The 62,389-nt window shown below is 39.0% G+C and overlaps 1 protein-coding gene across 2 annotated transcripts; it reads left to right on the forward strand.

Moving 5' to 3' along the window:
- The first annotated feature begins 7,217 nt into the window (after positions 1-7,217).
- Positions 7,218-58,098, forward strand: MTMR7 (myotubularin related protein 7). Of its 2 annotated transcripts, none has more exons than XM_070757629.1 (14): positions 7,218-7,548; positions 20,814-20,936; positions 24,087-24,249; positions 25,578-25,735; positions 29,232-29,360; positions 29,821-29,955; positions 36,165-36,297; positions 38,705-38,814; positions 39,574-39,699; positions 42,644-42,693; positions 45,583-45,783; positions 46,982-47,113; positions 50,222-50,348; positions 52,806-52,878. In XM_070757629.1, the coding sequence occupies exons 1-14, from the start codon at positions 7,525-7,527 to the stop codon at positions 52,854-52,856; spliced, it is 1,662 nt and encodes a 553-aa protein (XP_070613730.1). In that variant the 5' UTR covers positions 7,218-7,524; the 3' UTR covers positions 52,857-52,878. The 2 variants fall into 2 exon arrangements, with proteins under 2 accessions (XP_070613730.1, XP_070613729.1); XM_070757628.1 differs by lacking the exon at positions 52,806-52,878 and adding an exon at positions 57,115-58,098 and having other exon boundaries at positions 7,259-7,548.
- Positions 58,099-62,389: the final 4,291 nt, after the last annotated feature.

Genomic DNA, 62,389 nt, shown 5'->3' on the forward strand with positions numbered 1-62,389 from the left:
TTTGTTCCTCTTTCCAGCGCTGTCTGAGCCGAAGCAGGAAGTCGCTCCTGATTGGCTCAGACGCGGCCGGCTCTAGCTTTGGCGGGAACCGCAAATGTATAAAAGGAGCGGTTTCTCCAGGCAGAGTCAGTCGGTACTCGCTGAATTGTCACTTTGCCTTGCTGAGCTGTCACTTGTTCTCTGAGCTGAATAAAAGTACCGATTGCTTGAACCCTGCCTCTGGGTCTACTTCAAATACTATGTATAATTATTTTCTCTTTTGTTTCTCTGTGTTTCAGCCCAATGTATTTTCTCTGGTACTTTTAATGCATGCTTAGTAAATGGCAAGTTTTATGCAATTGGGAAGTTTTCTGAAACAGGAAAAGAGGAATAGACAGCATCAACTTTTAATAAATTGAGGCCCTATTTGGATTTTTTTGATTGGACATCTGTTTCAAATTGCTAAGGTTTGAACAATTTATCTCTCTCACTAATGAATGTTTTACTTAGGAGAACTTAACACCAGAGTGAAAAAATTAGATTTTTTCCCTTCAAAAATAAAAGGAGCAGTCCACGCCCCAGGCCTCGCTGCCGCCAAATTGTGAGGCTGAGGAGGTTGGCGAAAAGGCCCTTAAGGGGCAGAGCTGTTGTTTGCACTGGCACAAACCTGGCAAGTTTAAGGCTTGTGGACTTCAATTCTCATTTCTGAGCTAGCACAACTGGTGGAGGAATTCTGGAAGCTGAAGTCCACAAGTCTTGAAGCTGTCAAGTTTGAAATTTGTAAAAAGTGTACATGGTTTTAAAAAGTATACATGTCTTTTAAACATATGCATGGTTTTAAAAAGTATATTTTTGTAAAAGGTATTCTGCTACACTGGTATTTTATTAAACAATATAATACTACACCATTTGGTTCAGAATATGTACTTTTTTCCTTGTTTTCCTCCTCTAAAATCTAGGTGCGTCTTATACACCGGTGCATGTTATACACCGAAAAATACGGTACTTTGTTTTCTTTGTTGTTTGAATGCCCAATATTTTTTTCCAATTCAATTTCCTGGTTTTTGGTAAGGGTTTTTTTTTGTTAATGCATTCGTTTTTAGTTTATTAATTTTGAAACCCGCTACTTTTCCATATTCTTCTATTTGATATAATTACTCTATTTAATATCTCTCTATGTGCCTCTTCTATTTTTTTTTAGATTTATCTTATTCAAATGATGTTTAATATCTTCTAATATGCAGTATATTCTTGGGCATATAAATTCTGAAAAAAAAAATTGTGCTATTTTTTTTACTTCTCTTCTATAATGTACTGTATCTCCCCCTGTTCTTCTTATAATTGTATGATTTTTTTTTCTCTTTTTCTTTTTTTAATTTATAGCCAATGTCCTGGTTTGTTTGCATGTTTTTAAAAAAATGTTTTGCCATTTTAATTTTTTGTGCCATATCAACCAGCATTGCAAAATTTAACTTATGTCTCATTATGTACATCTTTTCTTTAATTTTATTGTTTTGGGGGTCTTCTTGTAAATCTAATTCTAATCTTTTAATTTCTTCCTGCCCATAGTCTTCTTGTTGTTTTCTCTTTTTATTTCTTTTTGCCATATACGCTATTGTAAGCTCCCTTATATACTCTTTTGCAGTGTCCCATAAGTTCCGAAGTGATGTTTCTTCTTTTGTATGTGGTATTTTAAAAATATATTCATTTCTTTTTCAATCAGTTGTATATATTCCTTCTCCTTCAAAATTTCTTTATTCATCATCCATCTCTTTCTTTTCTTTTCCCCTTTCCAAATCACCCTTATTGGGCTATGGTCTGCCTAAGTGTTCGTCATTATCTCTATTTCTTCTGTCTCTTTTTTAAGATCTCGTGTCATCCATACCACATCAATCCTTACCTTTTAAACATAGTTCCTGTGTCATTTCATAAATATAAATAATTAGAAGGGAAACAGAGAATAAAGTAGAAATAAAGTACACTGTTGATATGATATATAAAAATAGAATTGTGAAATATATTATAAAATGAAATGAAAAATTGAAGAGGAATATAATTTTTTTTTGGACGGTAAAATAAAATATTGTACAGTGTTCCCTCAATTTTCGCGGGTTTAAACTTTGCGAAAAGTCTATACCACGGTTTTTCAAAAATATTAATTAAAAAATACTTCGTGGTTTTCCCCCCTATACCACGGTTTTCCCCGCCCAATAACGTCATATGTCATCACTAAACTTTCGTTCACCTTTAATAAATATTTTTTTAAAATAAACTTTAATAAACATGGTGTTTAATAATCTAAATGGTTGATAAGGAAATGGGAAATTGTAATTTAGGGGTTTAAAGTGTTAAGGGAAGGCTTGTGATACTGTTCATAGCCAAAAATAGTGTATTTACTTCCGCATCTCTACTTCGTGGAAATTCGATTTTTACGGGTGGTCTCAGAACGCATCCCCCGCGAAAATCGAGGGAACACTGTATTTAATTACAGAGCAAACCGGAAAAACCTAGACAAAAGGTCAATTATTTTTCAAAGACTTCCCTAAGCACCGTTTCCTTTTTCTCAAGGAACCAATCTGTGGAAAAGCGGTTTTGCACACATACAGAATTTTTAAAAATTGAGATTTAAAATTCAGGAACTACGGAGGATGAGATGCTAAAATAACATACACATACACCAAAAAAATCTCTGAAGGCGATCCATTTCTTCCTGAAAAACAGCCAGAACTGTTGCCAAACCAAACTTCCAGAGTTTGGAAAGAAGGAATTATCTGCCAATCCCCTCCACTTTTGAAGGGAATGGAACCGATGGTGTGGAAGCCGTACACAACCCCTCGATCGCTCATGGCAAACCTCAGATTTGGCTCCTTCCCGGGGTGAGACACTGTAAAATTTAAAACATTTAGCAATGCAAAATTTTTGAAAAGAAGAAAATTGTATAGTAGTAGCAATCTGGTTATATGGAAAGCAGACCTATTTGAATAATATTGGGTAAGAAATTAAAAATTATTCTGTTGCCATAAGAAGCTGAATCTTTAAAATAATTTTTATTTTAAAATGGCAAATAAAATCTTTTCTTGGAAATTATGGGTTGAAAATGAGATAGTTATGCTTAATCAGCTAATCACTAGTGATTTATAAACTTTTGAAAGGTTACAAAAAGAATATAATTTGCCAAAAACAACTGAATAGGCAATACATTCAGCTGAAACATTTGTCCTTTCTTAGGAATGAACCAGATACATTGGCTGCCTTGCGAACTCCTATGGTTTTGAGTGTTGATTTTAGAGGCTAAAGCAACAATTAAATTTTAATGACAATTGAAAAAGTTACTAAAATAAATATGGACAATATACAAGAATTTGTAATAGAGAACTGGAGTTTCCTACATTAAAATATTAGTGTTCTCACATTTTAAAAGTTTTATATTTCTTATAATTCTAAAACAATGGTTCTTTTTAAAAGTTGATTTTTCTACCTTTATGTTAGAGATGCAATAAATGTATTTTAACAATCCCTTTCATAGCTTCTTATTTGAATAGGCTCACTGTGGTGAACCAAATTCTTGGAAAGAAGTTCAGTTTTAAGAATGTTAATGTGTTATTAAATTATATTGTATAAATTTGGAATCAGTGTCTATCTGAATAATGTTGAATTTATCATAAGGTTGTTACCCCAAAGGTTTACGTGTTACCCAGAAGCACTCTAAGTACCAGATGGTGGAGTTTCAGTCATTCAGTCACTATCTTTACTTTTTTTGACTGTAAAGTCTGGTGGACTTGATGGATGCTAAGCCTGAACAATATGATTCCATGTATCAAATTCCAACCTATTATTTAAAATGGGCCTTCTAGCAATTGTTTGAGAGACAAATATCGGTATACTGTTTCATTGCTATTGTTGGATCCCTGGAATTATTATTTTTTGAAAGAATTCTTTTGTAGTTGTTTCAGATAAATTGTGAAGACAGTTTTTTTTAGAGAAGGCTGTAATGTCCGGAAAGATAGAAGGAAAAAGAAGGAAAAACCAGCAGGAAGGAGACCAAGCTAAGGACATCATCATAGAGAAAATTGTATCTATATAGTCCCTATGAGTCAACACTGATCAATCAATTGTTCTTGTCTTATTATAGTTGTATATTATACCACAAACAATTGTATATTTTATCTATTGTCTATTATGTTAGCTTGCTTTTAAAATATCCAGCTGCCTTCTATTTTTAGAAGCCTTGTTTTATTTGAAACTATAAAAACACAAAGTTGGCTAGTTTGGCATGCAGTGCACAGCTTGGTTCACCTAATGATCGCTTATTAATTAGGTCTATTTTCTGCATGCATTCCACCTGGTGAATATAGTTCATAAAATTATCTACCACAATGTCCTACCTGTCAATGAAAACTTCAGCTTCAACCACAACAACACACGTACACACAATAGATTCAAACTTAATGTAAACTGCTCCAAACTCGACTGCAGAAAATACGACTTCAGCAACAGAGTGACAGATTCCTGGAATGCACTACCTGACTCTGTGGTTTCTTCCCCAAATCCCCAAATCTTTAACCTTAGACTGTCTACAGTCGACCTCACCCCATTCCTAAGAAGTCATCTTCTTAATGGCGTCTTAGGATCCTTCCATAGCGGGTTAACTGCGTTCCTATCAAAGAGACAACGAGTTGTCAAAATAGGGAGTGCCATATCTAATGCTGTTCCGGTTAACAGCTTACCCCAAGGCAGCATATTTGAAGCAACACTCTTCATACTCTATATAAATGACCTTTGTAAACACATTACAAGCAACTGCATTCTCTTTGCCAATGTAAAACTTTCCAACACCACCAATAACACAGCTATTCTCCAAAAGACCTTAACTTTGGTCAAACATCTGACAACTCCAAATCTCAAACAAAACATCTTCTGTCCTACACATTGGCAAAAAGAATCAGAACACCAAATATAAGCTGAACAAACAAGGCCTTACAGACAACCCTCACTCTGTCAAAAACCTTGGAATACTCATATCAAATGACCCAAGTGCCAAAGCCCACTGCAACAATATCACTAAAAAGGCTTCAAGAGTTGTTAACCTAATCCTATGTAGCTTCTGCTCCGGTAATCTCACACTACTAACCAGAGCATACAAAACTTTTGCCAGACCAATCCTTGAATACAATTTATCTGTCTAGAACCCACACCGCATTTCAGACATAAACACTGTAGAAAATGTCCTGAGATACTTTACTAAAGTAGCCCTCCACTCTTCCACTCATAACAGAACACCCTACGCAACTAGACTTACAGTCCTAAATTTAGAAAGCTTAGAACTATGTTGTCTTAAACACGACCTAAGCATAGCCCATAAAATCATTTGTCCTTCCTGTCAATGACTACTTCAGCTTCAATCATAACAACACATGAGCACACAACAGATACAAACCTAAAGTAAACCAAACTTGACTGCAGGAAATACGACTTTAGTAACCGAGTAGTTGATGCATGGAACTCACTATCTGATTCTATAGTATCATCACCTAAGCCCAAAAACTTTACCCTTAGACTATCCACTGTTGACCCCTCCCTATTTCTAAGAGGTCAGTAAGGGGTGTGCATAAGTGCCTTCCATCCCCTGTCCTAATGTTTCTCTCTTACAAGTATCATGTACAGTATATAAACATTATTATATCTTTGTATATCAGCAATATGTACTTGACAAAATAAAAAATAAATTTAAAAAGTCTGTAAGGGGCATGCATAAGCACACCATCATGCCTGCCGTGCCTATCCAACTGTCCTATTGTCCTGATTTACCTGTATCAACTTTGCTTTTGTTTATGTTTAAACCGTGCCTGTTATCTTCTACACGTTTTGACAAATAAATCAATAAAATAAAAAATTACCCCCTAAAAGTCTGGCTCCTCCCAACACGCTTGCCTGAAATGCAAGCCAGGTAAAATTCAAGCAGGTAAAATTCTGGTTGCATTTCTCCAGGTGTGTGTGTGTGTGTGTGTGTTTGTTTATTTGTTTATTCATTTTGTCCAATACACAACAATACACAATGAAGGTTATAGAGATTATACTCGAGTAAAATATATTAGAGAAAGAATAGAAGTGAAAATTTAGGAATAGAATATATCAATTAGAGAATAGAAGGATATTATGAGAGTAGTATAAGAAGATTAGATGAGAAGAATAGTAGATATGATATATGAGATACATAGGAGAGACAATTGGACTGGGGACGGGAGGCACGCTAGTGCACTTATGCACGCCCCTTACTGACCTCTTAGGAATCTGCAGAGGTCAACTGTGGATAGTCTGAGGGTAAAATGTTGTAGGTTAGGGGAAGAGACTACGCAGTCCAGTACTGAGTTCCATGCTTTGACAACTCGATTACTAAAGTTTTACAGTCCAATTTGAAGCAGTTAATATTTAGCTTGTATCTGTTGTGTGCTCTTGTATTGTTGTGGTTGAAGCTGAAGTAGTCATTGACAGGCAGGAAGTTGCACCATATGAACTTGTGGGCAATACTTAGATCATGTTTAAGGCGTCGTAGTTGTAAGATTTCTAGACCCAGGATAGTGAGTCTAGTTTCGTAGGGTATTCTGTTTCAGGTGGAGGAGTGAACGGCTCTTCTGGTGAAGTATCTTTGGACATTTTCGAGGGTGTTAATGTCCGAGATGCGGTATGGGTTCCAAACAGACGAGCTGTATTCTAGGAGGGGTCTGGCGAAAGTTTTGTAAGCTCTGGTAAGTAGTGTGAGATTGCCAGAGCAGAAGCTACGTAGGATTAGATTAACAACTCTTGAAGCTTTCTTGGTGATGTTGTTACAGTGGGCTTTGGTGCTTAGGTGTTTTGTTATTAGTACTCCGAGGTCCTTAACCGAGTGGGGGTTATCTGTGATTGTTTGTTCAAGTTTGTATTTGTGGTTCTGATTCTTTTTGCCAATGTGTAGGACAGAGCATTTGCTGGTTGAGATTTGGAATTGCCATTTGTTAGACCAGTCAGAAACAGAGTCTAGATCTTTGTGTGTGTGTGTGTGTGTGTGTGTGTGTGTGAGAGAGAGAGAGAGAGAGAGAGAGAGAGAGAGAGAGGGAGGGAGGGAGAGGGAGAGAGAGAGAGAGAGGGAGGGAGGGAGGGAGAGAGAGAGAGAGAGGGAGGGAGGGGGAGGGAGAGAGAGAGAGAGAGAGAGATCAAAAGTAGGTCCCGCGCTGCATTTGCGCGGAAACACGTCAGTCTTTAGGGCCTGGAGGTCTGTCGAACCGAGCTCCCACTGATGCCCGAACCTGAAATGAGCAGCATGGCAGCCGCAGCAGAAGGCGGAGCCCGGCCCTGACCTGTCAGCATCACAACAATCCCCCCCCTCCGCATCCGATCTGAGAACTGAAGATTTTCCAACTCTTATTTACTTTCTCCCCCGAGTCTCTAACACTCCCGCCGTCGCCCCTCCTTGCCTCTGCCTTCCGGTGCACGATCAGTTGATGGCACATCGCGGTCCCTTGATTGTGTAAGGTGCGCCAGGATCCCACGCGCCGAGATCTGGTCGCCATGGAGTACATCAGAATGCCCAAGGTTAGTACTGGGGCCGGAAAGGCAGAGCGGAAGGGATGGAGGCTCAGCTGGAAGAAGCTGCGGGGTCTGGGGGCTTCAGGATCTGGTGGGTGGTGGGCGAGGGAAACGGGGGGGGATCAATTCCCCCCTTCGTGTGGGATTCCAGGATGGGGATGAATTAATCCTCACATGTGAAACGAAGAATGATGGAAAGTTGCGTGTTTAAAGAATCCATCTCCCCCCATCAGGTGAGACTGTTGCTCAGGAGAACGGCCTTTTAACTCGGAGGTGTATTCCTATCAGAGCATCTCCTTCACACATTTGGAAACGGAATTGCTGCTTACTCATCCCTTGCCTATAATATGCAGCGTCAGCCTACAAGCCCGGAAATGATTTCCCCTCCATTTGAGCTCACTCATTATTTGAAATTCGGATGACAAAACCCCTCTTTTCCTCCCCTTCTTTTCAGGAAGAAATAGTAGGTGAAAATGAAATGACATTAAGAGATTTCAAAGTCAAGGTCCTGATTCTAGGTCAATAGAATAAAAATGGATCCCTGGAAGAATAACCCTGAATCTGATGAGCAATAAGAGATTATTTTTGTGACATCTGATTAAATAGAGCGGTGCATTGATAAAGTGTTTTAAAGTCTTTTAAAATTTTGTTTTACAATTTATATGATAAGTAGAACATAGGTTTGAATAATTGTTTCTTGTCTTAGGCGCTTATGTATAGAAGGCCTCTGGCTTCTTCACATGAAATGTGATTTGAACATAGAAGAATTATATAGTGGTTTGCATTTAAAGGTGCAGTCTTGACAATTTTTTTCCTCTTTCTGCAGCTTAAGCCAAAAAGGCATAATTTTAAACTGATTCTTTTTTATGATTATTGAATAAACTCAGTAACAAATAAAACAATCCTACCCCCACCCCAAGAAGTAGCATAGAAAATATTTTGGCATAATAAAAATGAAGCATTTCTTAAAATTGGAACAGTAATCGTACTTACTGTATTTAAGATCTTTCTGAGTCTTACTGTTTAAATTCTTTGTGTGTCCAATCATACTTGGCCAATAAATAATCCTCTCCTCTCTATTGTTTTATTGGTTATAAGCCAATAAAAGGGTTCTTTTAAAGATGGGTGGATATATCAATGTTTTAAATGAATAAATCAATTGAAACTACAAGATTTTAGAAGAAAGTGTTGGATTTCTGTGTTATTTATGTTTTTCAAGTGATGTTCTTCACTTCATCCAGCAGACTCTGTTCATAGCAGAACCATGCTATAACGTATATTTGAGTACGCGATACAATGACTCCAATATAAAACTTATGCTTTTATTTCTTCTTTTATCATTGAACTGGTTTCATATTTACACAAACAACTTGACAGTATAACTATTTATTCATTCATTCATTCATTTATTTGTATGCCGCCCCTCTCCATAGACTCGGGGACCGGGGCGGCTAACAACAATAATAAAATAGCATATGACAAATCTAATATTAAAATAACTAAGAAACCCTCATTAAAAACCAAACATACACACAAATATACCATGCATAACTTGTATAGGCCTGGGGGGAAAGGAATATCTCAATTCCCCCATGTCTGATGACAGAGGTGGGTTTTAGGGAGCTTACGAAAGGCAAAGAGGGTGGGGGCAATTCTGATCTCTGGAGGGAGCTGGTTCCAGAGGGACGGGGCCGCCACAGAGAAGGCTCTTCCCCTGGGTCCCGCCAAACGACATTGTTTAGTCGATGGGACCTGGAGAAGGCCAACTCTGTGGGACCTAACTGGTCGCTGGGATTCGTGCGGCAGAAGGCGGTCCTGGAGATATTCTGGTCCGATGCCATGAAGGGCTTTATAGGTCATAACCAACTATACTTCTCTCTACATCTGTTCTCTATGATGCAGATTCACCAACAGTCAGCATACAAATCCCCAAGAATTCTATCTTCCAACTACCAAAACTGACCACATGTCAGTATGCAAATTAGCTCTCTCTCAACATTCCATTCCCCTTTTCCATGCTATATGCTAACACAAAGCATCCATCCCCCATTGACTCCTGTCCTTTTTGCTATGGCCTGCTTTCCTTCCATGCTACAGGCTTAGGTTATTTATGAGAGTTAATATAATATTAAGATTTAAATGATTTTGAACCACTAAAATAATTCAGAAGGTAAAAGCCCTTGGAGCAACAGCAAAATACTGAAAAAACTATTGATAGATGTAATCAACCTTTAGCAATATGGCACATACCTGAATTGCAAAAATCCAAATGATCTGTACATCATGGTTTTCTTTTCTCTTTTTTTAGCTGCAAACCTTTTTTTAACTGTTCTGTTCGGGTCGTATGTGACCCGAAGCCAAGTTTGAGTCCCTGTAAAACTTTTTCCCTGCATATCTGAAACTTGAAATTTCATGACTTTTCATCATTTCAGGGGTTCTCTCTATGAGAATTTTTTTGGGGGGGTGGGGGGCTTAGTTTTTGCTGGGCAAAAAAAGTTACAAATCTTCTGTTCCCGGGTCACCCTGACCCGGACCGAAAACTCTTCATTTGCAGTGCTTATGTTTGGTCTTTTTGAAAGCTTTTTTCACTTAGAAAGTAGTCTGAACATTTCTGCACACAATGATATGAAAATTGAACTGAAAAAATTAATCCTTATTGGTTTATTTTGCACATAAATGTGCCTCCCCCCCATTTTTTTGTGAAATGTTTTTCAATTTATGGACAGTTTTGCTTGCAAAATGCATTCTATTTTACTGAAGTTGGTGTGGGATTGGTAGCTTGAACATTTCTGAATATAAGAAAAATATAAAGGAACTGAAAAAAATGATTCTTACTGGTTTTTTAACATCAGAAATAAGGCCTCCCCCCCTCGACTGCTTGCAACCATTTTCACTTTTTATTTTTTAATGCTCCAAATCCGAAATATTCTTTAAAATCTTAGGCATTCATTTACTCAATTTAACAATGCTGATCATCAAAAAAATATTTTTGGGATGGTGGCTAATTGTTTTCTGGGCAAAAAAAAATCATCACTTCGAGTCTGTTTCTGTTCGTATATGACCGGACCAAAAATATTATTTTAGGTACTTGTATTTGATCTTTTTGAAAACGTTTTCAACTGGAAAACTAGTTTGAACATTTATGAACATAATGATATGAAAATTGAACTGGAAAAATTGAGACTTATATTTTTATTTTGATCAAAAAGCCCCTCCCCCCATCCTTTCTGAATTTCATGTCAATTTATATTTTTAAGGCCACAAATCCCTAAGGAATTTCCCCCCAAAAGGTTTGATATACTAAATTGAACAATCCTGAACATAAGAAAAATATAAATGAACTGAAAAAAATGGTTCGTATTGGTTTATTTTTGAATATAAGAATATAAGAGCATATGCACCAAGACAAATTCCTTGTGTGTCCAATCACACTTGGCCAATAAAAATTCTATTCTATTCTATTCTATATTGTTTTATACTCGAGTATAAGCCTACTCGAGTATAAGCCTATTTGAGTATAAGCATGGGGGCCCATTTATGAGCAAAATAAACCAATAAGGATCATTTTTTTCAGTTCAATTTTCATATCATTATGTTCAGAAAGGTTCAAGCTACCAATCCCACACCAAAATAGAATAGTAAAATAGAATGCATTTTGCAGGCAAAATTATCAATAAACCCAAAAGTTTTGATATACTAAATTGAACAATCCTAAACATAAGAAAAATAGAAATGAACTGAAAAAAATGATTCTTATTGGTTTATTTTTGAATATAAGACCATATTGTTTTATACTCGAGTATAAGCCTACTCGAGTATAAGCCTATTTGACTATAAGCATGGGGGGCCATTTATGAGCAAAATAAACCAATAAGGATCATTTTTTTCAGTTCAATTTCCATATCATTATGTTCAGAAAGGTTCAAGCTACCAATCCCACACCATCTTTAGTAAAATAGAATGCATTTTGCAGGCAAAATTATCAATAAACCTAAAAGATATTCACAAAAATGGGGGGGGGGGTTAGGCACATTTATGTGCAAAATAAACCAATAAGGATTAATTTTTTCAGTTCAATTTTCATTCCATTGTGTGCAGAAATGTTCAATCTTGTTTCCAGGTGAAAAAAGCTTTCAAAAAGACCAAATATAAGTACCTAAAATGATCAATTTGCAGTCCGGGTCAAATAGACCCGGGAACATAAGATTAGGGAGTTTTTTCGAACAGAACAGCAGGGTTACAAAATATAGAAGCAACGGTGAGAAGGAAAAGCTCTAGTGATAGAAAATTGGCTTCATTTGAATGATTTTTGTTATCTTTAGTCTTTCATGGCACTTCATCAAGTTCCTGCAAAATGGTAGGATTTTGTGAAACATAATTTGAAAGACTCAATACTAAATAACAGCAAATTGGCACAGGAAAGTAACTCACTCATTCATTCTGGTAGCCTCAGTATGATAAACCCCATGGTAGCTTAACTTTAAATGGCAGAACAATTGAGGAATAAAAATTGTACAGGGTATCTTCCCTTTGGCTGTGCCTGGGATGAAGCCTATAATTTGTTTCCAATTGAAGAATACTGTGATTTTGAAGTACAGCTGAACTGTTGAGGGCAGATCCTTACTTGGTCTATTGACCTTCCCAGCATCTCAATCACAATGAAATCGGCATAGCTATCTCTCCTGCCCTCTCATCTCTACTCATCTCCTTTCTACCTATTACATTCCTTTTGCTCTCCTTATTTTGCTATCAGCACACATGGCCATCAATAATGTTGCCTTTTATTCTGTTCTGCACATTCTTAATCACTTAGGGTTGTCGTATTTTATGTTTTGTGTCTATGCCTAGACCACATGTGGTCTACATATTTTGGTCTGGAGAAAACCTCCTAAAATGGCTGTTCCATGCAGTTTGTGTTGAAATATTTTGTTTGGACCCAAAAGGTAGGGAATGCTACCAGTGACACAGCTATTTAACATGATTTCTACAAAGCAGTCTAAGTGCCTCTAGTATGTTGTAGAGTGTAGTAATATTAACATTAAGAGTTTATTTGTTGTATCTGTTTATTTAATATTCCATCCTGTGTTTTCTCCTTGCTCCTTCCTATTTCTTACTTGATATTTAGGTCAGTAAATTTATTTATTTATTTTGTCCAATACACAATGAGAGTTTTAGTGGGTATATATATAAAATACATGATGAAGGTTATAGAGGAGATACTCATAGTAAAAGATATCTATGAAAGAATGGAAAAGAAGATATAGTAATAGAACATATCAATGAAAGAATAGAAGAAGAGATATAGGAATAGAAGAAAGGTATAGGAGATATAGGACAGGAGACGGAAGGCACTCTAGTGCACTTGTACTCGCCCCTTACTGACCTCTTAGGAATCTGGATAGGTCAACGGTAGATAATCTAAGGGTAAAATGTTGGGGGTTTGGGGATGACACTATGGACTCCGGTAATGAGTTCCACGCTTCGACAACTCGGTTGTCTTCCTCATCTTAGTTTTTTCCAGATGCTGGGAATAATTTAGGTTGTAAATAGAATTCTGAATATTTAAAAAGTACCACAATTGGAAAAGTATATAGAGAGCATCATAAATATTTACATCTATAGTAGTGAAGAAAATTGGAATGCCTTTCCCAAAATAAATCTTTAGGTCAGCCAATCTGACTGACTTCATGAAATATTATTTTAGAGCATTTAGAATTGATCAAGTTGCTTTTTCAAAATATTTGTGGGAAACTGTAATAGGGGAATTCATAGTTGTAATGTTTCTGAAGATAATCTTTCAGGGATAATTTTAGAGAATGAAAGGTGGGCATAAAATATGATGCTTTTGTATCCTCTTGTAGAGGAAAATCATAGGAAGTCAAAAGTTTTGGTAGCCTTTGATTGCTCATAGTTTACTCCAAAGAGAAAGTAAAGTAAAAAGAGAGAATCACCAGTCCTTTGTGATTACCATTGGTTTGTGCATTCTGACCAGAACCATGATAGATTCTTTTGATCTGATTCCCCATTGGGCTTACAAAATGCCACTTTGTATAGATGATAGATTGGAGAAAATTATAAATGACAAAAAAGAAGGCACTGTCAAACCACTTTTGTATTGTTGTTTAACAACAACAAAAAACCCAAAAAACCAAAACCCCCAACAACCTTATATAAACACATCTATGAACTTACCAATTTATTATGTCTGAAAAGGATTTTGTTTATGTCTAGGGAAAGGGATTGGATAAATATTCATCTTGAATTCTGCTTTAGGTGACCGTGAGGCTTCATTGACTAGAAGATTTACATATAAAATTTCAAGGACCCAGCTCTTGGTAAGAGGGCTACGAGAGATACTAGAGAAACTACTAACAATAAAGTAAAATACCTATTACAAACTGTAAACCTCAAGCCATATAAATCCTTTAAGTTTAAACTACAAGTTAAAAAACTTGTAATTTTTGTCTTAATTTTATATTGCAATAGGCTGAAGGATGGAAATATTGCAATAGGCTTAAGGGATGGAAATTCTTATTTTTTAAAATTGTATTAGAAATTACAATAGAAAAGAATAAAAATGAAGCAAACTGCAAAAATGAAAAAGAAAAGACAAAAATAGTGTGAAAAAGAAAAAAGGGACATCTCCCTTCATTCCAAAAAATACCCAAATTTATTTAAATTTATTGCCATCTCTTAAGTTACCGTACAACATATATTCTTTTTATCCCATATGTGTTAGCTAAACGTCAAAATGGAAAATACTTATCATTCATTTCTTATCAGCAAAAGTCCAGTAAGTATTATCAGATATAACTACAGGTAGTCCTTGACTTATGACAATTGAGCCCCAAATTTCTGTTGCTAAGACAATTGTTAAATGAATTTTGCCCCATTTTACAACCTTCAATGATAATCGCTCAGTTGTTAAGTTAGTAACAAGTTCTTAAGTGAATCCTGCTTTTCCATTGATTTTGAAGGTCATAAAAGATGGTTGTGTGACCCCAGGACACTGCAACCCCAAGTATCTGAATTTTGATTACATGATCGTGGGATGCTTACAATGATACTAAATGTGAAAATTGGTCATATCATTTTTTCCAATGCTATTATAACTTTTGAATGATCATTACATTAATTCTTGTAAGTTGTAACTTGGTAAGCTGAGGACGACCTGTAATTGCAGCAGAGGTGGAGTAACGACACGGACACAAAGAGCTGGATTTAAAATGGGTCATTTTTATTAATTAAATTTGCATAATTTATTCATTAAATTAGCATAAATTTAACTTTAACCTTAACAAGGACCCGCAGGGTCAAACAATTGCTTCCGGGGCGGAAAATGACGTCAGAAAATCTTCCGGGGCAACTTATGGGCGTAGCTCCATGCTGATCCAGGTGAAGGGCCCCGCCCTCACCTGGATCTCTGCCATGCACCTGCATGTGGGAGGTCTTGCCGTCTAACCCCTACAAGGGGAAAGGAATGGGCGGGACCCAAAGACAGGTTCCCCCCAATTGCTCAGGCCGTTAGCACCATGAGCCTTTGGAGAGAACCTGTCAGTCATCTCCAAAGATGCCCAACGGAGAACACGCAGTTGCTAAACACCACCTAGTTTTCCGCCCCTAACCTGCCTACCCAAATGACCAGAGGTAAGCCAATTAGCCTAAACAGGGTGCGAAGCACGCCCTAACCGCGTGTCCGTCACCGCAGTGTGGAATAGGCGAAAAAGCGGTTGCAGAAAATACCGAGACCGCCAAAAATTCCTATTTTGCCCCCTAAGGGCGACCCACAGTGGCACACTGAAAGATAGGGAGGGCGGGTGGGTGTTCGTTCTGTTGTCATCAGGGCGAAAAGGAGGCCCCAAGCCTGCACAGCCCTTTTTATAGGGCTGGCAGGCTCCGCCCCCGACGACATCATCAGCTAAGGCCGATGCTTCTGGAAATGGCCGAGATCTCGTGCAATCTCGCGAGATCTCGGCCCCCAAGATGGCGGCTACGCCGGAGGGCCGTGTCTCCCTGGCCCTGCAGCAAATCCGGGCCGGGGAGTGAAGCACCGGCCAGGCATTCTCTATCTTAACCTTGGTTGAATAAGTCTACATCATTGAATTTAATTTGAAAGTCCATCCTTTTCTGTGTCCTTTTCATTATTGTTACCTTTCTATCCACATTCAAATACATTATCTTATTATACATTACCTATTTTACTGGTTCATATTGAAAGTCTTATAATGTTTTGCCAATAGAATTTTTAAATTAGGCTGGTTCATTCAAATCTATACTTATACTGTCCAAGGCAAATTGTGCCTTAGGATAAATCCAATGCAAATGTTGATACAGCATTTGACTATTCTTTCTTCTGCAGTCAGCCTTAATGAAGTTTTTTTTTCTCTGTGTAGCATCCTTTATCTTGAATGGCTTCCCAGTAATCTTGCTGAGATCAATGTTCACATTTCTTCTCTGAAAGTCCCTGACATCTGTTTGCCATTTACATTTCCTTCAGTATCTATTTTTTACCATCTCTTCTTGCTCTGTAAGATGCGTTGTGTCAAAAATGATATTTTTGTCTTCTTTTATTTATATCACACAAGAAATTGCAGTTGCTATCATATGATAACCCTCTTGATGGTTTTCTTTATAACACCATTTGTCCCTTTCCTGTACAAAAATCAAGGTCATAAGTAAAAAAGGATCCTAAAGGACAGTCGTGGTTTGAAATAAATATTTAAATCTAAATAATTTATGTGGGCAAGCGATCAGCCCATAGGCCTGGACACAACTATGTTATTTTATAGCTACTAACAAATGATTAGACAAAATAAGGTTTTTGCTGAACACATATACAGTATACCGTTCAAATGTATAAGATCACAGTTTTTGTTTTTCAACAAATTGTAACAAATTGAGTTCCCAGATAGCTTTTATATATATACTGTACATATATACAGTGGTACCTCTACTTACAAATTTATTCGTTCAGTGACTAGGTTCTTAAGTAGAAAGGTTTGTAAGAAGAAGCAATTTTTCCCATAGGAATCAATGTAAAAGCAAATAATGCGTGTGATTGGGGAAACCACAGGGAGGGTGGAGATCCTGTTTCCTCCCAGGAGATTCCTAGAGAGGCCCCACAGAGGCTTCTCCCCGCCTTTTCCGGTTACAGAGGTAGGCTCGGGTTTGTAAGTGGAAAATGGTTCTTAAGAAGAGGCAAAAAAATCTTAAACACCTGGTTCTTATCTAGAAAAGTTCATAAGTAGAGGCGTTTGTAGGTAGAGGTAGCACTGTAAAAAGTTTCTAATTCTTATAGCTTTTTATCTAAACTCTGCTGTAGGTTACTGAGTCTACAATTTTTGCCTGGGTTTGGAGGTGATCATCTTTTGTTTAAGAAACAAATATCTTCCACATTTTAGGGGACCGTAAAGATCCAAGGTTACATCAATATTATGCTGTTTGCCTCACCAGTCTAAATCTGTCGAATGATGCTGTCAATGTTCTGTCCATATGCTTGGAGATTTTGATTTTGGGTGGGAGAGAACAAATTTAAAATTTGAGTCTTAGTAAAAGGAATTCCTATTTTTTCCATCTGGTTGCTTTGCTTGTTCCAGGGGTCTCTCTTGATGAGGTGACACTTTCCTAATAATAAATAAACATCAATGTGATGAAATGTCATGACACAATTGCCATTTTCTTCCTTCTTCCATGTTTATCGTGAAACCTTATCCTTGTGCATTAATACTTTCTACTGAATTTAATAGAGCTTGTTCCCTGTTCAGTGGCTTGTTCCTTGGCAGGCTTAATTAGATTACTGTGATTAATTAGTAAAGTATTTTTTAATGAGGAAGAACATAGTTTCATTAGTTGAGCTGCATGCTTGTCTGATGAATTTAATTTACAGCATATTAAAAAGCGCCTAGACACGGCTGCTTCTCCCCTTTTCTTTGTTTCCTGTCCAATTTCCTCTTCTCACTTCATTGCCATCCAGTTTTCTTCTCTGCTTTCTCTTGGCTTTTGTTTCCCTTACCAGTGCAGGGTTCCTTTCCTCATCTCTGTCACCTTTTTCTTGATTCTTCTGTTGGAAAGAAACATAGAAACATAGAAGTCTGAGGGCAGAAAAAGACCTCCTGGTCCATCTAGTCTGCCCTTATACTATTTTCTGTATTTTATCTTAGGATGGATATATGTTTATCCCAGGCATGTTTAAATTCAGTTACTGTGGATTGATCTACTACGTCTGCTGGAAGTTTGTTCCAAGGATCTACTACTCTTTCAGTAAAATAATATTTTCTCATGTTGCTTTTGATTTCCCCCCCAACTAACTTCAGATTGTGTCCCCTTGTTCTTGTGTTCACTTCCCTATTAAAAACACTTCCCTCCTGGATGTTAGTTAACCCTTTAATATATTTAAATGTTTCGATCATGTCCCCCCTTTTCCTTCTGTCCTCCAGACTATACAGATTGAGTTCATTAAGTCTTTCCTGATACGTTTTATGCTTAAGACCTTCCACCATTCTTGTAGCCCGTCTTTGGACCCGTTCAATTTTGTCAATATCTTTTTGTAGGTGAGGTCTCCAGAACTGAACACAGTATTCCAAATGTGGTCTCACCAGCATTCTATATAGCGGGATCATAATCTCCCTCTTCCTGCTTGTTATACCTCTAGCTATGCAGCCAAGCATCCTACTTGCTTTCCCTACCGCCTGACTGCACTGTTCACCCATTTTGAGACTGTCAGAAATCACTACCCCTAAATCCTTCTCTTCTGAAGTTTTTGCTAACACAGAACTGCCAATACAATACTCAGATTGAGGATTCCTTTTCCCCAAGTGGATTATTTTACATTTGGAAACATTAAACTGCAGTTTCCATTGCTTTGACCATTTATCTAGTAAAGCTAAATCATTTACCATATTACAGACTCCAGGAATATCAACCCTATTGCACACTTTAGAGTCATCGGCAAATAGGCAAACCTTCCCTACCAAACCTTCCCCTATGTCACTCACAAACATATTAAAAAGAATAGGACCCAGAGCGGCAGGATATGTTCATTCTGTTCTTGTATTTATAGATAGGAGATCAATGTCATAAACAGGATACCTTGTTTTCTCAATAACAACATTTAATAACGATACTGTACATTTTAGGTTAACTTTGATTTATTTTTTGGCCCAGTCCTTCTTTTTGGGAGGGTGGAAGAATGTGGCTTATAGCAGGTCTATTGCCAGGTTTTACACCTGGCCTCACAATAAATTACAACACTCCTTATTCAGCACTAGGCTTATCTTGGCAGAAGATTTGCAGACATATTGAGACAGGATTCTTTACTGCAGATAGGAATGAAATCTTGGAATGATGTGGCCCACTGCAATGCAAGGAAGTTGTTTATGTGTATATGTGGGATTGAAAAGCAGATCTTTACATAATGGGTATTTTCTAGACTGAGATTGGGGTTATTATTATTATTATTTATTAGATTTGTATGCCGCCCCTCTCCGTAGACTTGGGGCGGCTTACAGCAATGATAAAAACAATATATAATGACAAATCTAATAGTTAGAATCTAAAATAACAATAATACATTTAAAAATCTAAAAACAACCCCCCCCCCCAATATATAAAAAAGCATACATACAGTCACATCATACACAAAAAACTACATAGGCAGGGGGAGATGTTTCAGTTCTCCCACACCTGACGACAGAGGTGGGTTTTAAGGAATTTACGAAAGGCGAGGAGGGTGGGGGCAGTTCTAATCTCTGGAGGGAGGTGATTCCAGAGGGTCGGAGCTGCCACAGAGAAGGCTCTTCCTCTGGGTCCCGCCAAACGACATTGTTTAGATGGCGGGACCTGGAGGAGACCAACTCTGTGGGACTTAACTGGTCACTGGGATTCGTGCGGCAGAAGGCGGTCTCGTAGATACCCTGGTCCGGTGCCATGAATGGCTTAATAGGTGATGAAGGGCTTTATAGGTTGCTTTACCAATTTCCGCTGCAATCATATATACACATGTTCATGTATGCTCAGAAGTCTAATTCATGCATACATTTATCAGAGTGAGGAAGGGGAGAAATTCAGGAGTTTGGCACCTCTATATAGGATTTCCCTTTCATCTTATATTTATTTTATCAAAAGGAGATTGTATCAATTGCAAGGTTATCTTCCATTCTCAGAAATATGGCATGTTCTACAAGCTAATCCATTTTTCCCTGAAGTTTTTTATGGGCCTAAGTACTTTGATATGGCCTAAATTTAGATTTAATATAACAAAGTTCACTTATCTACTGGGAAAAATGTGAGATGTACAAAAATAGTTCCCAGTGGATCTGTTTTCTAGAAGAATGTGCCATGAAAGTGGTTTGGCTTTCGGCTGATGTGACCAGCTTTTGACATAGGTCATTTAAAAAGTAGCCAAGATACAGTCATATAAGATCCAGCCAAGAAATCAGTGACACATAATTCATTTTTCTTCAACTAATGTTTTAACTTCTGGAATTTTAGACTTAAATTTCTTTTACCAAACTAAACTCTCAGAGGACATAATGGAAAGCAGCATTGAATTTAAATATAGACCATGAGAATTTGGTTTCGAAAAGTCCCAGATCGCATGGAAATATGCTAATTCTGATTAATGCAATAAATGTTGCCATCCCTAGTACCTTTAACCATAGGGGGAAATGTTGATAATTTAACTGTCATTATGGGCAAGAGATAAGTAAATTTTGACTTCTCACCTGTTTATTGTTTTTTTATAATAATGGGTTTGAATGCAATTATAAGTGTTCTAGATATATTCTGGGCTTTTCCCCCCTATTGTCCAATCTTCAGATGTCTTGGATAATGTTGTGAGCCGCCCCGAGTCTTTGGAGAGGGGTGGCATACAAATCTAATAAATTATTATTATTATTATTATTATTATTATTATTATTATTATTATTATATAGGGAGGTTTGCTAGCAATAGATTTATCAGATTCATAAAACATATTTATTTTAGAAAGAAATGCCTGTGAGCAGTGCTATGAGCAGTATTCATTATTGTCATATTGATTCCCAGCATTTGCTGGATTAAAATAATAGTTTTTACATAACCAGATGGCAACTCATCACTTTGCAATGTAAACATAGAAGATGGGTGAACATTAGCAAAATAGTGTTGCATCTTTTAGCACAATATCAAAGCATTACAGAATATAACACAGTTTCAAAAGGAAAAAAACATGGCTCTAAAAGTCTTTAAAAGAAGTATTGCATTGGTGATTTTGTGCCTTTCTCTCTTTGTAGGTGGAAAATGTGCGCTTCATTGATGGAATATCTTCCAAAAGAATTGCATTAGGGACTCTGTATCTAACAGCTACTCATGTAATCTTTGTAGAAAATGAACCAGACAATCGTAAGGAGACGTGGGTATGACAAGTTACCATTATATCTTGATAAATCCAATGACCTGCACAGGCTATGACGTACATTTAGAACCATAAAATGTTCTACAAACACGAAGGCAATTAGGTCTATTAAAACACTTTGTGAATATTTGGAGACTCTTCACTTGTATCTATAGTCATAAAAATTCCTAGACCTCAAGGACCTTCTGGATCCTTGACTCATAGTGGAGAGGCCAATTACGCCATCAGGTCCAACCCTTCAGTCAGTGCCAGCATCCACACAGTAGCGACTCATGGTATTCAGAAGTCTAATTTCTGTTTGAACATGTTCTAAGTAAGCAAAGAAGTTTAAATCATTGAAAGAGCAAGTAGGTATGAAAGAACATCAGTAATTCTTAAGTCTTCCAAATATAGTAACCAACTGTTCTTAATCTGCAGAATTACTGATTCTATCTACTAATTTGCACCCCAAGTTTTAATTTTGTTTTACATATATATATCAATGCGTGAACAGTGTGGCACCTGGGTGTCATACATTCTAATACAAATAAAACTAATAGAATTAAATATTATTATCTCCTGCTTTTCTTCTTCTTTAGTTCTCTTCAATCTTATCCTCCATTTCTTCTGTTAGATCCTCCCTTTCCTGAGTGTCTTGGGCTTTACTCATCATCCCTCATATAATATTTTCCATTTTTTCCATAGTCTCCTTAAATCCTTTCTCCATAATGTATTTTGTGTTTTGAAAAAGCAACACCATCTCTTTCAAGGTTCCACTCCATTCTTCCCTATAAAGCATCTTATTTTGGTTTTTTTTTTAATCCAACTTTTGTCTAATAGTCCAAGAACCATTTATTCAGTCCTAAAGTCTTTCACAGTTCTTTATATCCCATAAGTAAACAATCAGTTCTATTTAAATAGTCCCAGAAGTTATCAAAAGCCTCTTTACGTCCCCTTTACAGATTTAATCTTCTAGCATAACATTCAGGGATCCCTCCAGTAGTCACGGGGTAGTTAGGTATAATCCAATAAATATTTTTACAGTCCTTCATATAAGTATTCCCAGACTTCTATGTTTTCCTTTTGTCAGCAAGTGGCACTTTCAACTTAATTTCAGTGTTGCCACTAGTCAATTGTTATTTTAGTTGTAGTTCAATTATAGAAGCAGGATAATTATTTTAAATAAATGATTCCAGCACTTTAAAATGCCTTCACATTATCACGTCTTCCCAGTTTAAGAGTCAAATTTTCTATATATTTAAAAGTTTATTATTTTTCTCTCTTTACTTCACTTTCTTCCAGTCTAGTATTTTCCTCAGAATGGTTAATCACTGCTTTAACAAATAGTTCTGAGCAAGTAGTTTTAAATTACTCCTTGGGATTAGATTTTAAGGAAAAAGAAATCCTCTCCTTCAGTTTCAATCACTCTTCGCCTATTTCGCTCCAGTACCAGTCTAAGTTGTTCCTTGGTTGCCCCAGCTTTGTAGCAGCCATCTTTAAGCTACCTTTTTTCCTCACCATGGCTGAGAGGAAAAAAGAGCCCCAATTCAGACAGGAGAACTGTGACTCACTGTGACCTCACAGGATGCCCCTCTGTTTCGGCTCCTTTCTGAGTCCACTAATGAGAAGAACTCTGCACGGGAGCGGTAGGATCCACTCTGCGTTTCTGATCCCGCCGCAACATCAACCGGAAGTACTAATGCTATCAGTCTTGAGCTTTCTCCAGAGTGCAGTTACAATCCCAAAATAACTGGAGGGCAAAATATTTTTTTATTTCTATAACAACAACTATCATAGTCAGAAGAATAGTCTCTTCATCTGGAAAGAATAGACCACCTATCCCAGGGGCCCATGCATCTCATTGAATAGAAAACCTGCCTGCTCTTGAAATTCCAAAAGGCAACCTCATTACTTAAGTTAATCGGCAAGACCAGCTCAACATATTCTGCTTCCAGAGTTCACAAAACAAATGGCATTCTCTCACTTTCCTCACAAAGATGCACAGCAATTTCTGTTCAGGCAGAAAATAAGCTGGAATAAGAAGATGAGCTGGAAATTAGAGCTGTGGGGTGAATTCCAGTAATTTCACTGGGGCTGGGGCAGCATTCGCCAAATGATGTCCATCATTGAGAGTATCATTCCTAAAACTTTTAGCCAGTAAGAACAGAATTCTAGGACTCTTGGTTATGAAAGGGATAAAGCTCTCTTTTTTCTTCCCATTGATTATCCCCACCTTTTGAATGTTCTTCACATTTAGATCCCCTGTATATGTCAGTTTTGACATATTACCATTTGTCATATGCTGAAAGATCTGTTTTCACCTTGGACTTTCTAAGTTGATAGTTCCAAGTATTTGAAGTGTGGTCAAGTCACTTGACCACACTTAGCATTTCAAACCCCCTTAAAGAACCCAAACGTTCTGGATTTATAATCCATTTTCTTTGAAAGTCTCCTTGATTTTTAAACAAAGGAGAAATTCACAATCTCATACTTGAATTTCAGGGGGTCAGGTATATGTAAAATATATTTTTTTTAAAAGACATTCAAACCATTTCATAAAATGAAACATTAAAACGGAGACATTTTTGTTAATTCACTTTTTATCCTCAGCCTATCATACCTTGCAAGTTGTTTTTGTGGGGAAATTCCCAATTATATTGTCTCAAACAGTTAGGAAAATACAAAACTATAAATTACACTAAATGCTTATTTTTGGATCTCAGTTAACAACTTAATCTCACTATGAGAGCTGGATTTGTATGCATTCTTTGTAGCAGATGTACCTAAGTCTTATCCCACTCTACTAAGTGATCTTCTGCTCCCCTTACTGATTCAACATTGAGTTGCTCTTGCGCTCTGTGATCTTATTTTTAATATTTTTTTAAATTAAATTTTATTACAACAACAACAACAACAAAAAATACTTAAAAGAAAACGTGCCCAACACCAATAAAACCCCACCACCATTTAGGGGGTTAAATTATTTGCAATAAGTTTCGATTTCTTCCTTAGCTCCAGTTCTGTGATCTTGTATAGTGCTGAAACTTTGTTCAACATGCTACACTGGGCATTATGTTGATTAAGGCACATCCTACAGTTTTGATTGTGTTGATTTATAAAATGGAATACGTATATTTAGCTTCTCTTTAGACTAACTTTTTTTCTTTATCAGATTCTTCACAGCCAGATCTCTTCAATTGAGAAACTTGCTACATCAACTTCTGGTTGCCCAATGCTGATTCGTTGTAAGAACTTCCAGAACATTCAGTTCATCATGTCTCAAGAAAAAGACTGCCATGATGTTTACATTTCTCTGATACGTCTGGCACGCCCAGGTATAGCATGGAAGTTCAGGAGGTACCCATGCATCTGGGCTGGCAGTTGGCCTGAGTAAACTTTCTTGTAGGCATGGGTGACTCCTCTGCTTTGTTTATAAATCTCACTATTAGGAGGCTGAGTTGTTGGATTCTATTTCAACAAAAGGTTCCATTGAGCCGAATGTATACTCATGAAAAGACAATTCATAAATTTGTTTTCTGCATTTGATATGGTTGGTTGTTGTATTCAGTTGTATTTTCTTTAACTACTCATGCTCATGTTCTTCTAATTCCTTTAGTTAGTTCTCTGGTTGTTTCTTGGTATTTTCCTTAAAGGCTGTTCTTTTCTGCTCTGTTACCAAACAATTCATTTATTTTTAGCTAATTCCATCCAGATTTATCTATCTTTTATGTTTGGAATTTTATTTTTTCTCTCGTCATTTTCAGTATTAATCTCTGACATGGGACAAGAGTGTTTTATGGAAATGTCCTTTCCTTGTAGAAACTGTGTCTCCAACATAATTCCCTGGGGTGATTTTACAATAATGATATTCGTTGGCACTGCCCCTGTAAGTTCCCAAGCCTTCCTAATTTATTAGATTCATTTATTTACAAAATGGTTGGGAAGATAGTTTGTTCTGAAACAAAGTACCAACTTCAAGTTTCTAACTATCTTTTGTGCCTATGGAGTTCATGTAAGCGTTATTTATAAATAAACTATGACTGGCACAAACCAATGTTTTTTGCCTTTGACTATTTGCTTTACCAATGGCTGTAATCAATGTGGCATCCATTTCTGTGCCATCATTTCCCTCTTCATTGCCTCCAAGTATTTCTAATTGTCTAAGCTCAATTCATGTTATGTCAGAATGTGAAAAATAATTTCAACTACATTAAACTGACTTTTTCCAGCATTGATTACACTAGGTAATGTAAGCATAAATCAAATTCCATCTAATATAGAAAATTTAAGGAAAAACACAGAGCGGAAAATAATATTTCTGCTTTGTGCATCTGCTGGTATAAATTAAATTACCCAATAATCTCAATATAATATATTATATTGGCTGTCTCCCAAATGTTATCTTACATTTGGGAGACAGCCAATATAGACAAAGAAAATGCAGAACTGACCTGAAATCCACTTTGCAATTGTTGTTTGGCATTTCTGCAATTATAACTTTCTAAAGAAGTTGGCTTTATCCCCTGGATTTAAAAAACGAACAGTTGGAACAATTAAGCAAATAAATCAAGCAAATAAATGTTGGTGTTTGCCATTTTGCATTAATAATAACAACAGTAATTCTATTGAAGAAATAGCAGCTGCTTTGTTTTCTTGTTTTCAGTGAAATACGAAGAACTGTACTGTTTTTCTTTCAATCCGAAATTAAACAAAGAAGAACGAGAGCAAGGCTGGAATCTGACAAATTTAATGAAAGAATACAATCGTATGGGAATTCCAAATAATTATTGGCAGATTAGTGACGTCAATAGAGATTATCGTGTGAGTTGCTGCTCATGAAAACAAAGATCTGAGGTCTAAATATTATGATTCAAAATACTACTGTGTGAAAAACATCTATTTCTATCAACTTCCAAATAATTCAGTGGCTCAATTCATTATGAAATACTTGAACCAGTAAATATTGAGATATATACCTTCGTAGTCTTCTGTAGAAAACTTGCTTCGTTGTTTATTTCAGATTTATAAAATTGGTGTTTCCCTGTTATTCTACCTGTGAAATTGTGATTTTAAACATAATCAGCTTCTGAAATTAGATTCAGAAACTTCCTTGCATTCGTAAGAACAGTTTTCTGACAATATGGATCAATATAAAATTGTACAATTTAAAATAATTGCAGTACAATTTAAAATAATTGGAATCATGCATACATTCATGAGCCGACCTTGCTAGTAGCTCCCCTGCCCGAGGGTGCTTCAATCCCTTGCCCAGGCAGGAAACCCTACACCACTTCAGACAAGTGGTTATGTAACATCTTCTTAAAAACTTCCAGTGTTGGAGCATTCACAACTTCCCAGAGGCATGTTTTCCACTGATTAATTGTTCTAACCGTCAGAAAGCTTAGTTCTAAGTTCTTCTCTCCTTGATCAGTTTCCACCCATTGCTTCTTGTGCTACCATCAGGTGCTTTGGAGAGTAGCTTAACTCCCTCTTGTTTGTGATGGCCACTGAGATATTGAAATCCTGCTATCATGTTTCCCCTAATCCTTTTTTCATTAAACTAGACATACTCAGTTCCTGCAACCGTCCTTTATATGTTTTAGCCTCCAGTCCCCTAATCATCTTTGTTGCTCTACTCTGCATTGTTTCCAGAGTCTCAACATTTTTTTTACATTGTGGTGACCAAAGCTGAATGCAGTATGCCAAGTGTGGCCTTACCAAGGCTTTATATAGTGGTATTAAGACTTCACATGATCTTGATTCTATCCCTCTGTTAATGCAGCCTAGAACTGTGTTGGCTTTTTGGCAGCTGCTGCATACTACTGGCTCATATTTAAATGGTTGTCCACTAGGACTCCAAGCTCCTTCTCACAGTTACTACTGTACTGTACCTCTGTATTTTGTTTTTCTTGCCTAAATGTAGAATCTTACTTTTTTCACCATTGACGTTTATTTTGTTAGGTAGCACCCAAAGTTCAAGTCTTTCAAGATCCTTCTGTGTTCTTGAGTGTTGGCTATTCCTGCCAGTTGTTGTGGTTAGCTCTGGCCCAGCTCCTGCCCCAAGGACTGTGGATGTGGGGGAGACATCCACATGCTGCAGGCCTGTTTTGCTCCTGGTGGAATCTGCTGATGAAGGCTCCTTTGACCAAGAAGACATGAGTGACAGGGAGGAGGAGAGTGTGGCAGACAGCTCAGAAGGAGATCAATTATCTAGCTCCTCCTTGGATTTAGAACAAGAGTTAATGATACAGCCACGCATGGGGAGAGCGATGCATAGGCAACAACAACTGAGAGATTATTATCAAAGAAAATGAGGCTACCTGTGGTTGGGTGGGGCTGTGGTAATTAGTGAGGCTGCTATAAATAGCAGCCTGTGGGTTTGGCCATTGTGGAGGATTGTCTGATCGTTGTGTTTCGTGCCTGCTTTGCTGACTTTGACCTTTGTGTGCTGATTTTTCCCTGCTTTGAAACTAAACCAGAACAAAGTGTGTTTCACTTTGTGAAAGAAGAAGGACTGTGAATTGCCTCACAGCTGCAAGCTAAGTATCACAGTACTGATAAGGGACTTGTACAAATTATCAGTTTGTTTGGAGACGAGTGCTCTTTGCTATACCAAAAGAGGGCTTGGTTTAAGTGAATTTTCATTACAAAGAACAATGTTTTGAATTTTCAAACGTGTGTGTGTCTGAAATTTGTACCTGTGAATTTTTGGGAGGAGTCTACCAGAGAGCCCGACAGAACACCAGTTTGGTGTCATCTGCAAATTTGATGAGTTTCCCATCTATCCCCTTGTCCAAGTCGTTGCTGAAGATGTTGAAGAGTACTGTACCTAAAAACAAAGGGGTACTTCACTGCTTACTTCCCTCCATGCAGGGGACTACACGATTTTCAGTCTCTTCTTAAAAAGTACATTCCAGTTGTGAGTTTATCCCACCAAGTTTCAGCAATGGCAACTATATCACATCTGCCTTCATGTACTAATACTTCAAGTTAACCATGTTTGTTCCCTAAATTCTGAGCATTAGTATATATACAATTGAGTCCTTTTATGGGTCTTGAGTATCTTTCTTATATCTCCTATTCGGTAACTGGGATTTCCATCCTTTCTATCACACTCTACTTCATTATATTTTTCTTTCTTTCTTTATTTTTCCTCTTTATTCCCTTATGTGATTGGTTAGCTAGTGGTTTTATCTCATGTTGGACTATAAATTCCAGATATTACATCCAACATCTGAACCATTTTTGAGGAATACAATGTTGATTAATATCATGTTTTATGATATTATGTTTCATCTTTAAACACTATTGCTCAGAGGCGTTGCAGAGAAAAAAAATTGTAATCTGGTCATTTTTGCAAAAAAAGCCCCAACCTTTTGCACTTTTTCTGTTGGTAAACTTCAGATAGGCCTCTAGTTATAAAAGGTGTGTCATACAATTTAGAGTTTTTGAATATTGATTATGGTAATATATAGGAGTGCAAGAAAGTTTGTGCTTTTTATCATTTTCTCAGAATTGTCATTCATTCTTCTTGTTCACTGCAAGTGTATAAAATAATTATTTGTGAAGCAGTTTGGAATAATTCATTGCCAAGGGTTTGAAAAAATAAATATATACAACAGTATTTTTCAACTTTGTCAGTTACCAGAATTGTCCAGCTGGCCTGGCTGGCTGGAGAAATCTGGGAACTGAAATCCATACATCTTAAAATTGGCAGGGTTGACAACATTGCTATACAGCAGGGGTGTCAAATTCTCAGCCTATAGCCCGGATATTATTATTATTATTATTATTATTATTATTATTATTATTATTTATTAGATTTGTATGCCACCACTCTGTAGAATCAGGGCGGCTCACAGCATACAATAAAACAATTCATAACAAATCTAATAAATTTAAAAAACATTAAAAAGCCCCATTATTAAACCAGACATAAACACAGACATACCATACATAAATTGTATAGGCCCGGGGGAGGGGGGGAATGCCTCAATTCCCCCATGCCTGATGGCAGAGGTGAGTTTTAAGGAGTTTACGGAAGGCAAGGAGGGTGGGGGCAGTTCTAATCTCCAGGGGCAGCTGGTTCCAGAGAGTTGGGGCCACCACAGAGAAGGCTCTTCCCCTGGGTCCTGCCAGATGACAGTGTTTAGTCGACGGGACCCGGAGAAGGTCATGTGCTGGCCATGCCCATCCCCGGTTTAGCGAAGGGGAAAAAAATCATTATACATCACATGATGGCAATGTGCATACAGTATATACTGCTTGATAAAATAGTAAAAAAAATTCAGTTTTGCTTTCTTTTATTCTGTGACAGGTATGTGATTCATATCCTACTGACATCTATGTACCCAAATCAGCCACTGCTCATATCATTGTGGGAAGCTCTAAATTTCGTAGTAGGAGGCGTTTTCCAGCACTTTCCTATTACTACAAGGAGAATAATGTAAGCATGAAATTATAATTTTTAATAATTTATTCAATGTATCCTGATTTTGAGTATTGAAATAATTTGGAAGAATTTGTGTCAAACAAAGATTACAAAAATATTTCCCAGTCAAAGGATGGGACATACCTTATCGGGCTTAACTTCTTTTTAAAGATGGATAAGAAAAATTCTTAAATTTTCTGGCCAAACTATCAAGAGATTTTTACATTGATTAATTGATCAGATGTTAATTATATTAATCTTATTTTAATCTTTTTTCTATGTGATTCAGGAAACACATTTGATTGGCACCGTATCATCTGGAAAATTCAAAATGGCGGCTTGTGACAAATAAGTCATAAAAGTCAACAAAAGGAACTAACCACAGCCAGAGTGTTATAGCCAAGTTTGAGTGTACTAAATATTTTCACAGTAAAGCATATGGTTGCTCTTGTCTGTCTCTCTTGTTATCTCCTAGGCTTCCATATGTCGCAGTAGCCAACCTCTAGCAGGCTTTAGCGCTCGATGCCTGGAAGATGAACAAATGCTACAGTTGATCCGAAAGGCAAATCCTGGAAGTGATTTTATCTATGTTGTTGATACACGTCCCAAAGTAAGAGGCTTCAAATTCTGTTGTTTTTGTTTTTATCCAAAGTGTTGGCTGAAATGTCCCAGAAATTCTGGAATTGCTCCCCTCCCAAAAGTTGAAGTGAACCAAGCTGTTTTTAGTTGCACTGAAGGGAAGTTCTGTTTGTAAATGTCAGTAAAGAAAAATATTATTTTATTAGATCACTAGCAACATCTGTCCATCTGTCCGTCCATTACCCTAGGGGGAGAATCGCTGGCCCCCTCAGAGAAGGTTCGCAACTTGGGCGTCCTCCTCGACCCACAGATCATATTAGAGAGACATCTTTCAGCTGTGGCGAGGGAGGCGTTTGCCCAGGTTCGCCTTGTGCACCAGTTGCGACCCTACTTGGACCGGGAGTCACTGCTCATAGTCACTCATGCCCTCATCACCTCGAAACTCGACTACTGTAATGCTTTCTACATGGGGCTACCTTTGAAAAATGTTCGGAAACTTCAGATCGTGCAGAATGCAGCTGCGAGAGCAATCATGGGCTTTCCCAAATATGCCCATGTTACACCAACACTCCGCAGTCTGCATTGGTTGCCGATCAGTTTCCGATCACAATTCAAAGTGTTGGTTATGACCTATAAAGCCCTTCATGGCTCCGGACCAGATTATCTCAGGGACCGCCTTCTGCTGCACGAATCCCAGCGACCAGTTAGGTCCCACAGAGTGGATCTTCTCCGGGTCCCGTCAACTAAAGAATGTCGCTTGGCGGGACCCAGGGAAAGAGCCTTCTCTGTGGTGACCCCGGCCCTCTGGAACCAACTCCCCCCAAAGATTAGAATTGCCCCCACCCTCCTTGCCTTTCGTAAGCTGCTTAAAACCCACCTCTGCCGTCCCTCTTCCCCCTAGGCCTTTACAATTCTATGCATGGTATGTATGTATCTATGTTTGGTTTTTTTTATATTAATGGGTTTTTAATTGTTTCTAACATCAGACTACTATTGTACACTGCTTTATTGTTGCTGTTAGCCACCCCGAGTCTTCGGAGAGGGGCGGCATACAAATCCAATAAATAAATAAATAAATAAACATATGTTTTGGTCTGGACCAGGGGTAGGCAAAGTTGGCTCTTGTATGACATGTGGACTTCAACTCCCAGAATTCCTGAACTAGCATGATTGCCTCAGGAATTCTGGGATTTAAATTCCACATGTCATACAAGAGCCAACTTTGCCTACCCCTGGTCTGGACGATTGCATAGAAGTGGAAATTGTGTGTGAGATTGACTGTTGGCGTCGCAGCAGAATGGAAATGGGATAGTGGTGCTCCATGGAGCATTCTGAAACCCAGCCAAAACCTGATTGCCAGGAAACCCTATGGGGTCAAAGTCTCCCTGAAGGGTTGGTGAAAAAGGAGGGATGCTTTGTAGAGCATGAGAAAACAACAATTTCCTTGCTTGATCCAAAGAAACCCTTTTGATCGGCAGCAGAAATGACGGCCATTTTGGCCAGACTGAAGCTGTGACAACTGGGAGAAGAAGATTATGAGCTGGAACGGTTCATGGACAAAGGATTGAAACCGGATGAGACGACTTTCAACTTCTATACTAGACATCTAAACCCAAAAAAAATAATTTTTCTAAAAAAAAAAAGACTCTTCAAAACACTAAGAAAGTGGTGAATTAATACATGGAGAAAAATTGATCCCAAAGTGAAGCATACTTTTAACAGAAGACTATGAAGCTTTAAAATATAGAAAACCCAGACTGGAACTTGTAGCAATGTGAAAAGTGATTTAATTTGTGGATTATTGGAAGAAATCATTTAAGAAAAAAGAATCTTGTTTTCTCTCTCTCTATTTTTCCTTCTGACCTTCAACTGTTCTGTCTTTGCTTTGATTAATGCTGGAACCTTGAGCAGGTGTGCCATCTACTGGTGAAAGAAGATATGCTAGTATATTGTGAGAAACAACCTTTGCAAGTGAGGATTAATTGATTACAGTGTTCCCTCGATTTTTGCGGGTTCGAACTTTGCAAAAAGTCTATACCACGGTTTTTCAAAAATATTAATTAAAAAATACTTCACGGGTTTTTCCCCTACACCACGGTTTTTCCCACCCAATGATGTCATATGTCATCGCCAAACTTTCGTCCGCCTTTAATAAATATTTTTTTAATAAACTTTAATAAATAAACAAGGTGAGTAATAATCTAAATGGTTGCTAAGGGAATGGGAAATTGCAATTTAGGGGTTTAAAGTGTTAAGGGAAGGCTTGTGATACTGTTCATAGCCAAAAATAATGTATTTACTTCCGCATCTCTACTTCGCGGAAATTCAACTTTCGCGGGCGGTCTCAGAACGCATCCCCTGTGGAAATTGAGGGAACACTGTAACTAATAACATAAGAAAAACAAAGAGGAGAACAAAAGAAATAGTGAAAGCCATACAACAATTGGAAGACCTACTGGGATTTTTTGGGCAGCTTGGAAATACTGAGTGAGCCTTTTGAAGTCTTTTAGTGCAACATGGATTACAATTAACAAGGAACATCCTTTTAAATTGAACATTTGATTCTGTGGATTAAGAACATTTGGGGAAATTTGATGAGCAATTTGGATTTTAAGACTGTTAGATAGAACACTCTATGAGGCAAAAGGGAAAGAAGAGAGAAGAAAAATTAAATAACTTAAAAATTTGAAAAATTTAGAGGGTGGAAGTTGGAAAATTTTATGGACTGTAAATTTTTAGGGGATTTTGAGGAACAGTTCTGGGATTGTGTAAATTTTATAATATTGGTGTTTTTTGGGTTTTTGGGCAATTGAGATATTGGAATCTTGGTAGAATATTGAGCAACTCTTAGCCCATTAAATTACTACAAAATCTTTCTACATGGGGAAACAAATATGGTTTATAAAGAAATATTATGGATATTTCAATGTATTCAGGAAGCTAGGACAAGGAATCATAGGGAAATGATGGAATTAATACAGGATACAGATGTGAGACTAGAAAACCCCCAGCGGACGATAATAAAAAATGAAGAAAAAATTAAGAAAATAGAGGAGAAATCAGAAGAGCTGAGGAAAGAATAGAGAAGATAAATCCAAAAATGATACAAGTGGATAAAGATATGGCAGAGATACTGCATTTTTAGACTATAAGATGCACCAGCGTATAAGACGCACCAAGATTTCAAAGAAGTAAGTCAGAAAAAAAAAGGTTTTGCCTTTCCCCAGTCCCCAGGAGCACTCTGCAGGTGTCCCAAATCCTCTGCCTTTCACAAAAACTGGCCTGTTTTTCACCTGTTTTTGCAAAAAATGGGGTACGCAGAGGGTTTGGGAAGCCTGCAGAGTGCTCCTGGGGTTTGGGGGAAGGCAAAAATGCCCTCACTTTTGCAAAAAATGGGTGCGCAGAGAGTTTGGGAGGCCTGCAGAGTGGTCTTAGGGGCTGGGGAAAGGCAAAAACATTTGTGTTTTTGCAAAAAGTGGACCATTTTTTGCCTCCCCCCCCAAAACCCCCCCCCAGGTATTTTTGCATTCCTCCAGCTGCTAAGAGTACTCTGCAGGCCTCCCAAACCCTCTGTGCACCCCATTTTTTGCAAAATTGGGATGTGGGGGCATGGCTTTGGGAGGCCAAAAATGGCTGTATTTGATGAATAAGATGCACCATCATTTCTGTTCTCTTAGGGGAGAAAAAGATGCATCTTATACTCTGAAAAATATGCAATAATAATTGTCAAAACGGAACAGATAGATTATCCTCTAAGAGTTCAAAACATAGAAGAAAGAAAAAGTTCTCTTAAAAAACGAGGAAAGAACTATGGATGGGAACCCTAGAGAGCCAACAGCCAGAGATAGGTGTTGTGATAGATGAAATATTTAGATTAAATAAATGTGATATAAGGAGTTACAAGATCTTTTACCCAAGGGAGAAGCATGAACGATACACCAAAAAGTCAATAAGAGTTGAAATTCTAAAAAGGGCAAGAGATGATGGATAGAGATAAGTTGCTTCTTAATAGGCTGGCTATGTTATTAAGAGTTTAAAAAAGAGGTAGAAAGTGAAAACTCGGAAAATATGTATGGAACACATTATAATTACCATGTACACACAAATATTAGGAGTTAAAAGACTATAATTATGTATATCTAAATAATATTAGTTAGTAGTACTGTGTTTAAAATATATTGACTCAGACAATACACTGTTTACCAAGCATTTAAAGATGTTAAAGAAAAGCCCATAAATAAAATTATAAAAAATAAAAGCAAAGAGAAAGGGGGGAGAGAGAGAGAGAGAGAGAGAGAGAGAGAGAGAGAGAGATGGAAAGAAGGTATTTATCAACTACTGTATTTGAAAAAGGTGAGACAGCCCTTCAAGGCTGAGCTTGGTTTTGTTTCATTTTTCATTTTATCCAGATAACAACTACCTTTTAATGTAGGTTGGTCTGAGACTATAACTTCTAGCAAACAACAGATCTCCTCTCCTAGTGAAGAGCAGAAATTTGCAGAATTCCACTATTAACTGTAGCTTACATAAGCTCCATTTCTCAAAATTGCAGAACAGTTAACAAAGGTTCTGATTAATTATGGAACACAATTGTTATAATAGCCTCACTATAAACAGAGAAACACATACTGCAAGATTTAGAAGCATCTTGGAAGTCTCTCTCTCTAATGCCAAAATCAATTACTCTATCATGTCTAACAGATGGCCACCCTGTATCTACCTAAATGCCTCCAAAAAAGGAGAGTTTGCTTCTCCCCAAGGCTGCCTCCTCCATTGTAGGATAACTTTTATTATTAGGATATTTTCCTTTCACAGTCATAAAGTAATAATAAATATAACTTTATTTGTATTTTGTGACAAACAGTAGAGGCTTTCCAGCTTTACGAGATTAGAACATATGTTCCAAGACCTACTTGTAATATGGTCATCATTCGCTATTGGGCAGATAGGCTTTGTGCTAGTACAGTGTGGTTTGGCAAACTTTTTATTGAGTGCAAGAGTATCCAAAAGGCTCTTTATGTTTCAAGGTATGTTTGATTACATTGTCAGGAGGTAACGTGAGACAGTCTGGTGTAGTGGTTAAGACAATAGATTAGAAACTGGGGGACCTTGAGCCTTAGACACAAAGCTGGATGACTTTGGGCCAGTCACTTTCTCTCAACTGGCAGAAGCAGACAGTCTTCTGCTTCTGAAACCATTTCTGAAACATTGCCAAGAAACTGCAGGGACTAGTCTCAACACTGATTTGAACGCGCGCACACACACACACCTGCACACAGGTAAAGCGAATTCTGTGTCTAGAGCATAATAGCATTTCCTATTCTCCCTCCTTTAAAAAGTGCCCGTTGTTAACTGGATGGTTCTTCTAGCAAGTCAGCTAAGGTCAACAATAATTTGACCTCTTAGAAAAGATTGGGTCAGTTCTGTATTCTGTGGCTTTGAAGAAAGGTTGCCATCTTCTGGATGAATTATACAATTGAAATCATTGTTGAATGTAAAAGCTCCAAAGTAGTCGAAGGCAAAGTTGACAGCAGATCTGATTTTTATTTCACGGCTTTCTAAAAAATAAAGAATGCAGTATTTTCACTAAAAAACTCACAACCCTATTGTTGGCGTGTCTCGGTTTAGCTAAGCTGTGAGACCTTCGACATACACCGAGCAGAGAATTTTAACAGAGCGTGGATGTGTGATAAAGCCAAGACACAGACTTAATTAAATAAGTATTATTTACATATAAACAAAATATAAACAATCCAGAATAAGCACGAAGCAAATACAGGATAATAAGCACTGAGCAATTACAAGATTAGAAGCACAAAGCAAAATACAATATAGATAATAAGCACGAAGCTTATACAAGAAGATACACATGAAGCATAAACACAACTCCTCCTCTCTCAGGCAAAGTGAAAAGGAAATGACTGAGCAGAATAATGAGCTTTTATAGCTTCAATGGGAAAGTGACGAAACAGCCTTGAATATTAACACTTCAAGTACAAGTTAACCCTTTAAGTGCACATTAACTCTTTAAGTACAAGTTTGGTACAAGTGTACAATATGCAGTTTACAATGGCAATCCCTAACAACCATGTACCCTGTACTAACACCTATATTGTAGAGGGTTTTTTCGTCCCTTCTTTTCTTTTGAAAATGGTAACATTTTTATTTCTTCTTCATTATAAAGGAAAGAACATTACACCAGAGGTCTGAAGGGTATTCTTTTTTCCTTGATCTTTGCAGCTTAATGCTATGGCAAACCGAGCAGTTGGGAAAGGGTACGAAAATGAAGACAATTATTCCAACATCAAATTTCAATTCATAGGTATTGAGAACATCCATGTTATGCGGAGCAGTCTCCAAAAAATGCTTGAAGGTAACATCTTATCTTTGTAGATGCTGGGGGCAGCTTGAGATTCATCTATTTTTTCAAGGATCTGAGCTGAATGTATATTAGTACCAAAATTGAAATGGAGGATTTTTGCTTCATTAATGTTGCAAAGAGCATTGCAGTTTTAGCATTTAAGCCCATTAATATGAAACAAATTTTCTAAAGTGAAGATATTGCTTTAATAAATTAATCCTCTGCTTCAATGGTTATTAGAGCTTTGCCTGTAGATACTTTTCAGCTTTGCTGTCTGTTATTGTTGAGTTGGAGAGTGTAGCAATTTAGTAGGGGATCTCTTCAATAGGCATTTCATCTTATAAATCGTTCCTCTTCTGATATTAGAGAAACTTCTATATAATTGGCTCTGTATGTTTTGAAAATGCTTCAGAAGAAATTTTTGTGTTCAATTATATTTTACCGACAAAGAAATAAAGGGAGACTAGTATACATTTATTTCAAGCTATTTAAACTTTCATTAGCTAGCCATATGCTTCTGGGATTTTAAACCCTGGTTACTTGCATATTAGGTAGATGTATTAATCCAAAGGTTTTCAAACTTGATAACTTTGAGACTTGTGGACTTCAGCTCCCAGAATTCTGGGAGTTGAAGTCCACAAGTCTTAAAGTTGCCAAGTTTGGGTATGCTTGTTGTCTAATCAGCCCACATCCTCATTTCTGCCAATCCTTTTTGTGCAATTAATGGTGAAAGACAAATCTAGAAAGACAATGTGTCAAGTCAAATGTATTTTTCCAGTTTATTTTATTACAGGATTAAAAATGCAGGGACAATGACCAACTAGGACAAAGACAATTAAATAATCAAATTAACTAAAGATACAGTAAAACAATATAAAACAAGAATAAAGTAGAAATTGAATAAAAAAGCAATTCAATGTAAATGGAAAGAATGTTATAATACTGTATTATCATTTCAAGTCTAGGACATCTTATGCCTCCTTATGGAAATTTCTGGAAATAAGAATTGCAAGGCCAGGGGCTTTCAATGGAGATATTGCTTAGTAACTGAATTCTTCATTAAATTAGTTCACTTCTGAACTCCAGGTCAGCTACTGCTATCAGACCTGGCTGGTTTAGATCTGACGTTTAGGACTGCAGTTTAGAACTTTGTGGTCTTTGCTCAGTCAAGTGAAAAGCAAATATTAACTCTGATACGGGAACAAACCTCTATTTTGACTCTATTTAGGCTTTGCAAACAGGAGGTAAGCAGTCTCAGAGTAAATCCAGCTGCTAATGGCTTGTGTTCCCATCTGCGTAGATGCATCAATCATTTGACAGGCTTCCTGCTGTCAGCAGTCCACTATCATGAGGGCTCCCTGAGATGCTGTTTTGAACATAACATTTGTGATCCAATGCAAAGAATCGCTCTTTTCATTGAATGATAAGATTGGTCCTCCTAGGCTGATGCCTTCCAGATGTGTTGGAGCTCCAACACCCCTAATTTTCCAATTCACAGGGGATAAGGCTTGGCATATCTGGATAAAGGATCTGCCACACTTTCAGATATGTGTGTAGGGAATTTCTCACCAATTTGAATGGATCAGCAGCCTGCTTGACATGAAAGTGTGTTTGATCGCATATAGCCAACAAATATTTTTTTCTATTCATGCCAGAAGCTGGCTTCTGGCATGAATGGCCATGCTTACACAACTGTACAGTTCCTTTATGTCTTCCATTTTTAAGATGAAATGCCAGTTTAAGAGACTCAGATTTTTGAAGTGGCATAGAGGGAAGGTTGAATTGAACTTTTTCTTCCAACATTGATCTTTTAGTTGCTTTCTTAAAAGAAGATATGAGTGAATTGAAACCCTGCAGAAGATAAACTTAGTTCTTCTATTTTGAGGACAAAAACACCTACTGAGTTAAAATATGAAGAGACCTTGATTATAGCAGTCCTTAATTAAGTATCTGTTGACATAGCCTTTTCATTCTGGGAACTTTGTTATGCATGTTTTCCCCAGAATTTAAAAGCATATGGATTGCAGCAATGCAAGAAAATCATACTGGTATAAAATGGCTGGTCATGTTTGCAAATTAGTCATGCAGCAAGCAAGTGACCAACATGCAGAGGTGGGCTGCTAGCCGGAATGCCTAATTGGGCTCGCCTCCGTGGCTCTGGGGGTACTGTGAGTTCGAGCGGAATTATGCATCTCCGTGCGTGATTTTGCAACCTGCACGGGTGCAGAATCATAATTCCGCTCGAACTCACAGTACCTCCAGAGCCGCAGAGGCGATCCCAATTAGGCTTTCCAGCTAACAGCCCACCACTCCCAGCATGTATGTGAAAATCAACACCTCCCCCCTTTTAAGTTAGATTTACCATGTAAAATTAGCAACTTAAAAAATTCTGGTCTGCTGAAATGGGCTTATTTTGCAGTCTGTGAGCTGACATCTCCTTCAATGAGTGATTTCCTGTGGGGGCTAGAGAATTCAGGCTGGTTGAAGCACATCAAAGCCATTATGGATGCAGGCATCTTTATCACAAAGGTACAATATATGCAACTTGGGATGTGCCATTTCAGGTAATGAAAAATGTTTGATCTTCTTCTACTTGCAGGGATGTGCTAGGGAATAAAATGAATATGGTCCAAGACTATGTCTCTCTGGGCTAGAAAATAACACAGTGCTGGATGTGATGCGAAACACCGCAGAGAGAAGTGTTGCCTAAATTGTGGCATAAGCCCATGTCTAGCCTAAACGGTGATGCAAACTTCCTGATATTTGTGATTCTTTCTTAAATGTCACATGTGTGCTTGGATAAGTGGGTATTGCATTGGCAGAATGAAATGATGCAACTGGAAATGAATTTCATAATTCATAATTAAAAGAAGTTCAAGGCCAAGGTATAGAGAAATACTGGAGAATATCAGTGGGATATAGTGACCCATTTGCAGCTTCTCCAAGGACAGAGATGATGAAAGGAAAAGATTTCATGATATATTTCCACCCAGCAAAAATTGGTTATTTCCTATTTACAAAAGTCTTTCACACAGTGGTTTTTACATTGGTTGCAACATCGGGAATAGATGTTGCTTCCTACTGACTCATACCATTGATCTATACAGTTGAGTATTGTTCATATGTGACAAACAATGGCTACCCAAAGTTTCTAGCAGAGATATTTCCAGCTCTACATTGAGATGCTAAGAGTTGACATTCCACATAAGAGATTGTGTCTTCTTCTCTATCATTTTCCTTTCTATAGGAATCAAAGACACATTCTTCCTTTCTTTCTTTCTGTTTTAGGCTGTTGCTGAAGAGGGAGTCAGTGTTCTTGTTCACTGTTCAGATGGATGGGACCGGACTGCTCAGGTTTGCTCTGTAGCAAGCCTTCTATTAGATCCATATTACAGAACTATAAAAGGATTTATGGTAAGCGAGACAGCTTTAATTAGCAGAGAAAGGGATAAGTTGTGAGTTCATTTTTAATGGAACTAAGGTGAAATAAATTTTTAATAACATCAAACTATTTAGTGAATTTCCAGAAGGTTTTATTTTCCACATTTTGGAAGATGATGCACCACATTTTAAAAAGTCCATATTTGAGGTCCATCTTCCACTGTAGACTCAGTTCAGCAATCACTGTGTAGCTAGCCATTGTGTCTCTCATTGTTGTCCCTACATTAAAGCACTTCTGGCATTCTTGCTTAAGCTCTGGTGAAAGGCAGTGGAACCAGTTCACTGTCTCGGAATACACAAATTTATGTGAACAGATCAAAAGAAAGAGCAGCTTTGTGGACTGCAAGAAAAAAAAGTTCTAAGAATGGATGGAGGTTTAACTTCAACAGATGAAATATATATTTTCAAAAACAAGAGACTGACATTTGTGCACTTGGTGTAACTTACTATCATAATTGGATGGACAATCAGTTCCCCCATCCCCCAATTTCTATCATATTTCTTATAAAATTACAGTATAGTGTTACTAAATGCATCTTTAATAATAATAATAATTTCTCCTCTTCCTTTATCTTGTTTATGAAGAGATCTTGGAGTTTCAAAACATTCTGCATTCTTTTGTAAGTGGTGAATGGGAAACTTGGACGCTAGCCTTTGTATGAAATAGAAGGAACTGCATTGAACAGTCTGAGACTAGTTAGATGCTGTTCCATTTGTAAGCTTCAGAGCTTGCAAAATTAAATTGCAGATTAAAATGTGCAAGCTTCAGAGCTTGCACATTTTAATTTAATCTGCAATTTAATTTTAACTTTGAGTTTAAATTAAGGCCAAAGTAGATGCAAAAGACTGGGATGTATTTAGAATATTAGAATTATAGGGTTAAGGTAGACCTTAAAGGTTTTCTTATCCACCCCTGCCCAAAGCAGATATCTTTATATGATTCTTGACAAATGGATGTCCATTTTCCTGAAAACCTCCAGCAATGAACCACTGACAATTTCAGGAGGCATATTTTCATGTTGCCCCAATCCCTTTTTTCATTAGGCTAGATATACCTAGTTCTCTTAGTTATTTATCATATAGCATAGCCTCTTATCATCTTTGTTCTCTATACACTTTCTAAGATCTCCGCATCTTTTTTGAATCATGACAACCAGAATTGGAATATTCCAAGTGTGGTCTCACTTGTGTAAGTTAGAGCAGTACTATCATTTCTCACTTCTGTGAGACGGGTACTGCCTATTCTATATCCATGCATTTGGTTTTTTCTGCCTAAGTGCAGGACCTTATTTTTCTCACCATTGAACTACTGTATATCTTATTGAATAGGGCTCATTGCTCTAGTCTGACAAAATCCTTCTGAATCTTGAGTCTATCTTTCAGAGTGTTAGCAATTCTTCTCCCAGCTGGGAGTCATCCACAAACTGGATGAGATCCACTTTTAGATAATTTATGAAGATGTTAAAGAGCACAGTGCTGAAGATAGAATATTGACATACCCCACTGCATACATCTCTCCATGTAGTTGTAGACCTATTGAGCCTGAACTCCGAGTGCAGTTGGTCAGTCAGTTGCAAATCCATGTGGTGGTCTGCCTCACATTGCTTTATCTAATCAAGAAGTAGGCTGTGGTCTATTTTATCAAATGCCTTCCTGAAATCCAAGTATACTATTTCCATAGCTTTTTCCTGGTTCAATAATTCAGTTACTTTATCAATGAAGGTTTTTAATAAACCCATGTTGACTTTTATTATTATTATTATTATTATTATTATTATTATTATTAATAATAATAAATTAGATTTGTATGCCGCCCCTCACCGAAGACTAATCGTCTAGGTGCTCCTAAATCCATGATGTAATTATATTTTCTAGGATTTACCAGGTATTGATGTCAGGCTGATTGGTCCGTACTTTCCTGGTTCTGCTTTTTTTTCTCTCCATTTTTTGAACATTGGAACCAGATCAGATCTTTTCCTGTGGGCTGGCACTTCCCCTTTGCTCCAGGAGCTCTGAAAGATTTGTTTAGTGCTTCTGAGATTACATATGCCATTTCCTTTAGAGCCCTGGGATGTAAACCATCTAGCCATGTCAATCTGAACTCATCCAAATAAGATTAGTATTATATTTCTAAATTTCTTTTCTGTTTTGATGTGTTTTACTATTTTCTCCTCCTCTAACCCAAAATTCTTTTTCCAATAAAAGTGGGAAAAATCTTTTCTCTTTTTCTAATATAGAACATAAATTATCATTTTCCTCTGAGAACCTGGTTTGGGAGTATGGGTATACATTTTTCTGACATATTCCCATGCAACTGGCATGAACAACTAGCTTCTCTTAAAAGGCTATAACTCAAATCCATCAAACTTAGATTCTCTGTCATTATTCATGTGTTCAATGTTCATCTGTTCTGTCACTGTGGCACAGGGAGATAACATTAAGAAATATGTTATAAATTGATTTATAGCCAATTAATGTTAACCTTATAGTAATACAGCAAAAAATCATATAACATTATAATGTGAACTTCAGTGTGTTAAGAATTACTCTGTAAATAGCAAATTTTCAGCATAACAAAATTGTAGGTTGCCATATAGGTAGGCTACCTGTCCGTTTCTAAAATTCATAACAATATGATTACTGTCCCTGATAAAACTTATCCTTTTTCTGGAGTCTAGGACAGCTCAGTGTGGTCAACTCACCATGGTCAGTACAAATTAATCGTGGAGTTGTCCTGCAGTGACTTGGAAGTGAGGCTGGGGCAAGCTTGCAACAGTGAATGGTCCCATTCTGCCTTTTCTAATTGTGAAATTTCAGGATTATTTTTAATAGTCCAATTCATTAGAATAAGAAACATAACTTTCTGCTTCTCTATAAAATCTTAATAATCACCTTTGATGCTACTTTTTTGTTTCAGGTATTAATTGATAAAGATTGGGTTTCATTTGGTCATAAGTTTAATCACAGGTAAGTATGGTTCTTTATTGTGGGTTATGTGAAGTTGCTGCCAGAGAACATCATGAAATATTTATGATGGCATCATGTTCTTGTTGTGGTCGCTTGAGTCATTGTTGACTCTTCATAATTACATAGACAGGCTTGTGCAGTTTTCTTAGTGACATTATATATTAAAAATTGGTTGGCCAATGCCATTTATCTAAGGCTAAGAAATAATGATTGACCCAGAGTTACCAATATTTTTTGGTGTTGGGAGTAAGGGAGGATTAGAACTTGGTTCTTCCCACTCCATTCCTGTATCTTAATCATTACACCAACTTAAGTTCCATATCTCATCATGAGTACAGTGATCCCCCGATTATCGCGAGGGTTCCGTTCCAAGACCCCTCGCAATAATCGATATTTCGGGATGTAGTGGTGCGGAAGTAAAAACACCATCTGCGCATGCGCGCCCCTTTTTCCATGGCCGCACATGCGCAGATGGTGGAGTTTGCGTGTGGGCGGCGGGGAAGACCCGGGGAAGACCCAGGGAAGGTTCCTTCGGCCGCCCAACAGCTGATCTGCTCCGCAGCGCGGCAGCAGCGAGGAGCCGAAGATGGGGTTTCCCCGTTGCCCAGGCAATGGGGAAACCCCATCTTCGGCTCCTCGCTGCTGCCGCACTGCGGAGCAGATCAGCTGTTGGGCGGCCGAAGGAACCTTCCCTGGGTCTTCCCGCCGCCCAGGCAAAGGGGAAACCCCAAGATCGCTTGCCGCTTGCCCGTTCGCCCGCCCGCCCGGCTGCTCGCTTGCCGCTCGCTTGCCACTCGCTTGCAGCGCGGCAGCAGCGAGGAGCCGAAGATGGGGTTTCCCCGTTGCCCAGGCAACGGGGAAACTCCATCTTCGGCTCCTCGCTGCTGCCGCGCTGCCGAGCAGATCAGCTGGTGGGCGGCCGAAGGAACCTTCCCTGGGTGCCACCCGCCGCTCGAGAGCAAGAGGGGGAGAGATAGAGAAAGAGAGAGAAGGAAAGAAAGAGATGAGAGAGGGAGGAAGAGAGTGTGAGAGAGGAAGAAGCAAGAGAGAGAAAGAGAGAGAGAAAGAAAGATGAGAAAGGAAAGGAGTGACGTCATCGGGTGGAAAAATCGCGATATAGCGTTTCGCAATGATCGGGATCGCGAAACTCGGGGGATGACTGTATAATGAAATGTAATTAGAAATGATATGAAATGTAAAGGCTCATTTTTAAGCAGGTACAAATTCCATTGCGTATAACAGGCGCTTTTCTTAATCAACTTTCCTTTATTTAACTTTTGAAAATTCTTTCTAGGCTTATTTATTGGGCTTATATACTGTATTAAATCAAAATTTTAATTACTATTTGTTTAAAAAGCCATAGTCTGGTTCACACATAACTCTAAGCATAAACTGTGGCTTATTATTTATTGATTGATTGATTGATCAGATTTGTATGCCGCCCCTCTCCGCAGACTCGGGGCGGCTCACAGCAATAATAATACAATGTAAACAAATCTAATATTTAAGTTCCTTTAAAAACCCCAATTTAGAAACCAATCATACATACTAGCATACCATGCATAAATTTTATAAGCCTAGGGGGAGGGAAAGTGTCAATTCCCCCATGCCTGACGACAGAGGTGGGTTTTAAGGAGCTTACGAAAGGCTAGGAGGGTGGGGGCAACTCTGATATCTGGGGGGAGTTGATTCCAAAGGGTCGGGGCCGCCACAGAGAAGGCTCTTCCTTTGGGTCCCGCCAAACGACATTGTTTAGTTGACGGGACCCGGAGAAGGCCAACTCTGTACATCTAACTGGTCGCTGGGATTCGTGCGGCAGAAGGCGGTCCCGGAGATATTCTGGTCCGGTGCCATGAAGGGCTTTATAGGTCATAACCAACACTTTGAATTGTGACCGGAAACTGATTGGCAACCAATGCAGACTGCAGAGTGTTGGTGTGACATGGGCATATTTAGGAAAGCCCATGATAGCTCTCGCAGTTGCATTCTGCACGATCTGAAGTTTCCGAACACTTTTCAAAGGTAGCCCCATGTAGAGAGCATTACAGTAGTTGAGCCTCGAGGTGATGAGGGCATGAGTGACTGTGAGCAGTGACTCCCGGTCCAAATAGGGCCGCAACTGGTGCACCAGGCGAACCTGGGCAAACGCCCCCCTCGCCACAGCTGAAAGATGTTTCTCTAATGTGAGCTGTGGATCGAGGAGGGCGCCCAAGTTGTGAACCCTCTCTGAGGGGGTTAGTGATCCCCCCCCCACGGTAATGGACGGACAGATGGAATTGTCCTTGGGAGGCAAAACCCACAGCCACTCCGTCTTATCCGGGTTGAGTTTGAGTCTGTTGACACCCATCCAGACCCCAACAGCCTCCAGGCACCGGCACATCACTTCTGCTTATAAGGCACAGTAGCCAGGTTCATACATTAATCTATGTGAAAACCACACAAATCACATTATGCCACTCATGGTGACATGAGCCCAATCTTTTTTCTTAGAAACATAGAAGACTGACAGAAGAAAAAGATCTATTCAGGCTTTAGCTGGCTATCAGGACTTTTGGGTGATTTGGGGGGGGGGGGGGGCGGGAAGGAGGCAGGCAAAGGAGGGAAATGACATATGGTATCACATAAGGGCCAAGGTTTGGTACTTTCATCACTCATTAAGGCACAAGTATGCAGTTGTAGCAATTGCATGATATCATATAGCATACATTCATTTTGACATATTTGTGGTTACCTTCTAACTGTCATGGATGTTTATACTCTGGCAAATTTTATTTCGCAAATTAAGCAAATAATAGAAGTGACAATTTGGATGGCAGATGTTGTGGCAACATCCAGAATTTCAGAAAGGTAATAGTTGTGAATTAATATTTTCCCCTGGCATTACTGTAGGTATGGCAATTTAGATGGAGACGCAAAGGAGATATCACCAGTTATTGATCAATTTATTGAGTGCGTTTGGCAACTTATGGAACAGTTTCCTTGCGCCTTTGAATTCAACGAAAGATTCTTGATCCACATACAGCATCATATATATTCCTGCCAGTTTGGAAACTTCTTGTGTAACAATCAGAAGGAAAGACAGGAGCTCAGGTAAGACACTTTTTAAAATATGTATGCACAGTACACTAGAATGATCCTTTATTCTGATACAGATGACACTTCAATGTGGAATCTTAACCAATACATAAGAGAAAATTGTTCAATCCTTTCAAACTGGTTATATATTAAAATCCCAATATAATAATAAAATAAAAACAGTAAAAAATACTGCTAAAGAATAAAAGATCCATCTCCTTGAATACTTATTGCAGCCAAAAGAATTATCCAAAAACTACTTTACTTGAAAAATGAATTCTCTGAATTCTCATAAATATAAAGTGATATTCTCATTTTAAAAGTGAATAGGAAGATTGGAGAATTGACCCTTCCTTTTAGATAACATAACATAACTCTAGAGAGCCCAAGAAAACAATCTCAGTTGGATAGCTATGATTGTCTGAGAATAGGCTCAGGATTTTTTCATGAGGGTTTCTAATTTTCCATCTTGGTTGTCTTTTAAATTAATTAAATGAAATCTCAGTTGCTATTGTCAGAAAGGTATCATAAAAAATATAGTTTCCAGAATGTTACAAAAAGCCAAGAACGTTGGTTAGTTCCTTAGCAAGTCTGCTGACCATTACTCCCCTGCCATTGCCCAGAATAACCCAACACTACCCCCTATTGATTTACAAAGAACAGTAAACTGTGGTTCTTTGGCTATTTAATTCACAGACTCAGTTACAGAATGAGATGTATTAATGTTACAACTATTCAGACCAGGGCGCACTCTGACCAGGATCATATCTTATGGTAGTAAAATAATTTCCATTCCTTAATTTTCTTGTGTTACATAACAAAATAATTCTTTTTAGTAATTTTGAATCTCTTCACAATTATTCTTGGTGGGTGATTGCAAATATAAGTAGGATAGGTTTAAACAAAACAAAACAAAAAACTATTCAGGCCATGTGTGCATAGGATGCCATAGTTTCTATGCATTATTGGGAAATTTAGTTCTGTAGGCCGAGATTGGCCCTAAATTCTTTAACCACTGGCCATATCCACTGGAGTGGTGCTTCTAAAACATCTGGAGAGCTTAGCCTTTTTTATTACCTACCTCCAAATAGTTGGATTCTACCCTTCCTAAATGTGTATCTATTTGTTTGTCAGGCTCATGAAATCTTCAAATATGAGGATGTGAGAATTAGCAAATGCAGTTCATATAATTTTATTATGAATTGTCCCTCAGAATTCAGGAACGGACCTATTCACTTTGGGCTCACTTATGGAAGAATCGTGCTGATTATCTGAACCCTCTGTATCGGGAAGACCACAACAAGACCCTCCATCCACGATCAGCACCCTCCCATTTTTTCTACAAGTAGGTTGCAACTGAATTGATTTGATGCAGCTGATTTATAAAATATTTGACTAAATGAGCTAACAGTTGTCCCTGACTTCAAGAATGTGCAGATATATTGCAAATAGTTGTGAGATTGATGGCAACTCTCGCGAACCTTCTCCAATTCCTTCTTCTTTACTGTGAAAGTGTAACACATTGCTGTGTAGAATAAAAGATGATTTTATTAATATATAAGATAGATATAGATACTTTCAATTGGGATATTTTTCATTTGTTCGCTGTTTGCCTTCTGTTCATATTTGTTGTTGGATTTGGTAAACGACCCTTTGAAACCAATCCATCCTTGAAAAGTGAATTAAAATTTCATATAATGTCCAGACAAAAGCATTATGCTTTTTAAAATTAAAAGCAAGCCATCCATATTTTTGTTTTAAGAATGAAATTGGAGTACGATAGGTTTGGTATTATCATTAGACCTTACAGTGTTACAGAGCCTCTTAAAATAGTTTCTCACTCTTTTCCAGAGAGCTTGACTGTTTATCCAAGTGTGACTTCTAGTTAACCCTGCCACTGATCTACTTATAATGATGTAGTCTAAGAATATTCAGAGGAATTAGGTAACATGATAGCTTAGCCTCACTTAGGTTGCCATAACATGTATGTTGCAATATAGTTTCTTCTCTAAGAGTTGCTAGATAAAAGGAACTTTAAGCTAATATAAAGTAGTATAAAGAAAAAGAAAAGAAAAAAATCAAAGAGAAAGTTAAAAGTTCCAAGAAGGAAAAAATACTCTTTAAAATATAAAAAATACAAAATTCACATTTCCAACATAAACGTGAAGCATACATAACATTACCATTCTAGACAATTTCTTTGGTGATGTATACCAATCTTAGAAAAATCCTTGTTAAGATTATAATAATTGTTAATTTTAATATTTTGAAGCACATATTTTTTGTTGTTCCATCTGTATATTATGACTAATTTTTAGCCTCTTTATCATACATCCCTTTACTTGTTCTCCTGTTTCAAATTGTCCTATAAGTATTTCAAGAACCAAAAAACCCCCAGAAGAGGGAACAGTGGCATTCTTGTTTTTTTCCTTCTTTAAATATCTCAAAAGGTTTTATTTAGATTTCAATTAACAATTATTTGTGTTTTCTGCGAAATATGAATCAGTCTTCCCCATATTATAAGATTTTCTAAAATCTGTTATCTTTCAAAACATTGAATAACAAAGCCCGGTTCAAATTGTCTGCTTCTTAGGAAATCAATGTGGCTTGTTTTTATTGCAGTGGTCCTCAAACTTGGCAACTTTAAGACTTGTAGACTTCAATTTCCAGAATTTTCCCGCCAGCACAGCTGTTTTATTGTGTTGTTGAAAATATTCTGAAAATGTCCAACCCATTTCTAACTTTGTCTTTTGACTCTTTTAAGTAAAATCTACATTGATGTGAATAAATTCCTCCAAATTTCTTTCCATATGTTCGCTATAGTGTAAACATTATCTGAAGTTTATCAGCCAAGGACTGATGATGACTTGCTTGCATTTTGAAATGAACTTATGGCCTATAAAGTGTCTATTAGAAATGATGACACTAACATAAAAAGCATTTGGCAGTTTCACATCCTGGACAACGAAATGAGAATTTGCTTCCTAAAGTTGATTACGCTGCATTTAAAATATTTGGCAAGCTGGATGACTTAATGCTGGAAATTCATGAAAAAATGCGTCACATGTGTATTTCATGGAAATATTTAATCCTTCAACCAAATATTTGTATCAGAAAACAAATACGATAGGCGCTATTTTGTTAATTTGGATGCAGGATTTCTACTGACCCTTCATAAATACTCAGTCATTCTGAGTGTTACATCAGTCCCATGGGATTGGGCGGCACATAAGTCAAATAAACTAAATTAAATTAAATCAGTTATGGGAAAATGCTAATCCACTGGATTTTCTAATTTCAATAATTGGTGTGAGTCTTTGCATTCAGAGTAACATTCTGTTTATCAGAGTTCTCATTCTAATCAGACTTCAGTAAGGTGAGATAACATTTAATGTTAAAGCTTAGCATTTGCACTATCTTCATTTTCCAAAATCTGTTCTGTCGAGCTCTCTGGTAGAATTCTCCCGAAAATGCACAGATACAATTTCAGACACACACACATGTTTGAAAATTCAAAACAATGTTCTTTATACCAAAAATTCAAATAAACTAAGCGCTCTTTTTGTATAGCAAAGAGCACTCATCTCCAAACAAACTGGTAATTTGTACAAGTCCCTTATCAGTTCTGTGATACTTAGCTTGTAGCTGTGAGGCAATTCACAGTCCTTCTTTCACAAAGTGAAACACACTTTGCTCTGGTTTAGTTTCAAAGTGGGGAAAAATCAGCACACAAAGGTCAAAGTCAGCAAAGCAGGCACGAAACACAACGATCAGATAATCCTCCACAATGGCCAAACCCACAGCCTCACTAATTACCACAGCCCCACCCAACCACAGGTGGCCTCATTTTCTTTGATAATAATCTCTCAGTTGTTGCTGCCTATGCATCGCTCTCCTCATGCGTGGCTGTATCATTAACTCTTGCTCGAATCCAAGGAGGAGCTAGATAATTGATCTCCTTCTGAGCTGTCTGCCACACTCTCCTCCTCCCTGTCACTTATGTCTTCTTGGTCAGAGGAGCCTTCATCATCAGATTCCACCGGGAGCAAAACAGGCCTGCAGCATGTGGATGTCTCCCCCACATCCACGGTCCTTGGGACAGGAGGTGGGCCAGAGCTAACCACAACAAAATCTGAACATGATGTGGTTCACTTTGCCAAAGTGAAAACATTTCTTTTACAGTCAGACTATTCTGAGAAATAAAGATCTGTGTTTTCACACTTGTGTGTGCTGTAATATGAGAATCTGAGCAATTATTATGTGATAATTTTAAAAGCTGAGAGAACTCTTTCGCATTCAATGTTTCCCTGATGCACAGGCTTGTTTAAATTTGTTTTACACTCTGCAGTGCAATTCTATTAACTTCTCTAGGTGCAGGTTCTGTGGGTTGAATGAAATGAGACTGACTTTTGTATAGACTTCTATAGGTTTTTGAATCTTCTTAATTTTCCAGGTTTTGGAGTGGAATGTACAACTGTTTTGAAAAGGGACTCCATCCAAGGCAATCTGTTACAGAATATCTGATGGCTGTGAAAGAAGAAACACAACAGTTGGAGGAGGAGCTGGTGGTATTAGAAGAGGTATATATAATTATATATTGCTGTGTTTCACCCTATCTTTTGACCATGTGATTGGCCATCGCCATATGCGTCAATTCAAATATATCTCAACATCAGTACAGTTGATCAGGGTATTATTCACAGGTAGATGTAATTTTTGAAGGTTTTTTAGTTGAAGCTTTGAGTAGAGCAGTGTTTCCCAACCGGTGTGCCGCGGCACACTGGTGTGCCGCGAGACATGGTCAGATGTGCCGCGAAGAAATAAGCTCAGCTTCTGGTCTCGCAACTTTTTGCGAACAGAAAAAAGTTGTGAGACCGGAAGCTGAGCTTGCTTCTTTACGCCTTCCAAGTTTTCCAGCAGCTGCGGCGCCCCGCCCGGCTGGAGCTTCCTTGTCAGCAGGTGAGCTTTGGGGCTTGGTGGGAGGGCAGCGGCAGTGGGAGGGCGGCGCGCAGCGGGAGGGTGATGGCGACGGCGGCAGCGGGCAGGAGCCATGCCGTGGGGCGGTGGCAGGGTGGTCCCTCTCTCTCTCTCCCTCTCTTGCTTTCTCTTTCTCTCCCCCCCTCTCCCTCTCTCTTTCTCCCAGTAGCCGTGGGGCGACGTCAGGGTGATCAGCTGTGAGGCGGAGCTACGGAACAGAGGAACAGAGGCACCGACGGCGGCGGCTGGAAATGCTGGAATTGCATGGCTGGCACTTGCCTGCTGGCTGGACCAGGACGGAGGCTCAAGCCCCAGGTCCATGCCCAGCGCAACGCAAGAAATGTACGGCGTCTAGCCTCCGCCGTCTGTGCCTCCGTTCTGGAGCTCCGCTTCACAGCTGATCACCCTGCCGTCGCCCCACAGCTACTGGGAGAAAGAGAGAGGGAGAGAGGGGGGAGAGAAAGAGAAAGCAAGAGAGGGAGAGAGAGAAAGAGAGAGGAAGAGAGGGGGGGAGAGAAAGAGAGAGAAAGATATAGCAAGAGAGGGAGAGAGAGAAAGAGAGGGAGAGAGGGGGGAGAGAAAGAGAGAGAAAGAGATAGCAAGAGAGGTAGAGAGAGGAAGAGAGGGGGGATAGAAAGAGAGAGAAAGAGATAGCAAGAGAGGGAGAGAGAGAAGGAGAGAGGGAGAGAGAGAAAGAGATAGCAAGAGAGGGAGAGAAAGAGAGAGGGAGAGAGGGGGGAGAGAAAGAAGAAGAGAGGGGGTAGAGAAAGAGAGAAAGCAAAAGAGAGAGAGAGAGAAAGAGAGATAGCAAGAGAGAGGGAGAGAGAAGGGGGAGAGAAAGAGAGAAAGCAAAAGAGAGAGAGAGAAAGAGAGATAGCAACAGAAAGAAAGAGAGGGGGAAGAGAGAAAGAGAGAAAGACAGCAAGAGAGAGAAAGCAAGAGAGAGAGAGAAAGAGGGGAAGGAGGGTGAGGGAAAGACAGAGAGAGGGAAGGAGGGCAAGAAAGAGAGGAAGGAAGGGAGAAACAAAGAGAGATGGAGAGAGAGGGGAAAGAAAGAGGAGGGAAGGGAGAAAGAGAGAGAAAGAGGGAGAGAGAAAAATAGAGCGAAAGGGAGGAAGAGAGATATATTTGGTCCAAACTTTTTTTTACACACACACACCCGCCCCCGCTCAATGTTCCCCAGGATTTTGTAAATGTGAATAATGTGCCTCGGCTCAAAAAAGGTTGGGAAACACTGAACTAAACAATGTCGGTTGGCGGGCCCCAGGGGAAGAGCCTTCTCTGTGGTGGCCCCGACTCTCTGGAACCAGCTCCCCCTAGAGATTAGAACTGCCCCCACCCTCCTTGCCTTTCGCAAACTCCTTAAAACCCACCTTTGTCGTCAGGCATGGGGGAATTGAAATATCTCCCCCGGGCCTATATAATTTATGTATGGTATGTTTGTAGGTATGTCCGCTTAAAAATGGGGTTTTCTTAACTACTTTAAATTTTAAATTGTAAATTATTAGATTTGTTATGAATTGTTTTATTATGTTGTGAGCTGCCCCAAGCCTACGGAAAGGGGCGGCATACAAATCAAATGAATGAATGAATGAATGAATGAATGAATGAATGAATGAATGAATGAATGAATGAATGAATGAATAAATAAATAAATAAACAACAGAATATAACTCCAAGTAAATCAAACTTTTGTGAAATCTAACTATCCCCTTAGGAAGCAACACTGATTGACAATCAATTTCACCTACTGTTGTGCTCATTCAACTTTGTACGGAACAAAGTATTCAGTGAGAATATTTCATTCATTCAGATCTAGGATGTGTTATTTGAGTGTTCCCTTTATTATTATTATTATTATTATTATTATTATTATTATTATTATTATTTTTTCAGCAGTGTGCATTGAGAAATCTGTAGCCTGCAGCAGATTTACAAATACATCTGCTGCAGGCTACAGGGGGCTCAGGGGGGGGGAAAAGAATTTTGTAACCGGTAGTTCTCTTGTCATTTCACACACACACACCTGAAAAAAAGAATGACCTCTTTTATAATTTCAGACCAGGAAGACTTACAAGGAGAGAGGTCTTTTAATCACATTGGCTTTTTAACCCAGAGCTTGTTTGGACCGGGGTAAGAACTGGGAAGATCACCCAGAAATTTCATCTTGTCTCCATGGTACCCATCTTAACAGGGCCACATTTGGATTGCAAGCCCCAAAGGAGACAGCTAAACCTCACAGAAGTGAAGGATAAAGGATCAATTTGGTCTGCTGTTGCTCAACTTTGGTGGACTTTTTAAGTCACGTGGATTTCAGCTCCCAGAATTTCCCAAGCAGAGAAATGCTTGGGGAATTTTGGGAGCTGAGGTCCATGCATCTTCATAGTCTAGAACAGTGTTTTTCAACCAGTGTGCCGCGAGACATGGTCAGGTGTGCCACGAAGGAGGAAGCTCAGGTTCCAATCTCGCAACTTTTTGCTGAGAGCAAGAGAGAGAGAGAGAGAAAGAGAGAGAAAGAAAGCAAGAGTGAGAGAGAAAGAAAGCAAGAGAGAGAGAGAGAAAAGAGAGGAAGGGAGCAAGAGAAATGAGCAAAAAAAAGAGGGGAAAAAAAATGAGAAAATGATTGAGGCAGAGAATGAGAGGAAAGAGGGAGAAACAAGAGAGAGAGAAGTGACTCTTGATTTAAAGCATATGATAAAAAAAGCACCCAAAGAATAAGAGAGAAAAACCTCCCAGCCCTCACTTAATTTTGGAAATTGTTCGAGTGTGTATACACACACACACACACACACAAGGGGGGGAGGAGACAGGGATGGAAAAAGAGAGGAGAGTGTCTTAGAGTGTCATTTTGGTTGGTGGTGTGCCCCAGGATTTTGTAAATGTAAAAAATGTGCTGTGGCTCAAAAAAGGTTGAAAATCATTGGAGTAGAGGATTATATTATATACCTCCGGAACCGCCTACTACCGCACGAATCCCAGCGGCCAATAAGGTCCCACAGAGTTGGCCTTCTCCGGGTCCCGTTGACTAAACAATGTCATTTGGCGGGCCCGAGGGGAAGAGCATTCTCTGTGGCGGCCCCGACGCTCTGGAATCAACTTCCCCCGGAGATTAGAACTGCCCCCACCCTCCTTGTCTTTCGTAAATTACTCAAGACTGACTTATACCGCCAGGCATGGGGGAGTTGAGAACCTTTCCCCCCAGGCTTCTTTATATTTTGTTTCATGTTTGGTATGAATGTGCTGTTTGGTTTTTAAATATATGATGGGGTTTTATATGCTTCTTTTAATATTAGATTTGTTTTGCTATAATATTGTTTTTATTGTTGTGAGCCGCCCCGAGTCTTTGGAGAGGGGCGGCATACAAATCTAATAATAAATAAATAATAATTTCATCCACCCCAGCAGTATTTCTCAATCCTGGCAATTTTAAGATGTGTACTTCAACTCTCAGATTTCCCCAGTGAGGCTTGCTGGCTGAGGAATTCTAGAAGTTGAAGTCCTCACATCTTAAAATTGCCAAGGTTGAGAAACAATGCTCCACAGTATATTTTTAAATCAGTTTTTAAAATTTCTTTTACCATGATAGAAGCTGCTTATGAGTGAATTTCCTACTTCTGGTACAATTTCAAAATCAATTTTCTTGTGAATCCTGCATTTACCTGCCTGTGATTTACTATGGAAGACTTCCTGAGTTAAAATAAGCAACAAGAATTCCAGAATTACGTTCAATTTCTAATTAATTACTGGTTTCCCTACGTTGCTAGCCTTTGATATTACAGTAAAATTGGGGCCTTAATTGGGTGAGCTATTTTCAAAGCAATTATTTCTTACCTTTTTTTCTTACTAGTCACCTCAAGCTTACTCTGGCTATTTTCTGGTAGGCAACTTACTTGTTGCTGGGATTCTTAAGCAATAAAGCTTAGATCTTATTATGCTTTAACTGTTGAGAGATTATTAAATGCTTTTCTCCTTTTAATGAAACATATATTTAATAAAACATGCTGGAAGGAAACATTTTAGTAGTTTGCAATAGAACTACTGAATTTAGCCTCCCTTAGATGTTTAGGTAATCAATATTCAGTCTATATGTAGCCTCTTCCTTTTTTGCCAGCCTAAGGGTTGCTAAAATGTCCTTATCTATTCCCTGAATATTCCTTCTCAACCCAGAATAACGCTAACTGCCACATGCTTGTCAGGTATCTATGCTAGATATAGTGGATGATTCTGTTGCAATCTTTTCTGTACATGCATTTAGGGCAGTGGTTCTCAACCTGGGGGTTGAGACCCTTTTGGGGGTCGAATGGCTGTTTCACAGGGGTTGCCTAAGACCATGAGAAAAGGCAAATTTCCCATGGTGTTAGGAATCAAAGCTTCTATTCTGGCGCCTTGGAACATATTTTTACAATCCGACTGTTCTGTCTGGGTGCCCCCAGACTTCAACACCAACTGGAAAAAGCAGCCAGACACGCTGGTAAAAGCAAAAGCACTTTATAGTTTGAAAAATAAACACAGAGAAAAACCTGTTCTTCCCAACAGGCAGGCTATGAGACTTCACAGCAGAGTCCTGATGGCCAGACAATACAGCAGACTTCTTGCTGGCACACCCACCACTGTAGAGAATAAGACCCACACCTTTTCCCCCCAAGGTTTCAGTATTCAAAGTCACAAACCAGAATTCCAAGACGCCAAAGATCACAGCCAGGTCCCAGGACTCCCAAAGATAATACTCCACAAGCCAGGAAGGGTGGGTCTGCCTTTCCAGAGAGCACCACACCCAAACCCAGCTGTTGCCTCTTTAGTGCTGAAAGTACCTGGCTAATTGTCCCCTTCGTTGTGTTGCTCTTCTCTGCCGGAGATCGATTATTGCTTGTGCATTTTCATCTAAGGAATCCAGGCTGCTGGCTGGGGAGAGCTCCCTCTCGGGGGACTCTGGCTGTCCTCCCTCTCCCTCAGCCTGAGATTCCTCCTCCCCATCTGCCTGAACCTCCTGTTCCTCATCCTCTCCCTCTGAGCAGGAAGCCGGCAGAGGATCAGCCATTCCCTGAGGGGCCTCAGACGGAATCACAACACCGACCAATCAGGTGTTTACAGTGGGGGTGTCCCTCTGACCTTCCTGCCAATCAGCTTAAAGCTCTGTTGGGAGAAAATTGACGCTAGACTTATGGTTGTGGGTTACCACATGAGGAACTGTATTAAGGGGTCATGGCATTAGAAAGGTTGAGAACCACTGACTTAGGGGATAATTATTTTCTAGGGGGGGGGGGGTTTCAACAAAATCTTCCAGTTGTCTTTGATTTCCTATCAGCCACAGGGCTACATTCTTGTTCATGTTTTGTCTTTCCCATTTTTCCTACTTCTCTTCATTATGATGCAATTTTGTTGAGTAGTCAGGTGACAAATGGCACAAAATGCTCCAAGAACATGGAAAAATGTCTAGAAACATGCTTTCTTCCCGCTCTATAACCTCCCACCTAAAATTTCCCCCCTAAAGAAATCAAGAATAACCTTCCATGTCAGAGACTTTAGAAAACCGCAAGTATATAAATCTGCAAAGGTTTGCTTGCTTTATTCATCCACTTGTTATTTACATCACTGAGTAGTGTTCCATTAGTGTATCTCTCCTAGCAATAACTCTACACAGCTTATAGTTCTGGTAATAAAGCTTTTTCATTCACTAGGCCTATCCAATTCATACTAGATTATGTAATCATCTATTAATTCATCCCTCGCTGTTGGTTAGTAGGCTGGGATTGATGGACCTATCATTCAGAAATACCTGGGAGGTCCCAGCTTCATATTGCCGATCAGTTTCCGGTCACAATTCAAAGTGTTGGTTATGACCTATAAAGCCCTTCATGGCACCGGACCAGATTACCTCAGGGACCGCCTTCTGCTGCATGAATCCCAGCGACCAGTTGGGTCCCACAGAGTGGATCTTCTCCGGGTCCCATCAACTAAGCAATGTCGCCTGGTGGGACCCAGGGGAAGAGCCTTCTCTGTGGCGGCCCCAGCCCTCTGGAACCAACTCCCCCCAGAGATTAGAACGGCCCCCACCCTCCTTGCCTTTCGTAAACAACTTAAAACCCACCTCTGCCACCAGGCATGGGGGAATTGAGATCCTCTTTCCCCCTAGGCCTTTACAATTCTATGCATGGTATGTATGTATGTATGTATGTTTGGTTTTTATATTAATTGATTTTTAATCATCAATACCAAATTACTATTGTACACTGTTTTATTGTCGCTGTTAGCCGCCCCGAGTCTCTGGAGAGGGGCGGCATACAAATCCAATAAATAAATAAATAAATAAATATTGGTAGTTTGGATATATTTTAACAGGCCAATGGATTCTTGTTTCTTGTCTTGCAGAGACTGGCAAAACTTACAAACAGGCAATCAAATAATGAGGCAAATATAAAAAAGAGAAATGGAAGCTCCAGTGACTGCATGGTCAAATCACTCCAAGATTACACCTCCAATCTGAAATCATTCCCTTCCCGGAGTCCTTCACAGGGAGATGAAGAGGACTCGGCGCTCATCCTTACACAGGACAACCTGAAAAGCTCTGATCCTGATCTGTCAGCTAACAGCGACCAGGAATCTGGTGTGGAGGATATGAGTTGTCGGTCCCCAGGTGGAGGAGGTTTGCCCAGTGAAGATAGCATTAGAGACCATGATTCAGACGAAGCTGTTTTTCTCACTCTCTGAGTGATAACTTAGATTACGAAAGACTGCCTATCAGAAGTTCCAAAGAAAGGGATTTATGCACTTAAAGAGTCCATATGTAACAAAGTAATAAGCTAGAATGTTTTTGCATTTATTATCTTCCGTTATCCATTTATAGAGCCATATAGAGCCATATAGAATGAACATTGTTTTACATAACTATTATCAATAGGATAACTGTACAATAAGACCACTCCAAAGGTAGTGGATAATAAGAAATGTTTAAGTAATGCCAAAGTCAATCCAATCCAGACCAAACCAATATTTATTTATTTATTATTTAATTATACAATACATAGTTATCTTGACACCAAAAATACTCAAATGAAAAAGCAAATAGGTATATTTTTTGTTTCTTTTTTACAATCTTGAAAAAAATTATGGGTGAAGATGGCCACGTGTGGACTTAAAATGTTTTCAGAGATGTCTACTTATTAAAGGCCACTGCGGAACAGAGTTGGAAAATTAAGATTGAAATAACCAGATAAATTTTCCTAGATTAATTCTATAGCTTGATTGGTAGTAATAACACTGTTTCTGTTGGTACCTCTGCAAATGCTGTTTTCTCCATTTTTCTCTTCAAGTAATCTGTTTTCAATTAAACAGTTCCTGGTGACTATATGGATACATTCATGTTTTCCTGAGAGTTGTCAGTCTTCTCCAAGGATTTCTTCCCTCTCTTCCCCAATCCTGGATTATTATGGGGAACCCCCCCCACAAAACCCCCCACCCCATATATTAATGAGATCCGACTAGCGGTACATTTCCTTTTTACACTTGGCTGTTAAATTATAGGACAAAAGATTAGCTGTACCCATACTTAAGTTATGCCCTTCATCCCGTTTGTAAGTTCAGGTTAATGTAGTGGGGACGTGCTGTTGACTTACCTTAACTATCTTCTCTGCGTGCTGCATAGTGTCCAAGCAAATCTTGGTCCAATGATTGGGGACTGAGTTAATTTTCTTAATTGAAGCACGCCCTCTAGACACCATTGGTGAAGGTCCATCAGTTTCAAAACGAAGAAGACCAAGGAGGACGTGCAGTAGAATCCAATCAGGTCCTGGACTGTAGCAGCCCAGGCGGGTCTGGACTCTCCACGCAGTGCAGAGAAGACCGTTCAGGTAAGCCAATACCACTTTTCCTGTGCGCTGCTGCGAGAGTCCAAGAAATGGGATACAGTGTTCCCTCGATTTTCGCGGGTTCGAACTTCGCGAATAGCCTATACCACGGGTTTTCAAAAAAATTAATTAAAAAATACTTCGCGGTTTTTTTCCTATACCACGGTTTTTCCCACCCAATGACGTCATGTCATTGCCCAACTAATAATTTTTGCAAATAAATAACAAAAAAATTAATTATTGTTAATAAATAATTATGTTTATAAATATCAGGATCACTAAGTGTCTTATTTAATGGCGAGTACCAGTAATAATGGTGAGTAAATGGTTGTTAAGGGAATGGGAAATGGTAATTTAGGGGTTTAAAGTGTTAAGGGATAGCTTGTGAGACTGTCCATAGCCAAAAATCGTGTATTTACTTCTGCATCTCTACTTCGCGGAAATTCGACTTTCGCGGGCGGTCTCGGAACGCATCCCCCGCGGAAATCGAGGGAACACTGTATACACAAACCTAAGAGTCATGGGTGAGAGAAGGCCGGTCCAGGGATGACACCATAGAACAGTCCCTCTGGAGCACTTTCCTACCAAAGGCCGCCTTAGCAGATGCGTAATTCTTAACAAATGACGACGGAGTGGAGCATGTGGCTGCCTTGCTGTCATCAGCCTAATTAGTATTTAAAATGGCCACCATCACATGGCAGGAGGCTGTGATTCTCCCAGCAACAGACTGAGCAGCCCGAAACTGCAGAGAACGATCAGCATTCGCCGAAGCAAAATAAAGGTTTGAAAATAAAGGAAAAAACTGCTGTCGTTCCAAGGAGGCAGGCAGCTGGAAAGAGATCCCCGGTAAGCCAGGGATTCCCTAGTCAGGGCAGGTAAAAAATATCTGAAGCGTTTCGCCTGGTCTTAGGAGGCCCCAATAATAACATGCCCTACTGAAGTATAGCCCCACAAGGCAGAAACTCCAGGGCAATCCAGGAATCAGAATAGGGTATAACCCCGCAGAGCAAGGAAATCCCCCCCCCAGCAACATATTAATCCAGAGTATAGCCCCCTTGGGGCAGTGACTCCAACCACCATTAGAATGAGGAAGGGGGGGTTTCTCATCAGCGCACCGACTGATTGGCACACCCCCTGGCAGTATAAGGTAATCCCTGTATGAAAAGAAGGAGGGGCTTGGAATGTAGGAAGTGCTATAGACAACACTGCTTTTTTCACTATTCATATTAACCCATGCTAATTCAAGAAGACCTTGACAGCAACAAGCGAGAGTACAATTCACAACCCACTGATGAGCACACTTCACTTGGAAGAAGGCTTGTTGCATTTTGAAAACGCTACCTTTCAAGTACCAGATGAGAACAGTGTCTTTATAAACCATACTTGGTTGGGTTCATGTAATGTGGCTATCATAAACCTGATTCATTAGCCTCAATAGCTGAATTTATATTGAATATTAACAAAACACGTTGTGGCTTAACTTGAATTACATTTTAAATTAAATTTCTAATCAGTAATTTTCCTCAACATTTCTAAATGAAGGAAAAAATGGTTGAAGCTTGACTGTGAAGTCATAATTAGACTCTTTACATTTACATAAAAAGAGTAGGTAGCAACAGTAAGAGATACGTACAATTAAATACTGTATTTTTGAACTATAAGGCACAGTGGTGTATAAGACGCACCAAGATTTCAAAGAGGCAAGTAAGAAACAAAGTTTTTGTCATTCCCAGCCAATGTTCCCTCTAATTTTTTTTCGGTGTGGGCAGAAAAGTATAGTGTCTGAGTGGCAGTCCCTTTGGGACTGGGCGGCATAGAAGTATAAATAAATAAGAAAAAAATACCCTTCTTTTTTTATTAAAAGAAATTAATAATAAAACAAAACCAAAATCTATTACTATTATTACTAACTTCTCTTTTTCCATCCCTGTCTCGTCTCCTCCCCCCTTGTGTGTGTGTGTGTGTGTGTGTGAACTCTTGAACCATCTCCAATAACAGGTGAGCTATTGGAAATGGTTCAAGAGTTCACACACACACACACACACACACAAACGGCTGGTTTTTTTTCCCTCTGTTATTATTTGAGTGCTTTTTACCATATGCTTTAAATCAAGTCATTTCTTTCTTTCTCCCCCCTTGCTCTTTTTCTCACTTTCTCCCTCTCTTTCTATCTCTCTCCCCCTTTTTCTCTCTCTTGTTTTCTTTCTCTTTCTATTGTTCTTTCTCTCTCACTCTTTCTTTCTATCTCTCTTGCTTTCTTTCTCTTCTCTCTCTTGCTATCTCTCCCCCCTTTCTCTCTCTCTCTCTCACTTTCTCTCTCTCTCCCTCTCTCTGTCAGCGAGGGGACTGCGAGAGCGCTTTCTCCGAGTGCTTCGGGAACGCCTGCCCTGCCTCTACTGTCGCCCCCTTGCTTAAAGTCCTGGCGAAAGTTCTCCCAGCGAAGGGGCTGCGAGAGAGGCGGGGCTGGCATTCCCGAAGCGCGCGGAGAAAACCCTCTCTCGCAGCTCCCTGGCTGGGAGTGCAGAAGTGGAGAAGGCAGGAGGCGGCGGACGAGCAGAGGGGTCGGATCGGGTGGGCGGGGGGCAGGGCCAAGAGGCCAGGGGCACGAGGGGGCCGGAGGCACCATGGGGAGGCAGGGGCAGCCGCGGCTCCCTTCCCTCTACTGCCGGCGCCTCCCCGCCCCTGCAGGCTGGCAGGGGGATGGGGAGCACGCGCCCGTGGAAAAGGGTGCATGGGGGGGTATTTAGGGGCGCGCGTGTGCGCAGATTATGGAGAACGCTGTCCCCAGGAGCACTCTGCAGGCGTGCTAAACCCTCTGCACACTACCGTTTTTGCAAAAATGGAGCTCGGGATGGGCTTTAGGAGGCCAAAAATAGCTGTATTTGGTGTATAAAATGCACCAACACTTCCATCCTCTTTTTGGAGGGGGGGGGGAGGTGTGTCTTATACTCTGAAAAATATGCTAACTTTCAAACACATAATGTTACTTTAAATCTTAAGATTGCCGGAGGGAGAGAAGCTGAGATCAGGAAACAAAAATTTCTGAAGAAAACGGTTAGCAGCAGAACTGATAAAATAACCTAATTGACACGTAGCAATAGTATTTGTTCCACCAAACTTATTTATTTCCAGTTTAAGTCTCAAAAGTCATCCATACATCCCAAAGTATATAAAGCTTAACTCTATGGTAGTTACTTTTCAAATACTTTGCAAATATCAATACTGAACCTTTTCGGAGAAAATCCCTATAAATTGTTCAAGAATATGAAATTTATTCCTTAACGAAGCAATAAAAAGAAAAAAAAAGTCATAAATGTATACAGTGATCCCTCGAGTTTCGCGATCTCGAGCTTCGCGAAACGCTATATCGCGATTTTTCCACCGATGACGTCACTCTCTTCCTTCCTTTCTCATCTTTCTTTCTCTATCTTGCTTCTTCCTCTCTCACACTCTCTTCTTCCCTCTCTCATCTCTTTCTTTCCTTCTCTCTCTTTCTCTATCTCTCCCCCTCTTGCTGGCGGGTGGCGGGCGGGCGAGTGGGGGCATCAGCGAGGAGCCGGGGTTTCCCCTTTGCATGGGCGGCTGGGAAACCCCGATCTTCGTCTGCTCGCTGCTGCTGCGCCGAGCAGATCAGCTGCTGGGCGGCCGAAGGAACCTTCCCTGGGTCTTCCCCCGCTTGCTGGCGAGGAGCCGGGGTTTCCCCTTTGCGTGGGCGGCCGGGAAGACCCAGGGAAGGTTCCTTCGGCCGCCCAGCAGCTGATCTGCTCGGTAGCGCAGCAGCAGCGAGGAGCCGAATCGGG

This window comes from Erythrolamprus reginae, chromosome 7 (assembly GCF_031021105.1).
Source record: "Erythrolamprus reginae isolate rEryReg1 chromosome 7, rEryReg1.hap1, whole genome shotgun sequence".
In the NCBI taxonomy this organism is placed as follows: Eukaryota; Metazoa; Chordata; class Lepidosauria; order Squamata; family Dipsadidae; genus Erythrolamprus; species Erythrolamprus reginae.

Coding starts and splice junctions, on each gene's coding strand:
- MTMR7 (XM_070757628.1), top strand. CDS start 7,525: ATGGAGTACATCAGAATGCCCAAG. Junction 29,956..36,164: donor TTGTTGATACACGTCCCAAA/GTAAGAGGCTTC, acceptor TGATCTTTGCAG/CTTAATGCTATGGCAAACCG. Junction 38,815..39,573: donor CAGGCATCTTTATCACAAAG/GTACAATATATG, acceptor TTTCTGTTTTAG/GCTGTTGCTGAAGAGGGAGT.